The following is a 60,948-nucleotide window of genomic DNA, read 5'->3' as shown; positions in this document are numbered from 1 at the left end:
GTGTGTGCGCACCGAGAGGGCGCCTGGCCGACGGTGCCCACCTCTCTCGTGGCCTTAGTGGCTCCAGGCCTGGTAGGGCCGGGGCCGCGGCTCGGGCAGTGCCCTCCCTACTCCTGGTCGGGCCGGGAGCAGCGGGAGCAGGCGCAGCGCCCCTACCGCCCGCTTTTCCGCCTCCATCTCCTCCGCCGCCGCCTCCTCCTTCCCCCAACCACCCGCGCAGTCACAACCGGTTCAAACTGGCCGGGGTGCCCCGCAAAGACAGACAAGGGAGAAAAAGACAACAGGGAAAACCCCGGGGAGGAGGAGGAGAAAGAGAAGGTGGAGCCCAGAAAAGGGGGCCGGCTCCCCAGCTCCATGTGGCCGCCGCCGCTGCGGGTCTTTGGGGGCAGAGGGCGGCGGCTGCTGGGGCCGCGCGTAGCGGGACCGATTGCCTAATACTCCGGCACGGGCCGGGGCCGCAGCTGGCCCGGATAAATAGCCGCCCGGCGGGCCGGGAGCTGCACGGGAGAGCGGCGGCCGCGGCCCCCACCACACCACCAGCCCGGCCGCCCGGGGCATTGCGCCGGGTGCTGAGTACCGGAGGCCCCGCAGAGGCCGGGACTCAGGTAAAGGGCTGGAGCTTGTGGGGAGGATTCCAAGGGAGGGCAGCAAGCCCTGTGTCCTAGAGACAAGAAGTCACTCCGACTCCGAGCAGTAGGAGGGAGCGGTGGAGCAGCATGGAACGTGGCTTTTGTCTGGGGTGTATGCCGGGGCTTCGAGTGTCCACGGTGCGCCCGCCCCTCGCTTCTCCACTTTTTGATGGGGTGCTTCTACAAAGTGGGCAAGTTTTCCCGGGAATCTGAAGGCGGCATTTTGCACGGAGTAGAAAGAGAGGAAGGGTGGTCCTGGGGCTGGTACGTTGGCCCCCCAGAGAGCTGCCCCTGGACTCCTGAGAGAGCTTCTAGGGTTGCTGGTGGAAGGGCAGGGAGAGGTGCATGTGATGCAGGTGGGCCTCCATTTCCCAGAGGACCTAAAGGCCTCCAATTGCCTTGGATGGGAGCGCAAGCAAGCAGGTGCCCCCGGAGGGTTGGGACTGGGGAGCCGGGGGTACTCCTGACCTACGTGGAGCGCAGCGCGCAGGGCCGGCGGATTCTGCACGCTGGCGCCAGGTTCAGCACCACCCGTCAGCCTTGGGCAAGCGCGGGAGCCCAGCCTTTGCCACCGCCGCAGGAGGCACCGGCACCTTGGCCACCTGGCTGCTCAGCCAGAACTTGGGAGGACTTGGTGCTTAATGCCCCATCTTTGGTTCGCCCGAGGTAACCTGCTGTAGCTTCAGCAGCGCCCAGAGGCTTTCCAGAGAGCTGATAACCACGAACAAACTTGGCCATCCAAAGCAAATCAATGCTTTACCTTGTTTTGGGGGTGCCTAGTCTATCCAACACAAATTAGTCCGGAAGTTTAGTCAGGATTTACACTAAATATATTACTTATATAGTAAGTTATTCGATATAATATTTTTGATCAATTTTCTAGCCTACAGTTTTGATGTGTTTTTTTAAAAAAATCTTGAATTAACTGAATAATAGTTCATATTGAAGGTGGATTCTCCCATTCCCTGCACCCAGAGTAGAATTTTCCGTTGTTCCACCAAATTTTGTAAATTGTTATGCCTTAACAGTTTCTTGTATTTGAGTTGGCTTCAGCTTTGAGAAATTCTTCAGGCAGGTTTAGTCAGAGGGCTGAGGAAGCTAGAGAAGATTCCGAAGAGAAAGGATGATTATTGGTGATTATTTGTTGCATGATTATAGCGTCTTTTAAAACTTCTAATAGGAAAACACTTCCACTTTCCTGGACCAAATGCAGAGTAAAGCCATTTTCTATTATCTGTTGCAATAATTAATAATAAATATGTAAATGCAGAAAACATGGTTAATACCCAAATCATTGCCAGAAACCAGTCCCGCTCCCCACCACCTCAAAAAAAGTCCTCGGAAGTAGGAATTAGATAATAAAATAGCTTAACCTGCAATTTTGCAGCAACTCAGACTTTCAGCACCACCGATCCCCTAATAACATCCCTATTGGTTTCTTCCATTTTGTGTGTAGGCGAGTGGAATAACAAGTATCCTTCATATCCATAGGATGAGCATCGGGAGGAACCAAAGATATGGGGAGGTAGATCAAGACATTAGGAAATCTTTTCCGGCTTCTGACTTTGAGTCTGAAAAGGTGGTGTGAATTGGTTGGTGTCTGAATCTTTATCAGGACACATGGTGCTCTGGGGTGGATCTGGCCTTGCAACTCAAGCTAGAGGATGACAACTACACAGGGTGGTCACATTTCCAAGTTTTACTTCCATGCCCCAATCTTTCAAACCCCTAATTAATTAATTAGGTAATAAAAATGGTATATATGATGCACACAACACGATGTTTTGAAATAGTAATACATTGTAGAATGGCCCAACCAACATAATTAACCTATGTATTACCTCACATTTTTATCTTTTTTTTTTTTTTTTTTTTTTGGTGTGGTGAGAACACTTTCAGTCTACCATCTTAACAATTTTGAAAATACAATACATTGTTATTAACTATAGTCACTATGTTGCACAATAGATCTCTTGAGCTTATTGCTCCTACCTAACTGAAATTTTGTATCCTTTGACAAACATCTCTTCACCCCAACCCTAGCTACTGGTAACCAGGGTTCTACTCTCTTCTCTGAGTTCAACCATTTTAGATTCAAGTCTCCCTCCCCTCCCCTCCCCTCCCCTCCCCTCCCCTGCCCTGCCCAGCTCTGCCCTGCCCTGCCCTCCCCTGCCCTCCCCTGCCCTCTTTTCTTCTGTTTCTTCTCTCTCTCTCTGTCTCTTTCTTCTCACTGCACCCTTGACTTCACCAGGCTCAGGTGATCCTCTCACCTCAGCCTCCAGAGTAGCCGGGACTAAAAGCGTGTGGCACCACACCCAGCTAATTTCTGTGTTTTTTGTAGAGCTGGGGTTTCGCCATGCTTCCCAAGCTGGATTACAGGCATGAGCCACCGTGCCCGGCCAATTTCCTTCTTTTTTTTTTTCTTTTTTTTTGAGATGGAGTTTCACTCTGTTTTTTGAGACAGAGTTTTGCTCTTGTCACCCAGGCTGGAGTGCAGTGGTGCAATCTTGGCTTACTGCAACCTCTGCCTCCCAGGTTCAAGCAGTTCTCCCACCTCAGCTTCCCGAGTAGCTGGCATTACAGGTGCGTGCCACCATGCCTGGCTAATTTTTTTAGTAGAGATGGGGTTTCACCACGTTGGCCAGGCTGGTCTCGAACTCCTGACCTCAGGTGATCCACCTGCCTTGGCCTCCCAAAGTGCTGAGATTACAGACATGAGCCACCGCACCTGACTGATTTCCTTCTTTTTCAAATCTGAGTTAGTCTCCTATTGGGTGTGTGTGTATCACATTTCTTTATCCATTCATCCACTCATAGACATTTAGGTTGATTCTATATCTTGGCTATGGTGAATGATGCTGCAAGAAACATGGAAATGCAGCTGTCTCTTCAATATAATGCTTTCCTTTCCTTTGGGTATATAGTGAGATTGCTGGATCATATGGTAATTCTATTTTTAATTTTTCTGAGGAACCACCATGTTGTTTTCCATCATGGCTTTCCAAGATAGTATCACTTAATGACTTCGACTTTAATTAATGATTGCAAAAATGTATATATTTTGAGCTACTTAGCCTTTTCTTTGGGAGGTTCTTGGCAGACACCAAAGTAACCCTTATGGATGATGACATTGAACTATAACAAAAAAGCAAGTTCAAAAAAAGAAAGAACACATGGTCCCTGCCTCCAAATGTTTAGTGAGAAAAATAGACTTACAAATATCTGTATTACAAGATAGTACAAATGGAGTCATAGGGTAGCAACATCAATAGTGTGCTACTGAATGACAAAGAAAAGGAGAGGTTCATTCAAGGCTAAGTATGAAGAAAAGTTGTGGGGTGGGTGTAGCAATTTAGCTGGGACTTGAAGAAGGAAGAGGATTTCCTTGATGGAAAAGAGGCCTGCTGGAACAAGAGAATAGCACAGAGATAAGGAAGTCTAGTGTGTTTACAGGAAGCAAAGCAGTTTGGAGTAGCTGAAGCCTGGAATTTAAGACGGATAAGGCTGGGAGGTGGGATGGGGCTAGATCATAGAGACTATGGCATGGCATGCTAAGAAATTAAAATGTGATTGAACATTATTGGTATATTTACACAAGCAGTGTCAACATCCTTAACTGTACTTTTTGCTTTTAATTTCAGTTTTATGAGTTTCCTTCTCAAATAAGTAGTTGATTAAAATCTCAATATTTACTTCCTATCAGTTACTTTCAATCAATAAAAGAATAATGTGTTCCTAATATCCTTCAATGCTTTATCTAAATCCAACAGTGATTTACCCCCAAACCTGCATTCCAATGATATGAATAGCTCTTAGCTTGATTAAAACTCTTTGGATTGGAAAACACGTCTACTTTCCTGGGGCAATAGGCAGAGTATAGTCATTTTCTATTCTCTCTTGCAATCATTAATAATAATAATAATTAATGTTTATTAAACATGTTATGCCAAGGGAGCCACATAGCCTTATGTTATCTAGGGAGGCGTTATTTTGATCTTAGACTGAGAATTTTTACAAGGTCACACAGCTAAGTAAATGGACCAAGGAGTCTACCCCCAGAGCCTGTCCTTTGAACTATTGTACTAACATGTAACAGGGGCGTAGTGTATGATAATTATTATTAATATTAGTTAGAAACTGTGCCTGATTCCTGCAGCAGAACTGTTTCTCTGTTTTTCTCTTTGCATCACCATTTTCATCATTCAGATTAATTTTACCTTACACGTTCAGTGACGGGACATATTTTAATGTTTTAATATACCTTTAAACTACTCATTGGATCTTGTACTTTTATGACCCACCCAAAAGAAACTCTTAAACTCTGAGAAGAGACAGGATGTGGGATGAAAAAAAATGTTAGCAAAAGTGATAGCACTAAATGTGAAGACCAGGCCTTCCAGATTCTCTGGAAGAATGTTGATTACCAATATTCTCACGATTCCCAATAAACTCCCCAAATCACCAGATCTTTTTGCATTTCAGCATCCCATATATTTTTCTGTGTGTCTTGATTTTTTTTATTATGAAGGTAATACAGTAAACATACCACTTTGTACATGACATACTAAAGTATGTATTTAGACAACAGATCAAACATCACATGATCATGTATAAATTGTGCAAAACGTTTGCTAACTGAAAGAACACATCAGTGTTGTTATTATCATAGATTTCCTCACCAGAACACTACTTTCAGTCCAGGCTCTGCAGGAGAGGGTTGTGTGGAGTAGAGAGAAGCTGAAATGAGAACCTGGCAGTCCAGTGACCCTGGTAACAGTGTGGGACACAGGGAGATGATGATACCAATGGATCTCAGTGTCTGGCCCTTGCTCTGCCTAAATTTAACTCTGTTACATCTCTATTTTTGTATTTACTTTGTTAAATATTTAGACCTTTCCATCTTTTCTCAGACTCTGAGTGGTTTACAGATCCTGCTATTTTCACTTTTGAGTTTGAGAGTAGGACTTAGAAATAGATGACTCTTCACTGGATTGGTGAGTAAAGGATCCTGAAAGTGTTCTCTCCTTCAGCATGGCGTCTCTCAACTTCAGTTTCCTCATGGGTGGATTAAGGGATTGAATAAGATTAGCGGTGTCAATCACAATCTTCACAAGGTTTACCCAAATGAGACAGGCATCATAAATGAGCAAAGAGGACTGGGGGCAGTGGTTGGGTAGTAGGTGTGTGAAGGTGTGGGGGATAGCATAGGTGAAGCTAAATGCAAGGCAACCTTAGTCCTGTGGTCAGGGAGATTTTAGGGAGTGGAAGGACCTGGAGAGAAAATGCCTCATCCAATGAGAGCCAGACTTACTCAGTTCCAGTTAATCGTTATGTAAGAATGAGGGCCCAGTGTTACCAGACCTTTCAATGTTTTGAGAGAATCCTGAAATTCAGATTTTTATGTGAAATCTTCTAGTGTTAAAACATCAGCAATTTGGCCGGGCACGGTGGCTGACGCCTGTAATCCCAGCACTTTGGGAGGCAGAGGCGGGCAGATCACGAGGTCGGGAGATCGAGACCATCCTGGCTAACAGGACAAAACCCTGTCTCTACTAAAAAAAATACAAAAAGAATTAGCCAGGCATGGTGGCAGGCACCTGTAGTCCCAGCTACTCGGGAGGCTGAGGCAGAATGACATGAACCCGGCGGGCAGAACTTGCAGTGAGCCGAGATCGCGCCACTGCACTCCAGCCTGGGTGACAGACCAAGACTCCGTCTCAAAAAAATAAAAATAAAAACAAAATCAGCAATTCATTCAAATTTGCTAAAAAAACAAAACCAAAAATGTTGCGTCTGCCAAACAAAACACATTAAGAGATCAGATTTGGCCTGAGTGGTGTCAAAGTTTCCAAAATTCCTTCTGGCTTCAGACTTGGGTGATCCTATATAACCTATTTCTTCCCCTTTTGCTAAAACAGATGGTAGTACTCCCAGTATCCAAATTATGACAGCTTTAGAGGAGCTCTTTGGCAAATGCTAGACTTTGGAAAATCTACAAGGCCTTGAAGGTTAAAATATATTCTTTTTTCATAGCAGCACTATTGATAAAATTCAGAGGCTTCCTACCACGGGAGGCCATGGTAGGAGAATTGCTTCAGCCCAGGAGTTCGAGACCAGCTTGGGTATCACAGTAAGACTTCGTCTCTACAAAAAATAAAAAATTAGCTGGTTGTAGTGGCACCTGCCTGTAGACCTAGCTATTTCGGAAGCTGAGGTAACAGGATCATTTGAGCTTGGAAGGTCAAGGCTGCAGTGATGAGCTGTGATTGCACCACTGTACCCCCAGCCTGGGCAACACAGCAAGGACCTGTCTCAAAAAATCAGAGGCTCCAGAAGTTAATTACCTGTATTTATTGTCCCTTTCAGGAACAATTAGTGTGATTTAATTCCAAGATTCAGAACTCCTCTAAATATTTTACTTCCTGTTCTGTCTTTCCATCTCAATGTGAAAGAATCAATTTTGGTTTCCACTTGGATGAGGTATATTTATATGCTTGGCTTATGGTGTTCAGATAAAGAAATCTTCATTGTCTTTAACTTGGCAATATTTCACCATATATTTTGTCCCTCTTCCTTAACAGAGCTATCTGGGGATGTTCTTGAATTTCAGCTAGATGAATCAATTAAGTGGTTTGACTTTTAGAAGTTGATATGGCAATTTAGATTTTTTAAAAAAGCTATTTATATGGATCCAAAAAATAAAAAGGTAAACATAATGAATGGATTTGCAGTGAAATTCTTTAATACAAGTGTGTTTTTAAGGCTGGGTTGCTTGGATTTGACTGGCTGGGATGTGTTATTTGCTTTAGGTCAATGAGCTATTCTACAAACAAGTGGACCTGACTTTAACTTAAAGTTCAGAGCAGATGTTGACAATGAGAAGGAAACATCTGAGTACATAAAACAAGAATGACGTGTTCAGAGAAACCACATACCTTACTGTGACTGAGCTGACTACAGAGGACAAACAAGAGGCTCTGAATGACAGTTCTGAGCCATGATTTGCCCTTGTCCCAATAATAAGTCAACCCCACCCTTCCACATCAGAGAGTATGTTAACCGTCACTGAATGTTTAACGTTTAAAACTGAATCGGAAAGAATCAGGTAATTATTTGATCATTTCAGCCCTGTCATCTGATGTTATATTGGTAAAAGATTTGGATTTTAAGTTTTTTACTCATATATTCAGCTAGCTTTTCAGATTCAGTGGTGGAAACAGACTCTAAGCTCTGGAGAGGAAGGGGCCACATCTCCTTTACCCCACAATGCCTTCTAAATGCACTCAATTCATTTCGTTGAATGAAAGATATTTGATTAGTCATTTGAATATATAGGAGATTTAGGTAAGTAGGCTTTCAATGAATTCATTCATTCATTTCATACAGATTTGTTGAGCTTTCCCTATGTGCCAATCATAATTCTTAGTGCTAGGCATACGGGATAGACTTGTGGGCTAGTCCTTTAACAAATAACAATGTATTATAATAAATGTTGTAGCAGGGATGCTTAAATTGGTGTGAGACCTTGGAGGAGGAATGACTGATGTAGAGTTTCATGGATGGCATCAATATGAGAGAAACATTTGGGCTCAGTCTTGAAGGAAGAGTATAAATTGGAGAAAGGCATTCCAGCTGCCTCTAACAGGAACTGAAGAGTCAAAGCTTGGACAAGGGAGGGAGCATGCTAAAATGCTGAGTCATGAGCTGTGGGTTGGGGGACACAGATTTGTGGGATATCCTAGCGTTACAGTAGACTTTTAGAAGAAAGAATCAGGTAACTGGCTACTTATTTAAAGATCTGGATATCTGATGTCATATGGAGAAAACATGGTTTTATAAAATCAATGTTTTCATTTTTGTTTATAATTTTTGAATAACATTATAGTTTTAGTGATGGACGACTGTAAGCGTCATGAGGGCAAGAATGATTGTCATTGATTTCTTAGTGTCCTTTTGTAATTAATGAAATAACTTGTGCTCTGCTAATGGGTAAATTGTGGGTGATAAGGAACCATGGAAGAATTTGAAAACTTGGAAGCAGAATTGAGATGACCAGAGAGCCGTGGTTTAGGAAGATCCATCTGGCAGCAGCTCGGCAGATGCCCTGCAGCAGGGAGATAGTGTAAGCTGAGAGATCCATCTGTAGGCAGTTGTGATGGTCTAGGCATTCGCAGAAAAGATGGAGAGGAAGAGTCTGATTGCAGAACTCTTTGGGGGACCCTGGTATGCTGGAGACGAGGGGCTGGGATTCAAGGAAGAGCTGGAATGCAATGAAGTCAGGCTCTGTGCTTGGGCAAATGGAGTTATGGTCATGACAGTTTTCCAGATAAAATTCAGGAGGAGAAATTAAGAATTGAGTTTGAGGGGCCTGGGCACATCCAGTTGAGATATTGACATGGAAAATGGTGAAAAATTGGTTAGAAATGTGGATCTAGAGTTCTGAAGAGAGGTCAGGGCTGCGGATGGAGACTTCAGACTTCTTGCTTGAGTATCTGTGATCAGTTGGTGGCCTTTGAGAGAGCCTGGGAGAGTCTTGTGGGAGTGGGCTCACGAAAGCAAGGGGGCAGTGGTTCGTAAAAACAGAGAAGTAAACAGTGTCCAGAATGAGGAGGCTGTGCTGACGAACAGTGAGGAGGCAGGAAATGCCATAGTGAAAATACTTTTTCTTGTTTGAATGCATCAGAAGCCAGAAATCTCTGAGTAGAGGAATGATGAGAAGGTGAGGAAGCAGAGGTAGGAAGAGTACCCTTTCCTGTTTTTCTAAGAAAACCTTTGAAAGATGCAACTACAGTAACAAGATCTAATACTTACTAAATAGATACTTTATGCCAAACTCCTTGCCTGTGCTTCATAGCCAGGCTTGAAATCCCCTGTAGGTTTTAGCATGTGCTTGGATGGATGCTAGAAACGTGCTCATGTGAAATACAAACTTAAAATGGGGTTCTTCATTTGCTTTTTGCTGCACATTGAATTACCCACCTTTTTTTGAAAACTGATTTTGAAAGGGAGATCCTAGGAGTCTTTGGGATAAGGAAGGGGTCTCTGAACTGGGGAAAGAGCAGCAAACTGGGGTATGAAGAATGCAAAGATGAACTTGATTGTGCAGTGCTTAAGAGAAAAAGCCATTTGTCAGCTTTCATTCTACCAACAGGTACCCTAATAACTGTGCTGCAACATCTGGAAAGGGGGTGCTAACCAGCTATATGGTTTCCTGATTTGAGGAGAAAAGGAAAGAAGGAAAGAGGGATGGAAGGAAGAAAGGGAAGGAAAGACAGGAAACAAAAGCAAACCTTGTTTGGACTTCAGTGCCTCTTGATTTTGTCTTTTTTTGGCTGTCAGTGACCTGGGAACTTTTCAGTGATCTAAAAGCAGCCTATGATTGTCATTCTGGTCTTTCCTCACTAAGACTTCCTTCTTCCTATTTGCTGACTTTTCTTTCCATCAGGAAATTATTCTACGAGATGTTAAAAATGCCATTTCCATATCATATTGTTATTTTTGGGTGAGGAGAGAGATGTGATACTAGTATGTGTGTGTATGTGTGTTTTAAGTGCAGTTGAATCTGAAATAATGAAAACCTGGAACCAAGTATCTAACAGAAGATGTGCTATTGTGGCAGGGAAGGAGGAGAGTCGAGGATGTTCTGGCCAGAGGTCTTTATAGGGAAAGTGCCTTAAAGATTTTGGGGGGAGCTATAGGAGGATAAAAAATAACTTTTTGTGACTACCAATTATATTTAAAGGGATTAAAAAAAAAAACAGTGATACTTTATATTCAGATTACTATGTGCCAGGCACTGGGCTAAATGCTTTACAGAAATTAACTCATATAATTATTACCACAATCTGATGAGGTAAATACTGCCATTCCCCTCACTTTTCAGATGAAGAAAAAGAGGCACAGAGCTATTTAAGTAACTTGCTGAAGGTCACACTCTTGGCTGGTACCAGAGCTGTGATGTACACTCAGGTTATCCAGGACACCAGCCAGTGTGCTTATTCCTTATGTGAAATTTTCTAGAATAGATGTTCTCATGTACTCATAGATGTAAGTATCTGTGTGTGTACTTGTATGAGACTGTAGTTATTGAAAACACAGAGAAGTGGAAATTCAACCAGCCATTCTTGTGAACCACATAATACCTTTACCAAATGATCACAGCCTCTCTTGTGCTACCTTTCCCACACTGAGAGGTTGTTTTGTTAATTTGAGCAAATTAATAGGTGACAGTCATTATCCTGACAGCCTTATAATTATCGTCATTCACACCATTATCTTTGTTAGAATCTTCTCAGGGGTTTTCCTGCCAGCCCCATGCCTGTTCTGTTGGGGACTGTGGAAAAAGTAGAACTGGGGAAAGAGCAGAACACTGGGTTGTGAAAAATGCCAAGATAAACTCAACTGTGCAAGTGCTTAAGAGACAAAGTGTTGTAATCCCAGCACTTTGGGAGGCTAAGGCAGGTGGATGAACTGAGGTCAGGGGTTCGAGACAAGCCTGGCCAACATGGTGAAACCCCTTCTCTACTAAAAATACAAAAAAAAAAAAAATAAAATTAGCCAGGCATTTCGGCAGATGCCTGTAATCCCAGCTACTTGAGAGGCTGAGACAGGAGAATCGCTTGAACCTGGGAGGTGGAGGTTGCAGGGAGCCAAGATTGCGCCATTGCACTCCAGCCTGGGTGACAAGAGTGAAACTGTCTCAAAAAAAAAGAAAAAGAGACAAAGTGTTGACTTTTGTCAGCTGAGTGTGGCTTGGACACAAAGAATTGGGGCAAGTATCTGGGCATTGACTGCCCAGAGATTCTTGGAGCTGCTCCTCCCGGGTCTTTTCCTTGGCTACTGCACAGCAGAAGGGCGGCATTTTGGGTGGTTGAACCTGTGCTTGGCTATTTGGGACAATGGGAAAGAGATGGAAGAAGACTTTTCTCTCTTCTGGCTGGCAGTGGTGTGTTCTTGCCCTTTCTGGAGCCACAAGGGTGAAACTGTGCTCATTCTCTAGCCAGAGACCAGCCAACAGATTCTGGGGATTTGCCACATCGAAGTGTGGGGTTAATAGCATTGCCACCACCAGTGGGTTCAGCATCAAATGCAGCAAGTCAAGGAGCAGGCAACTGTGCATTCCTTTGGTCTTCCTCTATGGTCCAGTGTGCTTAGGAAAAAAAAGTCGTATTCTCCTGAAAGAATCTAATTATTCTGCTCTTTTGCTTTATAAAGTTTTGTTTAAGTGTTCTAAGTATTAAGAAATAACTAAAGATTTAAAAGTTTTAAAAGCCCTATGTTTCTAAACGATCCAGTAACCGGTTGTTGTTCTAGAATTCTGGAGTAACCAGTAACTACTCCTTACACAATGGCTATGAAATTACCAGAAATCCCTTAAGTTCCAGATTCTTCAATACCAGAAAAAAATCCTAAGGTTGTGAAAGTAAGAGCTCATATTTATTAAGCTTTTTTTTTTTTTTTTTTTTTTTTTTTACTACATGACTAGCAGTGAGCTTTGAATTTGCAAACCACTCTTATCCTATTTTACAAATGAGAAAACAGGCTCAAAGCCAACAAGCAATTGGCTTAAAATCCCATGCTAAGTAGCACAGACTGGACCAGAACTCAGATACAAACTTGATTTAAAAAGCGTCTGATCTTAACCATTACTCAGTTCCTATCGTTCTGGAACCAGATACTAGAAAAATGTGCCTTCTTCCTATCTACCCCATTTTGATGGTAAGACTAAGAAGAATAAAGGAAAGCTAGGAAGTAATTGAAAAAATTTTTAACTTGCTTAAAATAGTTTTCTGTTTTCTCCTTCCTCCATGTGTACCTAAAGCAGCCCAAGGTCACTGATGTTGACCTCAGAAACCCTGAATTTATGTTTTATTCTCGTTGTTCAGATTCCTCTTTCGTGATATTTAGGCATTCCTGCACCTGAGGAGAAGCTTTGCTCTGTTGCTCCTTTGTTTGAGGAGCTATAATACCAATGAAGTAAGCAACACCTAATTTCCTGATTTTGTTTCCCTCACACAAACCTGTTACTAGGTTAAAAATTTGGGTGTAGGTATAGGTGGGGAGAGTGGATGTGGGTGGGGAGGAGGACCATTGACCCTGTATGTAGGCTCATATTTATGAAAAGTCTCATGCAGTTGTTGTTAATTTTATCTCTAAGTCAGGGCATATATTTGGTCATTGTAACTGTGTGTTTATAGCATTCATCTTTTAAAAAGTAAGTTGCCAAGACCAGCTTGGTTGGGGAGACCCTAACCCAGCAGCACTAGAGGAATTAAAGACACACACACAGAAATATAGAGGTGTGAAGTGGGAAATCAAGGATCTCACAGCCTTCAGAGCTGACAGCCCTGAACAGAGATTTACCCACATGTTTATTAACAGTAAGCCAGTCATTAGCATAGTTTCTTTAGACTTTAGGTTAACTAAAAGTATCCCTTATGGGAAACTAGGGGATGGGCTAGTTATCTGCAGCAGGAGCATGTCCTTAAGGCACAGACCGCTTATGCTATTGTTTGTGGTTTAAGAACGCCTTTAAGCGGTTTTCCGCTCTGGGTGGGCCAGGTGTTCCTTGCCCTCATTCCCGTAAACCCACAACCTTCCAGCATGGGCTTTATGGCCATCATGAACATGTCACAGTACTGCAGAGATTTTGTTTATGGCCAGTTTTGGGGCCAGTTTATGGCCAGATTTTAGGGGGTCTGTTCCCAACAAGATTTATCGTGTTATAACTTACATCCAGGCCGGGCGCGGTGGCTCAAGCCTGTAATCCCAGCACTTTGGGAGGCCGAGACGGGTGGATCACGAGGTCAGGAGATCGAGACCATCCTGGCTAACACGGTGAAACCCCGTCTCTACTAAAAATACAAAAAAATAAGCCGGGCGAGGTGGCGGGCGCCTGTAGTCCCAGCTGCTTGGGAGGCTGAGGCAGGAGAATTGCGCGAACCCGGGAGGCGGAGCTTGCAGTGAGCGGAGATCTGGCCGCTGCACTCCAGCCTGGGCGACAGAGCGAGACTCCGTCTCAAAAAAAAAAAAAAAAAAAACTTACATCCAGTAAAATTCAACAATTATAAACATACAGTATGATGAGTTTTGACAAATTCACATGGTCGGGTTTACATTAATTTTTTTGGATTTATTAAATTATAAATTACATATAATTCACTTATTTAAAGTGTATAGCTCCCTTGATGGCTTTAGTATATTTAGAGTAGTACAACCATCACTACAATCAATTTTAGAGCATTATCATCACCCCTGAAAGAAACCTCATATGCATTAGCAGTCACTCCCTATTTCTCCCCACCCCAAAACCTCCCAGCCCTAGGCAGCCACTAATCTGCTTTCTGTCTCTACACATGTGCCCATTCTGGACATTTCACATAGGTGGAGTCATACAATATGTGGTCTCTTTGAATTACGTTTTCTCACTTAGCTTAAGGTTTTTAAGGTTATACATGTTGTTGCATGTGTAAGTATTTCATCCCTTTTTATTGCTGAATAATAGTCCATTGTATAGATGGAGTCTCGCTCTGTGACCCAGGTTGGAGTGCAGTGGCACCATCTCAGCTCATTGCAACCTCCACTTCCTGGGTTTAAGCGGTTCTCCTGTCGCAGTCTCCCAAGTAGCTGAGATTATAGGCACCTGCCAACAGAGCTGGCTAATTTTTGTGTTTTTAGTAGAGACGGGGTTTCACCATGCTGGCCAGGCTGGTCTTAAACTCCTGGCCTCAAATAATCCGCCCACCTTGTCCTGCCAAAGTGCTGGAATTACAGGCATGAGCCATTGCACCTGGCTGAATATTTAGTATATTTAATGTATTTTATCTATAGTCTATCTTAGTATGTAGACTATTTTCTATATATGTTCATCACTGTTTGGCTAATAGCATTAATTTTTAAGATGTAGATATTTAACCAAAACCTTGGTTTTCATATCCTCTTTTATGTTTTCTTTCAATATTTAGTATGCTAGTAGTCAGAAACATGAAAGTAGCTTAATCCCATCTTGACTTCTGAGACAATCTGATCAAGGCCACCACCACTGGATTTGCAGTTGTACTAAAATTATTATTTGAAGGCCGGGAACAGTGGCTCATGCCTTTGATCCCAACACTTTGGGAGGCCGAGGCAGGCGGATCACGAGGTCAGGAGATTGAGACCATCCTAGCTAACATGGAGAAACCCTGTCTCTACTAAAAATACCAAAAAAAATTAGCCAGTCGTGGTCATGGGTGCCTGTAGTCCCAGCTACTCAGGAGGCTGAGGCCGGAGAATGGAGTGAACCTGGGACACGGAGCTTGCAGTGAGCCGAGATCACGCCACCGCACTCCAGCCTGGATGACAGAGCAAGACTCCATCTCAAAAACAAAAAAAAAAATATGTATATATATCATTTGGAGTTCACCCCCTGGAATAGCTATTTCAAACTGTAGAAAATGCTTATAGAATTGTGTGTGTGTGTATATATATATATATACATATATATATATACACACACACACACACACACACACACAGAATGAAGATGACTCAATATGATTTTACAAAGAGTTTTAATACTTTAGAAGCACAACAGGGTGGATTCTTTTTCTTTTCCTTAAAAACCGATGTTGATATATAACTATATTTATTTGACCTTAGAAGAGAAATGATACACTGACATTTTGAAATGTCATTGGAAAGTGCCAAAATTAAGTCACTGGTGACTATAACTTTTCAAGGACTTACGTTAGTGTTAACGTGATGACATTTGCTAATATATAAATCAACAAAGAGAGTAGTTTTACCTGACAGTTTAGGTCTTTGACCCAGAGGAGACTTATTTTAAAGTTCTATGCTACTTAAAAATGGTTATAAAAATCAATTATAAGTGTGTTGACACTGTTGCAGCTGATGACTGCAGATGCACTTTTTACCCCTTGAACAGTATAAAATGAAATTGTTTAAAAAAAATGGGAAAGCAAAAGTAGAAGTCGAATAATAGATGTGGTAGGGAGAAGGCGGATTCAAGAACTAGAGAAATGATTACTTGTGTTATGCCTCTCATGAAATGAAATGTAATTAATTTGTATTTGAGTTATGAGCTTCAGTTTGTATTAAATATATTTGTTTACCTATTGTTTTAGAATTCCCCCCAAAAATCTACATTTTTACTTACATTTCATTAAAACACCCAAAGAATGACTTGTTTACCTACATTTTTTGTTTGTTTGTTTTTTGGTATTGGTTAATTATTTCTCAATTCCCAGGATTCCTTCACCCAAACTGAGGTGGTATAGGATAAATGATATATGTTTGGAGGGACAAAAGTCATTGAGGGGAAGAGTGACATCAGTATTACAACTGCTTCTGGCTGAACAGGTTTGCTCTTTAGTTTATAAAACTTGTTACCTACATTGGAGTCAGAGCTAAAATATAATTTTCAGTAGCTTTTGAAGTGTTTCATTTTAACAGCCTTATTGAGGTATAACTCATACATGATAAAATTGATCCATTTCATGTGTGCAGCTCAGTGATTTTTAGGATGTTCATAGAGTTGTGCTACCTGCACCACAATCTAATTTTAAAATGTTTTCATCATCCTACAAAGAAGCCCTGCACCCTTTAAGTCATTCCCCATTTCTACCCTTGAAACTTTTTTCCAAAGTGGCTTCAGCCTTTTCATCTGCACCAGCAGTGTATGAGGGTTTCAGTCCACCTCCTCACCCGTGGTTTATAGCCTTAAAGTGTCATAAATGTAACTGTAGGAAGGTCATGGAACCCAGCATGATTTAGACTTTTGACTCACCTCACAGATGACTAGATCAAGGCAAAATCAACCTGGAATCAACCATTTTTTCCCAAGATAAAGTCACAGGATTCTAGGCTCTTAAAATAAAGTGCTTCAGCACCAGACAATCTGGTAGTGATTGAGATTCAAATAAAAATGTGCTACTGTTGAACTCCTTTTATATTTCAAGTGAAAAGTCTATCTATGAATCTTTAAGGAGGTATTTATAGACAATGCTCAAATGGGGGTTATTAGGGAATGATTATTTTGGGGAAGGGAGCAAAGGCAACAGGAAACTGTCAACTGAAAATAAGATTAAATACTTGTAAATCACTTTGTATTTGGCAAAAATTAGTATAGTGCATATGTATACATTTCAGAGATAGAAATATTCAGTGTTCTTAAATGTCACACCTGCAGTTCTGACAGCCTATATCCAGAGCAGAAATTTTCAGCCAATGTAAAGAGTTGAAGAAACAAAGGATTGGCATTATTTGAGCAGAACTAAACACAATCGAAGGCATTGAAACTTAAAGCTTTATTGTGAATGAAATGTAGTCTTTCATCAATAGTCTTTTTCGTTTCCTGAAGGAAGTGATTAGAACTTGCCAACTCTCCTTTCCCCTTTAACAAAACAGGTTCTGGCTTTAGGAGATACACTATCCTTTATGCTAATGATAATCTAATTTTGTTGAATAGTGATATCTTCTTAATGGTTAATATTATTTCATGCTCTTCTGTCTCCTCCAAGAGAGGTTCAAAATACATGTACTGTATTTAATTTTTAAGTTAAAGTTAAGAAAGATGCTTACAAGTTCAAGTTCAAATTAAATCTGTGATACTTCTTTAAACCCTGTAGTATAACAAAACTGCCCCTAAATTAGTGTTCTTCAAATGATCTCTCAAAATGGTTTCTAATTTTGAGTTTTATAAGGTGTCTGGTCACTCAGAGTCCTGGTTTGCTAACACTCTGGTTAAAGGAGATTCCAAATTCTCAAAGAGTTTACTAGAATATAGTACAATATCTGTATTTCCTAGAAGCACATTTTCATACAGTTGTATGAATAAGACTCTAAAACGTTGAATATATGCATGGATCGTAAGTCTAAATAACATAGTGCCTTCTGATACTTACAGATCTTGTTTTATTTATTTGTTTACCTATTTATTTAGAGATGGAGCCTTGCTCTGTCACCTAGGCTGGAGTGCAATAGCGTGATCTCGGCTCACTGCAAGCTCTGCCTCCTAGGTTCAAGTGATTCTCCAGCCTCAGCCTCCCGAGTAGTTAGGAATACAGGCGCGTGCCACCTTGCCCAGATAACTTTTGTATTTTTTAGTAGAGATGGGGTTTTGCCATGTTGGCCAGGCTGGTCTTGAACTTCTGACCTCAGGTGATCCACCCACTTCGGCCTCCCAGAGTGCTGAGATTACAGGCGTGAGCCACCCCACCTGGCCTTTTTTTTTTTGAAAAAATATTCCACCACTTAGATAATATAAATGATTTATTCTACAATATGTAGAAACAATTATTTCTTGGGGTTATAAACACAGACTTCTTGAAACTCATTCTTCTTGAATTTACATGGAAAGTATCATTTTTCTAATCTTGTTTTGCTATGTGAGCCCTGTAAGAACTGCCCTCTACAACTCCACCAAACCTATCAGGCCTATCCTGATTACACATGTATGTTCATGTTGTTCCTCTTGCCTTGGCTGCCCTTATATGAATCTCTTCATTGTTCTTTAGAACTAACCTACTTTATGAGGCCCTTCTACTCCTGCTCCCACTTTGAGTGCTTTCATTTCCTTTGACTCCTAAACATTTAATATCCATCCACTTGTTTGGCACCCAGTCGTGTACGTACTCTCTTGTGCACATACCTTCCCACATAGAGACACTTTCCCATGTACACATATCTTACCTTCCTAAGTGAGTTAAAAGAGCTTCTGAGGTCAGGGACCACACCTTCTATGTCTGGTCTCCCTTAGTAACTAGTGCAATATAGTAAATGTAAATGATCAAGAACATTTTGAATAAAGACCACTGTCTTCTTCTTCTTTTTTTTTTCTTTTTGAGACAGCATCTTGATCTGTTGCCCAGGGTGGAGAACAGTGGCATGATCATGGCTCACTGCAGCCTTGACCTCCTCGGCTCAAGCTATCTTCTTGCCTCAGCCTCTCAAGTAGCTGGGACCACAGGTGCATGCTACCACACCCAGCTAATTTTTAAGACCACTTTTATCTTGCTGCATTTCTGTAAACATTAGGATAAATAGGCTTAGTGGAAATTTTAGTTAATTTGGAATTTTTATTAAAAAGAATGCCAGATAAGGGAATTTATCATATTAGATCATAAAATATGAAGAAGGGACGATAATAGGAAGAAATTTTCTTAAAAACAGATACGGCACATCTGTATTTCTTATATTCTATGGTCATCAACAATATTCCTCAGCTTTACCTTTGTCCCAAATGGGACCAAATGGGGTATAGAGGGTTAAAATAATCAACTTGAAATTACTGCATTATATTTATCCAAGTAAATATATTGTGCAAGTAAAGAAATGAGTATCAATAACTTAACAAAATAATTTACTGGGTTAGCTCACAAACGTGGAAGGCTGGAGAAACCAGGCTTTGGAATCTCTGGGAGGTCAAGGTAGTAGAACTGACAGAGGTCTCTTCAGTGCACTTTCATGGGGATCCGTAATCTCTGCAGATTTTCCTTTCCTTTCCTTATAGCATTTCACTCAAGATTCAGGCATTTCAATCAAGATTCAGAGTCCTGAAAGCCTACTGGCTTCTCTTGGGTTATCTGCCCTTTATTGCTCAAGGTCGAGGAAACTTAATTAACAGTCCCACAAGCCCTCTAGCTGTAGGGCAGATCTATATCCTCAAAAAGGAAGTTGAGCACCATTACCAAAAAGGAGAAATGAAGACTAGCCTATTTATAAAATCACCTTACCCAGTACAGAATATCAGAAAAACAGCTGGTGAGAGGCACCTAGGGAATAGAGGAAGCCATGGGAGGAGGGTGCTAGAGTGACAGAATACAGGAAATCACTAAATGGTAGTTTTCACTGTGTTCTATTGAGACTACATGTATCTTAAACTCTGAGATGATGACAGATCAGAAGCTGTTAGTCATCGCTATAAAAACTTGCCTTTCTAGTCAGAGTTGATGTGCATGGGAACTTTGTATTTCCAAGGTTTGCTCTCTTAAATATTTACTGTGAGAATTTCTTTGGCTCTTGTCCTACATCCTGAAATGTCACTGAAGGCAAGGCATGGCAATGCAAGGTAGGGCAGAGGTATGTGGTGTAGAAAGGCATTTTTGTCTACTTAGGTTTGAAAACTGGTAAGGGAGATAATTCTCTTCATCCTCCCCCATTACCCACAACCTCTCAGGAATACTGGCTTTATTCATGATTGTGGTGCTTTGTCTCTGTAAATGTGTACTTTTCCTGAAGTGCTGTGATTGGAGCATTTGAATGAAGGACAATCTCATATGCATTTGTCTTCACACAACCTCTTAGTCTCTTCAGGTGTTTGGCTATTTCTATCATATCCTATCTAGTTTGAGGAGTTCAGACAATATTTCCTTTAAAGAGGATTCTGAACAGAAATTGTAAAGTACTAAATTGTCATTAGAAAGACCAGAATTGCATTGTTTAGTTTTACAATAGAGTAGGTAAGAGAGTTTACGGAGAGAGTAAATGTCCAATGGAGGAACATATTTGATTACTACAAAAGTTTCTGATTTGGAAGTTTGGATAATTCTGTTAACACAATCATGTGGTTTGAGTGTCTGGATTTTATACCTACAGTTTTGTTCACTACTTGTAACATCTTTCTGGTTTTGGTTATTAAATGTTGAAAGTTAATTTGTATAAAGGCTTATGGCACATGGTGACATGAGTTCTGCGCATTGCTCTGAAATCAAAGTGAAGAAATAAATCCACAGAAGCCCAGGCAAATGATGGGTATAGCTATGACTCTCTAAAGGTAGCCAAATGCCTTGTCATCTAATTAGGCTGCGTGTGAATGGATACTTGATATTCCTACTGTCTTCAGACATTATCTGTTGAAACCACAGCCAAGTGCATGGTTTGGCAGAATCTGTGGGCAAAGACTCTGTTGCACCTGACTGTAAACCTGGCATAGTGAAGAGACATGGAAGGTGCAGGTTAAGTGGGAGGCCCTGCTGGGGACTTGAAGGTTAGGCCTTGGATCTCCAAATCCATTGCCATGTAAGCTGTTTAGAAAAAGAAGAAAATTTTTTCTTTTCTTTTCTTGCCTTTTGTTGTTGTTGTTGTTGAGACAGGGTCTCACTGTGTCCCCCAGGCTGGAGTGCAGTGGTGCAATTACTGCTCACTGTAACCTCAAACTCCTGGACTCAAGCCATCCTCCCACCTCAGCCTTTTGAGCAGCTGAGACTACAGCTGCACCACCACGCCAGGCTAATTTTTGTATTTTTTTGGTAGAGATAGGGTTTCACTGTGTTGCCCAGGCTGGTCTCAAACTCCTGTCCTTAAGCCATCTGCCTGCCTTGACCTCCCGAAGTTCTGGGATTACAGGCATGAGCCACTGTGCCCAGCCCAAATTTTTAAATAAAGTAAACACCATTTGGGTACCAACACTAGTAGAAATCAAAAACAAAAATAGACCAATTTTGCCTATGAATTAAAAAATCCCTCTCCCAAAATAGACTAACATAGTCAAAATAATGCATGAACCAGGGAAATTTAATCCAATAATTCATGGATGCTTCAGTAGTAGAAAACATATAGTTTACCATATTAAAAGTTATAAAGGGAAAATTGTATGACTATCTTCCTATACACTGGAAACACATTTGATAAAATATAATAACGATTACTTATAATAACACTCAAAAATATAAAAATGCAAATTACTTTCTTAACTTTATAAAAGAAATCCAACTAAGCACCAGAGACAACATCATGGTATTTGAGGGCATTCCCACTAAAGTTAGGAATTAGAAAAAAATGTATACTTTTGTAAATTGATATTATTCTGTATGTACTGTTCAATGCAAAGACAAAAGAAAGAAATTAGGAACCAGGCACGGTGGCTCACGCCTGTAATCCCAGCACTTTGGGATGCTGAGGCAGATGGATCACCTGAGGTCAGGGGTTCAAGACCAGCCTGGCCAACATGGTGAAACCCCATCTCTACTAAAAATACAAAAAATTAGCTGGGCATGGTGGTGGGTGCCTGTAATCCCAGCTATTCAGGAGGCCGAGGCAGGAGAATTGCTTTAACCTAGGAGGTGGAGGTTGCATTGAGCCGAGATCGTGCCATTGCACTCCAGCCTGGGCAACAAGAGCAAAACTCCGTCTGAAAAAAAAAAAAAAAAAAGAAGGAAATGTGAAGTATAAAAATTTAAGACATATAAGGAGATAAAAATTGTAACTGTAGGTGACTATATGACTGTATTGCATTGTGTATTGTATATTCAGAAAATCATCTGAAAACCCACCACAAACAGGGTAATTTTGTAAGGAAGTGGGGTGTAAAATTAACATACAGACATCAATAGCTTTTAAACATACAAACAGAAGACAAAAGAAATGACCCCAATTACAATATTAGCAGCAAGGATAAAATCTATAAAAATACACTACAATGAACTATTGAGGAACACTAAGAACATAGATGGAGACTTGAACAATGCAAAACATATTATGTTCTTAGAATGAGTTGACATCGTAAAAGGTCAACTCTTCTTATATCAATTTTTACATTTAACTCAGTCCTAATGAAAGTATCATCTGATTTCTTTTTGAACCAGACGGGCTGATTCTGAAGTTCATATAGAATAGAAAACGTGAATAGCTACAAAATATTGCAAAAGGAGTGTAATTATAAAGACAGAAAAAGCCCCATTAGAGAGTAACATATGGTATAATTACTTTTATAAAAAAGATTCTGTGATTAAACAAATGTGGTAATGATGTATGAATACACAGACCAATGGAACAGAATAGAATATCCAAATACACCTAAGAATTAGGAATTTCAGCTGACTTTTCATCTCCAAAATGATACACCACATTTATACTATAAGAAATGCAAGTTGAGTGAGCTGAGATCACTCCACTGCACTCCAGCCTGGGTGACAGACCGAGACTCCGTTTCAAAAAAAACAAAAAAAAGAAGAAAGGCAAGTTGAAACTATGTTGAAATGCTATTTTAAAACCAAGAAATTTGCAAAAATCCAAAAGTTTCACAACACATTCAAAATCCTGGAGACAATATGAATTAGTTCAATGCTCTTGAACTTAATTTGGTAGTATCTGGCCTCAATGATCCTCCCACCTCAGCCTTTTTCAATACTTTCTGAAATTACAATTATAAATGTATATTCCCTTTGACTCAGCAATTCCTCTTTTGGATTTTATCCAACAGAGATGCATATAAGCAAAAAGGTATATGAATATGTAAGGTTTTTCACTGCACATTGTTTTTCATTGAAGCCATAGGGACTGGTCAAACAAACTTAAGATAAAGTTCCATGCTGGATTATAGTACAGAAGTAAGAAATGAATAAAGAAGGTCAGTATGCATTGATGTGGAAGATCTTCAAGATATTTGTCAAGTGAAAGAGAACACATACCAATGTATATAATATGCTCTTTTTTGTGTAAAAAATAGAGGAAATCTATATTTGAGTTTGCCAGTGTATGCATAAAGAAACCTTAGAAGGATATACAAGAAACAAGATGCACTGGTTACCTGTGGAGGAGATAAGGCTTAGGTGGGAAATAGGTAGATAGGGGACTGTTCATCTTTTGTCTTTTTTTCATTTTGAACCATGCAAGTGTTTTTGCTATTGAATAAGTAAATAAATAAGCAAGCATACAGCCATATGGTATAAGTACATCCTATGTACTTATAAAAATGACTAACGATGCTGTCTATGTATTGATAGGGAAAAATCTCTCAGGATGTTAACTGGACAAAGGAAGGTGGGGAATGTAATGTATAATATACTACTTTTTTATGAAAAAGACATTGAGAATATTTGCTTGGTTTTGCTTATACATGCATAAAGAAACTGGAAAAATACTCCAGTCAGTGGTCATTGTGATGTGCTGCCAGTTCCCCTCCAGGCCCCCTTCAGGAATGACAGAGTCCTTGCCCCAACTGCCGAGAATGCTGTCAGCTCTTATGGGGATAGATTGCCTCCTCTGAAGGGAGCCACCTCACCTCTGATCACCACCCATTCCTGGGTAGCCACATCCAGTGCATGATCAACATGGAAGTATGGATGGGAAACTCCCAGCACCCAGCTCAGCACAGCTCTGAAGGGTCATCCCAACTTTAGAAATCCCCTTCTTTAGAACTGGAAAGTTATCTGCAGCTGATCTGCTCCCTTTGCCATCTATGCCCTTCCATAGGCATCAACTAGAGAGCATTCCTAATCAGTCTCCTTCTTGCTAGGAATCTACTTCCTAGGGAACTCAAGAAACTAAAAACTAAGAAACTAACATCAGTGGCTTTCTGTGGTTGAGCAGGGTGGGAACCTGGTGAAGGTAGACAAGGTTGAGAAGGCTATATTTCACTTTACTCCTTTTTATAATTAAAAAAAATTGTACCATGTATATGCATCATTTATTCAAATAATAAATGCAAATGTATTTGTTAACTTGTTATGTCTGATATTTTATGCTTTTCCATGCGTGTCTTTGGAGAACCTTTTTTATTTTTTACTTTCGGAGGAGATATTTTAACCCTAAGTGCTGTGTCCTACCATACTCTAAATAAGCTTTTCTTTTCTCTTTGTTTTTGTTTAGGACCTGCAGAGAAACGTCTCCTGAATTTGTCTTACAATGGAACTTAAAAAGTCACCTGACGGTGGATGGGGCTGGGTGATTGTGTTTGTCTCCTTCTTTACTCAGTTTTTGTGTTACGGATCCCCGCTAGCTGTTGGAGTCCTGTACATAGAATGGCTGGATGCCTTTGGTGAAGGGAAAGGAAAAACAGCCTGGGTTGGATCCCTGGCAAGTGGAGTTGGCTTGCTTGCAAGTAAGTGGATAAATTTATGCCTCTCTTTACTCTTTAATCATTTAATTACGCTTACTACATCGTGAACATTATGCAAGGCAGAGAGGGCTTTCTTTTCAAAGTATAACATATCTTTTCCCACCTTCATTAAAATGATTGTACTTTCACTGTAATAAATCTGTGTGAAAATGCAGGCACTCCCTAAGATGTTAAATCATCCATCCATTCATTCATTTCTTTATTCATTTATTTTCTATGATGTGCCAGGCAGTGAACTAGATGCTACAAATGAAAAGATGAACAGCAAACACATGGTTCCTGCCCTTAAGAGGCTCACAGTCTTGTGAGACACACATGTATGAGTAAGAATGAGTCAGGGAGATGAAGGTAGTGATCCAGGTACATTCAAAGTATGTTCAAGGTACACTGGTAAGGACCAAAGGACCAAATGGCTCTCGGCAGCCTTCTAAGTAGCTTCTACATGGCTTGTGATTACTCTTCTCTGCTCCAGATACACTGTGGTCAAATCACATGTCCTGTGGTCATGAGAACTTCACAAGAAAAAGCAGACATAGCAAAGAGTCTCACAAAATCCAATCCAATCACAACATTAAAATCTTCATTAAAGATTTTAATATAGTGTTATGTATAAGATACATGTGATATATTTTGTGTGTCTCCAAAAGTGATATTCTTGATGAACAGTTACATATGATGTAATAGTGATTCCTGTCATCTTTAGAGAGAACAGTAGAGACTTTTTATTTTCCTTTGCACCATTAAAATCATATGCCACTTCAACTTCTAGAGTCATAGTTTGAACTCTGCAGTAATATTTAGTGACCATTACTCCAACATATTTGGAACTATTTAAACACAAAAGATGGTGATCTAGATAGAGTCCATAGCCCTGGGCTCTCTTCCTGTATGCTATGAACTCACCATTATTCATTGAGCAAATCACAATCTCTATTCTTATGGGGAAAATAAGAACATTAAATATGATTTGTAAGGTATTTTTCAGCTCTAAAATGGTTTCTTGAAAATATGCTTAAAACAAAATGCATTAGTCATTCCTTCTTTTAAATATGCTTCTCTCCTGAATTTTAAAGGGGATATCTTTCAAAAAAAGCAATGCTTCCAATTGTTGTATTACCTTGTTAAATGATAAACAAGACAAAAAGGCTTAAAAAACAATGCGAGATCATCTCACTATGTCAGATAAGATGACTAAATATAAGTAAACAAATAAAAATATTGCCATTATGAGCTCAAGGGAAACAGGAAAAATTTGCCCTAGATTTGTTTCATAGAGTTTCTCAAAATAAGGATTGCTTGTAAAGCCATCAAAGTACAAGTGGATGATAATTGATAATGTTAATAATGCGATTTGAAAGTATTGATTTCTAAAATAAGACCGGTAGTGGGGAGGAAAGAATTTTTTAAATGTTCTCTAATTAGTCACCATTTCTATTAGCAAATACTAAGTTAAACAGAAATGTAATTACTTTGGCTTCCAGCAAGGGTCAAAGGATAATTGAAATGCTAACTCAATGAGCACATACTTGAAGAATGAAGCTTCTTTTCACAAGTCTGTCCAGGTTGGAGTAGAGGGTTGAGGAAAGCCTAGATCTCCTTAAGGATGGGCATTGGTGGTCAGAGCTGAAGCTGACTGTTTTTGACAATTCAACTACAGCTCTACATGTTTTCCAAGTTTCTAGGTGGATGATCACTCATCTCAAGAGCCAGGAGCAGCCCTCTTTACTCTTAGGCAGAACTGGCTACATAATTTGCAGGCCCCAGTGCAAAATGAACATACAGAATCCTTGTTAAAAAATTAAGAATTTAGTGACAGCAGAGCACTAAACCAAGTGTGGGATCCTTCTAAGCACTGGGCCCTGTGCAACTTGCATAGGTCACAAATCCAACAAGCCAGCCCTGCTTGTAGGGACCAGAGAGTTAGGCCATCTTATCAAAATTCTAGGAGACAACAAGTACTTGAAGGAGCTTCAGGGTGGAGTCAGAAGCTAATTCAAGTCCTGGCTCTACAACCATTGAGCTGAGTGACCTTATGCAAGTCACTTAACCTCTCTAGGTTCAATGTCATTTGCACCTGGTGAGCAAAGCTTTTAAAGATGAGCGTAGAAAAAATGCGGGCAAATAATTCAAGAATGAAAAGTGGTAGGGAAAAAAAGGATAACTTACGCCTGCGTGTGTGTGTGTGTGTGTGTGTGTGTATGCGTGTGTATGCATATATATATATATATATAAACATACATACATACACTTTAGATATTGTGTACAAGTTTCAGCATGGCTGGCTCCATTGAACATATTGTATTTGATGTTGGCCTCTTTGGGTTCCTCATAGCATAAATTAAGAAGCAAACTCTGAAACAGTGTTTATGTAGTATTAGTAAGCAGTGTCTTAGTAAGCAGTGTCTGGCAGTGTGCAAGCCACTTTGACCATCTGCTTTGTAACAACTTTGCTCTACAGAGAAACAAGTGGATTATTAGTACCTTGGTAGTGGAATAAGTATTTTTATGTTGGTTACTCAAATGGACATCAGTGGTTCTTAGCCAGGGAGATAATTGGGATCATCTATGGGACCATTTCAGCATATAATTGCGTGGATTTGACACTCAGACATTCTAATTCATTTGGTCCATGATGGGGCCTAGATTCATGAATTTTTTATTTTTTTATTTTTTATTTTTGAGATTGGGTCTTGCTCTGTCACCCAGGCCGGAGTGCAGTGGTGCTGTATTGGCTCACTGCAACCTTGACCTCCCGAGTTCAAGTGATCCTCCCAACTCAGCCTCCTGATTAGCTGGGACTACAGGTGCATGCCACCATGCCTAATTATTTTTTTCTTATTTTTTGTAGAGACAAGGTCTCACCATGTGGTCCAGGCTGGTCTCAAACTCCTAGGCTTAAGGGATTCTCCTGCCTCAGCCTCCCAAAGTGTTGAGATTACAGGCATAAGCTACTGTGCCTGACCTCATGAATTTTTTTAAGTCCCCAAAGTGATTTTTAGTTAGGAACTACCACTGACTTAAGCCTTCTATCTTTAAATTTTAATCTTTAACTTTTTGATAACTCTCTGATGTATGATTTGCTTTGACATTTTTTAAAATAAAGAGAACCATTGTAGATTTCTCCTTGCATGTGGCACTACTCATGCCATGTAAATAATGAGAAGTAAATTGTCTATAAAATGTGCAAAAGAAAGGGACCCTTCAGGATGAAAGATGAAGACAGTTTTTGGAAAGATGGGCAGGAGAGGGAGCTGGAACTTTGCCAAGATTGTGCCTAAGCATGTGAAATATGAAGTCCTACTCCTGGGCGTTGACAAACCTAGATTTGGACAGTAGCTCATAACAACATATTACAACTGTGAAAAGGCATGGAATTCTGGGCTTTACACTCTTCATAATCTTAATTCTTAATTCCTTTTCCTTGAAACTTAAATAATTGAGAAGAAAATACTTCTTCCCCTTGCCTGATTTCTTTCTTTGTCCGGATAATCCCTGGGATGAATAAAGCTGGGTAAGAAGGATCCCACCCTCCTGAGTTATACATTGTGAATGAGCGCATTCTCATTACATATATTCCTAAGGTCTCTGAGTTAGGGATGCCAAGATAGAAAACACCATCCATGTTTCTAAGAGGTTTGTAGTCTCAGGGAAGAGACAGAAAAAAAAGATAACTAATAATTTGAGAATTCACAAGTATCAAGGAGAATAGCAATGGCAGAACAATCTCTGAGGTTTTAGAGGGATAGCTTTTGAGGAAGCTATTGAGATGGGCCAGATAGGAAGATGGACTTTCATAAGCAGATAGACAGGGAGAGGGAAGTCCATGCGAATTAACTTTATGCAGAGGCCTGGATCCCGTACTGCAGAGGCTGTGTTCTGGTGGAGTAAATTTGGCTGGAGAGGAGGGATTATGTTGGAAGGTGTGACGGTCAGTTTTATGTGTCACCTTGGCTAGGTTACTTTCTCCAGTTGTTCAAACACGAATCTAGGTGTTGCTGTGAAGTTATTTTGTAGATGTGAGTAAAGTGCATAGTCACTTAACTTTAAATAAGGCAGATTATCCTAGAAAATCTAGATGGATTTGGCTCAATGGTTGCAAGGCTTTAAGAGCAGAAATGAGCTTTCCCCAAAGAAGAAATTCTGCTTGTAATTGTAGCTGCGACCTATCCCTGAGAGTTCCAACATGCCCTTCCTAACAGCCTCCCCTACGAATTTTTGACTTGGTTAGCTAGGCAGGTATTGTCTGGCTGCCTAGTATGGAAATGTGTAAGCCAATTCCTTGCAATAAATGTCTTAATATATACTTCCTACTGGTTTTGTTTCTCTGGTTGAAACCTGACTGATACGGGAGGAATGGAAGGTAACTGAACTAGAGAGCTATCACGGCCTTGCATTGTTTTAAGATGAGCTAACACACCCTTTGGCTAGATACTGTTCTCCAAATTCAAGGAAACGGTGGTTCTGTTTCTCACACTACCCAAGTGCTGAAACAGCAGGAAACAACACGGAGATCTAGTCTGCAGTTTTGTACTGAAAGCAGATTTGAGAGTTCTTGCCCTCTCCCTTTTGTCTTCACCTCCTCCAAAGGTGTTCAAACTCATAATATGAGTCAGTAAACATATCACCATGTTAATACAGTGAGTCAGTATGGCCAGGCCCACTTGCTGAATGAGTTATGAGTGCTGGCAGAGCTGGGTTTGGGCTTTATCGCTAAGCACTGTTAACTCCTTCAAGAAGTACTGAATTCCTGCCTCTCTCAAGGATTCTGTTGCGTTGGCAGGTTCCCAGTGTGCTAGGCAGATTTAAGATTGGTAGGAATAAAGACCAGGTTTTGGTTAAGCTTTCTGCCATCTAAATACCACCAAACCAACTAAAATGAAAGGCAGCCAGGGTATATGAGATCAACAATTTGAGTGGGCGTGGCTCCTTAGTGCCTTTTTCTTTTTCAAGGAGATGAACTTGAGATTTACAGTCTTTGCTGGAGCAAGGATTGAGGAACCTGCAATTTGGGGGAGCTCACACCTTGGGCTCCCTGCATTTTAGGTGGAAAGGCAGAACCTTCACAGGCCCAACTGATCCACTCTGTTAGGAAATCCTTGCTGCATGGCAGGTCCACAACTTGGTTACTGCTATATTTTGTTTCTCACTGTAGCATCAGCCAACTTATGTATTCACTGCAGCAGACCTGACCATCCTTCTACTCCTGGGACTTTCTGAAACTTTTTAGGAAAAAGAAGTGCTGGAGGTTGAGTTTATTTCCCAAAGGGAATAATTTCATTCCCAAAACTATCCTATAATAAATTAAAAACTGAAAAATCACATTATGTTTCTATTTCCTCCATTTAGAATACATGTTCGTCCCTTTTGTTGACATAACCATACTTCGCAGCCTAGTTCAAGGCTTAGTTCTGTGGCTTTGGTTGTTCTCCCTCTTATGAAATCCCCAAACAAGCCGTCTGAACCTTTCTTTTGGTGCTTTTGGCCTTGGGTTTTATTTTAACCCTTGATGTGAGTTTGTTTTGCCTCTTGTCTAGATCCTGGATTGTGTTTGATTTCTCTGTGTCCTTTTCTAACATTATATGAGACTGTAGAACTGTACTGTCCAGTACGGTGGGCACATGTGGCTACTGGGCACCTGAAATGTGGCTCATTCCAGTTTAGATGAGCTATAGGTATAATAAATACACACTGGGCTGGGTGTAGTGGCTCATGCCTATAAAACTTAGAGCTTTGGGAGGCTGAGATAGGAGGATCACTTGAGACCAGGTGTTTAAGACCAGCTTGGGCAACATAATGAGACCCTGTCTCTGTAATTTTTTTTTTTTTTTTAATTAGCCAGGAGTGGTGGTAACTTAGAAAGCTGAGGCAATAGTGGCTTCTAAACACCAATACTGACAACAGTAATATTGGCTCTTGAACACTAATACACAGGCAATGGTAAGTTCCAGAAAAACTTTCACCAAAGGCAAAATAAATATAAAGGCAATGATAGATGAAATGTATGAGTGTGTGTGTGTGTGTGTGTGTGTGTGTGTGTGAAGTTCCCATTACCTTTTTACTGCCTTGCCTTTTATTCTGAAATTACATCCTTCTATTTGCTTATTTAAACATTTCTTCTTCTCTAATTAAGCAGTAGTAATAATAGATGGCTATTACTTTTTTTTTTTTTTTGAGACAGAATTTTGCTTGTTGCCCAGGCTGGAGTGCAGTGGCGTGATCCCAGCTCACTGCAACCTCCACCTTCCTGGTTCATGCAATTCTCCTGCCTCAGCCTACTGAGTAGTTGGGATTACAGGCATGTGTCACCACACCTGGCTAATTTTTGTACTTTTAGTAGAGGCAGGGTTTCGCCATATTGGCCAACCTGGTCTTGAACTCCTGACCTCAGGTAATCCACCTGGCTTGGTCTCGCAAAGTGCTGGGATTACAGGCTTGAGCCACCATGCCTGGCCGGTTATTCCATTTTTAAAGTATCTTGTGAAAATAAAAAATTAGGAATCCCCTTCCCCTTTTCCCCCTTTTTTCCCCTAAAATTGTTCAGGTTCTAAGGTGTGGAATCACCGGTTCATGTCATAGGTAAACTAACTTTTGTTCCAAAGTTCCCTTCTGCAAAGTTTTCACTTTGCATTGTAAGAAATCTCCTGCAAGTAGCCCTTTCATTTAATCTGTGTCTTGAAACTCATCCAGTGCTGAGGAATAATAGATGGTTTATCATCTTGAGGCCTTGCACAGTTACTACAAAGCTAAACATATAAATGTGTCACATTTTGCAGATGTGACTTGATGGTCACTTTGATACATTTTGTCTTGTTATTGCTGAAATATGAGGCTATTGTATTTTAAATCTATGTAAATAGGATCTATAAATAAACCCGGGTTCTAAGGATAAGGGTAAAATAATTTGCTCTAAACTATTGAACACCAAGTGATTATAAATTTTATGTTTTCATCTAACATAAGTTCATAAAGCTATGTTATCTATAAGACATTAACCAAAGTACCATTACCAGTGGTGAATCCATACAGGTCTGCTGCAAACTTGATCCTTGCTTCCTCGGAGGAAAGAATTCAGCCAGGGGACAGAAGTGGGTTTAAAGCAGAGAAAGAGACCAAGGCAAGTTTTAGAGCAGGAGTGAGAGTTTATTAAAAAATTTTAGAGCAGGAGTGAAAGGAAGTATTTACACTTGTAAGAGGGCCACATGGGCAACTTGAGAGATTCAAATGCCCCATTCAGTCCTTGACTTGGGGTTTTACAAGTTGGCATGGTTCTGGGGATTTTCCTTCTCTCTTGATTCTTTCCTCGTGGTTGGCTGTTGCTCAACTGCTGCATGTGCAGTGTTGGTCATTTGGGAGGGTGACCACGTGCATAGTGTGTTTACTGAGGTTGTGCTCGTGCTCCGTAGGGACAATTTTCCTTTAGCAGGCAAATCACCCCAGAGGAAGGTTGTACCTCCATTTTGCCTCTTAGAGAGCATGCCCGAGTCCATGTGCCCAACTCCTGAGATCTTACTGGGAAGCGGCTGATCACCAGCTCCAGCTGTTTTCTATCTACTGGGAGACGGTTTTCCCCTGGTGTTGGCTGTGGCCAATTATCATTTCAGAAAAACAGCATAATAAACACCTGACCATCACCTGATGGTTACCGGAAATTCCTGGGTGAGGCAAGGGCTCTCCTGCCCTGTTCATGTCTGCCTACCTACCTATTCTAACAGTACACTGATGTTCTTTACTAATAATTTGATTTCTAGGAAAAAATTAAGATCCCAATTGAACTATTTCTCAATCAGGGAGAATGCTGGTCTGACTTTGGCCTTAGACCTGTCATTGGCTAGCTGTGGACTCTTGGTCAAATCACATGATCTTTCTGAGTTCCAGTTTCACCATTTTTAAATTGAGGTGTTTAGACCATTTGCAACTTCCAAAATTTCAGTTCTAAAATTTTTTGTCTTTGATCTCTGACCTAATGATATATTTCTCTAAATCGGCAGCAGATGGCAGTGTGAAAGTAGAGAACTTTAAAACCTGTTTCCATTTGCTGTTTTCACCTGTAAGAGAATTTCTGTTCATTTTTTCCTAATGCTTAAATGTTTTTCAAAAAAATCATTTGTTAGGCAAGAAAAGTGACTTCAGAATTTATCACATAGTTTATAACAATGCTGTATATTTCATACAACAGTGGCTTTGGTTGTATGCGCTATGAAAATTATGACTCCTCCATCTTACCCCCACACTCCCAGCCTCTGAGGCTTCCTCGTGGAATTAACATGCATTAAGGAGCATAGAGTTAAAGTCCTGTTTTGGGGATGAAACTTGAAACTTTTCGAGTATTCCAGGAACAGTCTCTGTGTGTTTCAATTCCACTGTGTTGTAAAATTTGCGAACACTGAAACTCAATGTCAATGTAGTTTGCTAACAACAGAGAAGTGTCATGCCTTATGCTCTCAGACATCCATTTGTAAAATTAGACCCTTAAAACGTTTCTATTTTTGAATTATCTAAGTATTTCTCATTGGGTGTACAGACAGCCCAACTATTGGATGACAAGTTTGGTCTTTCAGATGGATTTTCCTTTTAAAATACTGGCACAGAATATTTCCCTCTGTTTGTCATGTAAATGTGTCAGTCTCCTCTTCTGCACTGACTTACACAAGAAGGCCTGAAAATGGAAGGATCCAATTTATGGCCAGGAAAGAATGTGGGAGACCCTTAAGCACCAGAAGCTGTGATCTCAGTATATTTCAGGGGCCATAAACTGGTCTTAAGTATGTGTTTAAGAAATTCTCTGGAATTGAGAAGAATGTAAGAACATAGTATAGTACATGGGTTATTGGAACCTGCTTCTGTCATTTACAAATAGTGAGACTGTGATGGATTCCATTGTTTCTCTGAGGTTGCTTCAAAAAGGGGTAAAAGACACATACATACAGAAAAGTGTATGTATCATGACAGTATAGCTTGATGAATGTTCATGAACTGAACACACTCATATAATCATGACATTCATGCCGAGAACCAGAACATGAGCAGTACCCTGCAAGCTTGCCTTTGCTCTCTTCTGATTATGACTCCCCAGCCCCTAATAAAGATAGCCAGTATCCTGACTTCTAACACAGATTAGTTTTGCTTGTTTCTGTAGTTTTTATAATTGAAATTATATGGGTTGTACTTACGTTGGGTGTCTTTCATTTACATTGTGTTTGTGTGATACACCCTTAACATGTGTAGTTGTAGATCATTTTCACTGCCATATAATTATGTACATAACTTTAGGTGTTTATGTGGGTGTTTCTGTTGGGTGTATACATAGAATTGAAACTTCTGGGTTTTACAGCGTGCTGTGTTCAGCTTTAACAAACACTGCCAGCAGTGTGTGAGAATCCTGTTCCTACCACTTTCTTGCTAACAGTATTGTCTCTCTTTAGCCATTCTGGTAGGTGTGGTTTTTGAAAATTGGAGATCATAGCTTGAAAGGTTGTCAACTCAATTCAGATAGACTTCTCTTTGCTTCCAAATCCTTGGTCTTTCTTCTACCATAGACTTGAACAGCTTCTTTGAGCTTCAGTTTCCTTCTATGTTAAATGAGACTGTTGGGCTAAATAACCCTTAACATCCTTTTATTTCTAGTATATTAAGTTCTATACTTCTGAGTACAGTCCTAGTAGCGAAGAATTTCACTATCACTTAAATTCTTTTACATGAGCAGTTGCCCACTTATGGTAGAACAATTCCAGGTGATGGTCACTTTTGCCTGTCAGTCAACAGGGCACAGTAACACTATCAGATGGGTACTATTATAATTCCCATTTTCAGATGAGGAAACTAAGGCACAGAATGATCAAACAAGTTGCCCAAGACCAAACAGCTACCAAGTAGTAGGGCTAGAATTTGAATAAAATCTGACTCCAGAACCTCCATTTTACCTGTGTGATTTTTTTTTTTTTTTTTTTTTTAAATTCCTTTTCCTTTTTTTTGAGATGGAGTTTCGTTCTTGTTGCCCAGGCTGCAGTGCAGTGGTATGATCTCAGCTCACTGCAATCTCCACCTCCCGGGTTCAAGTGATTCTCCGCCTCAGCCTCCCGAGTAGCTGGGACTACAGGTGCACGCCACCACGCCCGGCTAATTTTTGTATTTTTTTTTTTTTTTTTTGAGACAGAGTCTCACTTTGTCGCCCAGGCTGGAGTGCAGTGGCCGGATCTCAGCTCACTGCAAGCTCCGCCTCCCGGGTTTACGCCATTCTCCTGCCTCAGCCTCCCGAGTAGCTGGGACTACAGGCGCCCGCCACCTCGCGCGGCTAGTTTTTTTTTGTATTTTTTTTAGTAGAGACGGGGTTTCACCAGGTTAGCCAGGATGGTCTCGATCTCCTGACCTCATGATCTGCCCGTCTCGGCCTCCCAAAGTGCTGGGATTACAGGCTTGAGCCACTGCGCCCGCCCAATTTTTCTATTTTTAGTAGAGATGGAGTTTCACCATGTTGGTCAGGCTGGTCTTGAACTCCTGACCTCAGGTGATCCTCAGACCTCGGGCTCCCAAAGTGCTGGGATTACAGGCATGAGCCACCGTGCCCGGCCCAACCTGTGTGATCTTATCCTTTAATTTCATTATCAAAAAGAATGAGACTAACAATAGTATCCACCTCCCAGGGCTGCAGTAAGATTAAAATGAGATGAGATTGTTCACGTGAGCTGCCTCATATAGTGTCTGCATAGCATAAATACTCAGTGCATGTTTATTTTTGTTGTTTTATGATGGAAAGAATCATTTTGAACTTATGACGGATGGATCATATGATAATAAGTGAAGGTTTCACTTCTTTTTTTAGGTCCTGTCTGCAGTCTCTGTGTCTCATCTTTTGGAGCAAGACCCGTCACAATCTTCAGTGGCTTCATGGTGGCTGGAGGCCTGATGTTGAGCAGTTTTGCTCCCAATATCTACTTTCTGTTTTTTTCCTATGGCATTGTTGTAGGTAAGGAACCTCGTCACTATGACTTTCCTAACCTTCAAGAGATACACATCGATTCACCAGTGCCAGGTTTATGATCCAGTTAATGTAAAGGAGTGAAAATGCTCACTAATAATTTACTTTCAATAACCACCTCTCCAAAAATTGTTGCTTTAGTGAAAAAAAACCTGCCCAGTGAATCAAAATGTTTGAGAGAACAAGCAATCCATACTCTATCTCCTTGCAAGGCACAGGGAAGTTTTTCATCTCAGCCCTTGTCTCTCTATAGCACATACAGGAAAAGTGAGAGGGGAACACAAAACTTGGATGTTATGGACATCTGTCACTTCTCACTAAATTATGAAGTGGAGCTTTTCCTATTGGGCAGTCAAGCATGATTCTTGGAGCTGTTTGTGTTCACAAATCCTTGTCATGTCATTATACTAATTCTGTTCAGTGTTAAAAATCACCAGACTTGGTATTTCTAGAAGCTGTTGGTAGAGACTTAGAAAAAGATGGCCTCCAGCTTTCAAGTTTCTTCTTAATGCCTGAAAGGAGCTAATTTTGTTGACTACCAATATTCCTCTTTTCTGCCTGGAAATATTTCCCCAATAATAAATAATAGAAAATGTAGCAACTAATATTCTCTGAGTACTTATCGTATGCTAGGGACTGTGCTAAATGCTTTATATGATCTCATTTCCTCTTCACAAGAACCCATTTTACAGAGAAGGAAAGTGAAGCTCAGAGAAGTAAAAATATTACTAACTAAATTAACAAAGCTAGAAGACTTGGTCTGATACTTAGAGACGCTCAGTCTGACACTCAGTAGTTCGTCCATTTATATGGGATTTGGCTTACACTTTTGACTGCTGCTGCTGATGGTGGAGTTACAGGGCTTTCACTTGGCTTTCCTCACTATGATGGCGTTGTAGGGAATGATAACTCTTATTGCTTTGGCTAAGGGACCAAAGAACAGTGTAGGGAGTTCTACCAGCTGTTGCATATATGTGCTATAATTAAATATCAGGGACTGGGGAAAGGACCATTGGCTGAGCAGTTGGGTCATAATCCCATATATTACCTGCCCTATGTAAGCCCACTTTAAGGGGAAGCCATGCAGACTCTTCATGTCTCTGACAACAATGTTCAAAATGTATTTCACTTTCCTCGGTGTACAGTTACTTAAATAGATGGCCATAGTTCTCTTTGGGGAAAGACTCAGGTTATCATTCCATATATACAAACTTGTCATGATGTTTGTGGCAATGTCCCTCCTCCTAGAGTCCTGGCCTTTCCTTCAGTTAGTGGATTCCGGGTCAGAAAACAGGCTCAAGTCCGAGGATGTATATAACTCTGATTTGGCAATAGGTTCTGATTCTCAGTGACTAAGAGGAAACGGTCAGCTCATGGAGGGAGCACTGGACTTCAGGTCGGCAGACACAGGTTCTGTGAGTTTGAGCAAGCTCCTTCATCTCCGTGAATGGCTGTACCCTCCTGCATCTGTGAAAGCAGCCTAAGAAACCTACCTCAGATGGGTCTTGTGAGGACTAAATGATGACAAGCAAGATAACAATAAAGAGTTGAGTTAGACTTCAATTAATAAAAATATCTCTCACCACAGTAATTATTGGGGACCTGTGAGTTACTGCTTGCTGGCAAATTATTAATATTTACCACCATCGTTGATTTCTTCACAGTTTTATTTCATCAGTAGGCTCATAGTATAGGGCTCATGGAATGTTTGTGGGATAAATAAATGAGATAATAACGAACACTGGCACTTTCATTCTGGTACCATTTGAAGTAGAGTACCAAATTGAAAAGAAAGTGACAGGAAATTATTACACAGTCTAACATCTTATTCCTGTATCATGAGCTCTTTAGAAAAATAAGAAGGGTTCAGTCTCATGGTAACATTTATAAGATGCAATTCTGTGCAGAATCATATCCTGAAGACTTTCATTTGTCTTTAATGAGCTAGATGGCCTCTTAAGCTAGACAATGTGATCAAGGGAAAGATCAGACACTGACTAGCAGGCAGGTTCTGGGGTTGGACCATGTGGGTTAACCTTCTTTTATCCACTTGCCAGCTGTGTGACTGTAAACATGTTTTGTAACTACTGTTTTCTCATTTTTAAACTGAGCATAATAATAGCACCCATCTTATAAGAGTTTGTGAAGATGAGTGACATAATGCAATGAATGTTAGCTAGCATAAACCATTATCATTTGTTTTATGACCCTGAAAAATTATTCAGCCTCTCTGAGCTTCCATTTTTATTTTTTATAAAATGGCACTGATATGAGTTCATGGAGGTATTGTGACTATTCATGAGATAATGTTTATAAAGAGGCAAACAGATGTTTAATACATATTTGTTCCTTTCTCCTTAAATTCCTTTCTGACCCATACAGCAGTAGTTTTTGGCTACTGAAGAAGCTCTATTGAATCAGAAATATTTATGTAAGAGATTTAAAAATATAGAAAAAGAAATTAAAGTTATTTTGGATATTACAACCTAAAATGTCAAAAGAATACTAAAGTGTATTAAATGATATAATTCTGTTTTACCATTTAATTGATTTTTTCAAAACTAACAATTTGAAAACATGATGCTCTTTTGTTTAGGTTTTTGTAGCTCAAATGAAAACCTGTACCAACTTGTCAGATTGCAGGATTAATTGCAATGAGGAACCTGATACCATATCAGTATAGCTTTTGTACTCTGTTACAGTAAATTCATGTGTTTATTCTGTACTTTGTTTTTGTTGTTGTTTTTTTGAGATGGAGTCTCACTGCAACCTCCGCCTCAGGGGTTCAAGCGATTCTCCTGCCTCAGCCTCCCAAGGAAGCTGGGATTACAGGAGCATGCCACCACGCCTGACTCATTTTTGTATTTTTAGTAGAGATGGGTTTTGCTATGTTGGCCAGCCTGGTCTTAAGCTCCTGACCTCGGGTGATCCACAGTCTTGGGCTCCCAAAGTGCTGGGATTACAGGCGTGAGCCACTGTACCCGGCCTCTGTTTATTCTGTACTTTAAATAGATCTTCATTCAAACCTGATTTTGTAGCATCATGCGTTGTCTATTTGAAAAACATTGGTTTGCTGAGTTATGCAAGAACTTAAAAATGTTAACACATTTCATTGTAACATCACTTTGGTTAATATTACCAACAAGTTCATTAGAAATCTTTATGGATTGGCAAGTGATTGTAAGCCACATGGCCAAATCTGGTAATTGAGGCTCCTGTTTTCTCAATAAAATTACTAAACCGGGGAAAAAGCAATACAGTGGGAGATGAAAATTAGGTGGGTAGGAGGTGGTGGTGCAGGAAATGTGCCTGTAATGATTTGCTCAAGCCTCTTTCTAATAATTTCTCTTTGCTTTTCTGAAAAGCACAACTCAAAATCAATTCCTTGTATTCTCTTTTCTTTAGAATATATTGTTATTTAGCTACCTGATTATGGTTTTCTTATTATTCCCTTCCTGATTTTTGGAAGAATTCCATTTTCTTCCCCGCCCCCGCCCCCCGCCTCCTGCCACTGCCCTTTTTTGGTAATATCTGCGTAGTCCACTGAGAGTGGGGAGGGAAAAGAAACATGTTTGTAGACAGTCTGATTCTCTTACTGTAATTCTGCCAAATGAGATAAAGGGCATTTCCTGTATATTCGCTTTAGCAGAAATAGAGATTTACAAGCCCCCTCTTTCAAAATTGTTGTATAATTGAAGATAATCTTTAAGTGTCATGGATATACAGGTATAATAAGGTACTATGATTTTTTAATGTAGTCTGAGGCAGTATCTACATAATGCCATAATACTCAGGTGAAAATGAAAAAAGTATACCAATATAATGGATATTTTTTAGTACTCATGATAGTGTAGGGGCAGAAACTACATCTTTACATTTTTTTATGTCTCTTAATTTTTACAACTATCTTACAAGATTGTTTTACAAATAAAGAAACTAGGAATTCGAGTTTAAATGACTTTGCCAAAGCCACACAACCAATTGTCTAGTTGGAGGAATATTCTTGAAAATATGTAACTTATAGCACAGCACAATAAGTGCAGTGATGAAGCCAATGTATGTGCGTGTGCAGGGGAGACACGGTGGAGGCTTCATGCTTAATTTATGCTTGAGCTGAGTCTTGAAGAACAGGCAGGAAGTGGTTCAAGTGAATACGGTTGGAAGGGGAGTGGGGATGGTGTGAGGAGGACTTTTCGGTAGCCTAAGTACTCAGAGAAGCAAGATAGAATGGCTAAACAGCAGTCTTTTTATATACATTTGTTAAGGAATGCACAGATGGTGTGAGGAGTTGTAAATATGTCAAAGCATGGTGTGTAACAGAGGCCAGATGCTAACCGTTTTATGTGGTCTTTATTGCAGTAGTATGACATGATGAGAACTGTATGACAACAGTTTAGAAGACAGATTGGTGGGAAAGGTACTGAAGGCTGAGACAGCTATTAGGAGGCCTTAGATGAGACAAAAAAAAAAAAAGATGAGGAGATGAACTGAGGCAGTGTTAGTGCAGAGAGAGACTGAGGTTGACAATTTAGGCCGTGGGTGTGATAAAGAGCTTGATGTCTGGTTTGATGAGAGGACATGAGGGGAAAGAGGCCTCTGAAGTTGTGTCTCCAGTGTGTGAAATGGAAGGTAAAGTGTGGAAAAGAAATGTTGCAACATGTAAATATATTTAGTTTTTACCATTTAAAGAAAGGGAAACAACTATGCCTTACTAATACTGATGCTGTGAATTGTCAGTAGTACAAGTATTTAATTTTAAAATTGTTATACTTTTACTGGAGGTTGGTACACAGAATTTTTTCACTGGTAGGGGTCTGATCCAAACTGGTTGGAGGCCAAGGAATGCTTTAAGGCAGTGGTTTTCAAACTGTTTAATCTTGGGGCCCTTTATATTCTTTTATTTAAGATACCAAGAAACTTTTGATTATGAATATTATACTTAGATTTAGTCTTATTAAAATGTACTGTATTAAGAGATAAGACATTTACAAATCTTTATTTCGCTATTCATTTCAAGAGAAATCTAGTACATGTTAACATAAATATCATATTTATTGTGAAAAATAACTGTTTTCCCAACAAACAAAATTTGGTGAAAAGAGTGCCATTGTCTTACATGTTTGCAAATCTCTTTAATGTCTGGTTTCATAGAAGGCAGCTATATTCTCCTATCTACTTCTGTACTCAATATGTTACAATATGCTTCTTGATTGAAGTATATATGAAGAAAATCTGGTCTCACACACAAAGATGTAATTAGAAAAGGCAAGAGTGTTGAATAGCCTTTATAGGTAACTATAGATATTCCTCTACCGAAACTTGGTAAGTGATAGTTTCCTAAGGATTAATTGCAGTGATGAACCTGATACCGTATCAGTGTACTTTTCATACTCTGTTATAGGAAATCCATTTGTTTATTCCGTGCTTTGAATAGATCTTTACTCAAACCTAATTTTGTAGCTTCATGCATTGGCTATTTGAAAAATATTGATTTGCTGAGTTATGCAAGAACTTAAAAATGTTAACACATTTCATTGTAAAACATCACTTTGGTTAATATTACCAAAAAGCTCATCAGAAATCCTTATGAATTGGGAAGCTGTCAAATGCATGGTGACAGATACAAGTTTTCCAAAATTCTGTTTTTTTGTTTTTGTTTTTGTTTTTTGTTTTTTTTTGCTGGAAAACATGAATCTTATCATTGGTAACAATTACTGCCAGTTGTTTCCCAGCATTGGTTCATTTCCAAGAAAATATCGGCCAGACACCCAAGGTTAAATAACCGTAGTTTGTCTGTCAGACATTGTTTCAAATAAAACGATGTTCTATTTTAAAAGTGGTTATTTTAGCTAGCTAGAAAACAATCACGTAGTGCTTATCCTCGCAGCAATTATTGTAATTCAGGTGAAGCATTGAAAGCAAATGTGTTTGTTTTGACTGTGAGGGTGAGGTGGTGAAGCCTATAAAGTGTCAATTTCCTTAGGAATACCTTAGTTTGTGGTAGGCTTTTTGCAGTTTTACTCACCATCTCTTTTGCACCATCAGCATAAAGGTGAACATAGCGAAAAGAGCAGAGAACATCTCAGTATTATTATAAAAATAGTTTTGACTTGACTAACTTCATGAAAGATCTTAGGGACTGTAGGTACACAGACTTCTCTTTAACAGCTGCTGGTTTAAGGTTGTCCTGATGCAGATTAAGAGAGGGAATCATGCCACCTTTTCTTTCTTCTTTTTTTTTTTTTTGAGACAGAGTCTCACTCTGTTGCCTAGGCTGGAGTGCAATGGCACGATCTCAGCTTGCTGCAACCTCTACCTCCAGGGTTCAAATGATTCTCTTGCCTCAGCCTCCTGAGTAGTTGAGACTACAGGTGTGTGCCATTGGGTGCCTGGCTAATTTTTTTGTATTTTTAGTAGAGATGGGGTTTTGCCATGTTGGCCAGGCTTGTCTCAAACTCCTGACCTCAAGTGATCCTCCCACCTCAGCCTCCCAAACTGCAGGGATTACAGGCATGAGCCACCGTGCCTGGCCTCAACTTTTGCTTTCTGACAAATTTAAAGTAAATGCATTTCAGATTTCTGGTACGTTAAAAAAAAGTGAAGTAATCTTATCTGAACCCTAAGACCTTCAAATCATTTTTAAAAATTCATTTTAGTATAAGATTTAAAGTTTAAAAGTTGCTGTTTAAAAGTTGACAAAAGTTTAAAAGTTGACAAAAAAGTCAACTTTTTTGGCATTGACACTTAGTAATCTGAAATGTCTTTTTTTTCATGTCTTCGATGCTTAACCTTTGACACAGCTCTGACAACGAAATCACAGAAAACATGAATGAATAATGCAAATGTAAATTTGCATTATTTATAATAAAGCCCCCTCCAAAGGCTTGCAGAAATAGTCTTAGTTAAGTTAAGGGTGACAGTTTTTGGCTTCACAAAATTGATTGGTTAGAAACAGTTCTTATTTCATGTTCTGAAGTGTCCTCTGTGTAGTAATGACAACTATATAAATTAATCCAACTCATGCCTTAGATTTTGAAAGTATTTTTTCCCCATAAATGACATCAAAGGGCACTCTATTTTTAAAGGGTTATTTAAAGTCTAATTGTTTTAATCTTTCTCATTTCATTAATAAGACTCTGTATGAGGCCGGGCGCGGTGGCTCAAGCCTGTAATCCCAGCACTTTGGGAGGCCGAGACGGGCGGATCACAAGGTCAGGAGATCGAGACCATCCTGGCTAACATGGTGAAACCCCGTCTCTACTAAAAATACAAAAAACTAGCTGGGCGAGGTGGCGGGCGCCTGTAGTCCCAGCTACTCGGGAGGCTGAGGCAGGAGAATGGCGTAAACCCGGGAGGCGGAGCTTGCAGTGAGCTGAGATCCGGCCACTGCACTCAGCCTGGGTGACAGAGCGAGACTCCGTCTGGGAAAAAAAAAAAAAAAAAGACTCTGTATGCAATCATGGATGATCATCTGAGTCGTAGGTTAAGTGCTGATTTCCTTAAATGTTTATGCAGTGTATTTGTTAAACTCGTATTCATTTAAATCATAGTCCAGGTAGCTATTTTAAGTAATGAAAATGACCTTAATAATTCACGTAATAGGCCATAGTTAAAATTCAGTTGTTAGATGTTAGACTATGGCTCTTCTGTTGTTTTAGAGTGATCCTCAAGAACAGATAATGTTGTGGAAGAAAGGCATAAAGTAAATAAGTGAGGGCCAAAGGAGAGTTATATGAAAAACAAAATGGGGTTGTCAGATTCTTAAAGGGGAAGAAAATATTAAGCTAACAAACAAGAGCCTTGGAGATTATCTGGAGATAAATATTACCCTTGTGATTCAGGAACAGAAATTTAGTTGTAACTTTTTTTGTTGTTAATTATAAAATAATTTCAAATTTACAGAAAAGTGGAGAATAGTATAGCAAACAACCATAGTTGTTAGTATTTTGTTGTATGTGCTTCTTTTTTTTGGTGAGAGTATTTTAAAGTAAAGACATTACTACATTTTACTTCTAAATAAGGTAATATGCACCTCTAAAAGATGAAGACTTACAGATATAAATTTCACTGTGGTGAGATGATATAAGAACCCCACAGGGCCTTCATATTGCAGACTGGGTTGTGCAGGCTAAACTCTAACAAAATAGCTTTGAGTGATCAAGTGTATTTTAAAAAGTTGTTTAGAGGACTTAGAAGAAGAAGAACACTGAGCTGGGGGCAAGGACTTGGAAGAGGTATAGATCTCTAAGGGGCAAACTTGATCAAATTTGCTGTTTTGTATGTGAATTTAGCCATTTTCTCTCTCTCTCTCCATAATGTCTTAATTTACATTGGCATTATTCATTCATGCTTTAGACATTGGATGCTTTTTCACTTGACCCTGATCTAGGGTGTGGGGTGAAAAAAGAGGCTGCCCAATGGTGTCTATTGGGGCTACACACATGGAAGGAATCTAGGAGTCTGTAACAGTTTTAGCCAGCGAATAATGGAATGCCCTATTGGACATACTTGTTTTTCCTTTTTTCTCTTGCATTGTTGTAATGCAGTGTCTTAATTTATGCAATGTCTTCTCATGCTTAGGTCTTGGATGTGGTTTATTATACACTGCAACAGTGACTATTACGTGCCAGTATTTTGACGATCGCCGAGGCCTAGCGCTTGGCCTGATTTCAACAGGTAAATTTTCAAATTGAGTACAGTATTGTCACCATTCAGTATGCTAAACAAAGTAAAAAGTTACCAAGCACAGACATGTTTAACCAATCATTACCCAGCTACCAATCAGGTAGCAAAATAATTTCTTTACTTCTAGAAGGAAAGTTTATTTTACACCGTAAATATGGCAGTGACTTTCTTTTTTCTTTTTTCTTTTTTTACATTATAAATTTTTATGTCTTATATGGGATGTTTTCTAAAATATATAGCTCTTCTAAAATTGTAAACTGATATTTAGTATAACATTAATAAATTTTTACATGGACACCTATGATTGTCAAAGCACTTTTAGAAACTTAAATTTAAATGACCATAAAACTTGAAAACTAGTCTTTATGATATTTTTTAAAAAGCTATTTTTTCATCCATTGTATTTGCTTCCTGAAAGTCCAGACTAAACCATCTCATTATTTGTTATTTATTATTATTATATTTTAAGTTCCGGGATACATGTGCAAGAACGTGCAGGTTTGTTACATAGGTATACATGTGCCATGGTGGTTTGCTGCACCCATCAACCCATGATCTACATTAGGTATTTCTCCTAATGCTATCCCTCCCCTAGCCCCCACCCCCAACAGGCCCAGTGTGTGATGTTCTCCTCCCCATGCCCATATGCTTTCATTGTTCAACTCCCACTTACCACCGAGAACATGTGGTGTTTGGTTTTCTGTTCTGTGTTAGTTTGCTGAGAATGATGGTTTCTAGCTTCACTCATGTCCCTGTAAAGGACATGAACTCATTCTTTTTTATGGCTGCATAGTATTCCGTGGAGTATATGTGTCATATTTTCTTTCTTTTTTTTTCTTTTTTTTTTTTTTTTTGAGATGGAGTTTCACTTTTGTTGCCCAGGCTGGAGTGCAATGGCACGATCTTGGCTCACTGCAACCTCCGCCTTCCAGGTTCAAGCAATTCTCCTGTCTCAGCCTCCTGAGTAGCTGTAATTATAGGCATGTGCTACCATGCCTGGCTAATTTTTTATATTTTTAGTAGAGACGGGGTTTCTTCCTGTTGGTCAGGTTGATCTCGAACTCCGAATTTTAGGTGATCTGCCCTCCTTGGCCTCCCAAAGTGCTGGGATTACAGGCGTGAGCCACCACGCCCCCCCTATACATGCCACGTTTTCTTTATCCAGTCTAACATTGATGGACATTTGGGTTGGTTCCAAGTCTTTGCTACTGTGAATAGTGCTGCAATAAACATACATGTGCATGTGTCGTTATAGCAGAATGATTTATAATCCTTTGGGTATATACCCAGTCATGGGATTGCTGGGTCAAATGGTATTTCTAGATCTAGATCCTTGAGGAATCGCCACACTGTCTTCCACAATGATTGAAGTGTAAAAGCATTCCTATTTCGCCACATCCTCTCCAGCACCTGTTCTTTCCTGACTTTTTAATGATTGCCATTCTAACTGGCATGAGATGGTATCTCATTGTGGTTTTGATTTGCATTTCTCTAATGACCAGTGATGATGAGGTTTTTTTTTCATGTTTGTTGGCTGCATAAATGTCTTCTTTTTTTCTTTTCTTTTCTTTTTTCTTTTTCTTTTTTTTTGAGATGGAGTTTCGCTCTTTTGTCCAGGCTGGAGTGAAGTGGCACAATCTCGGCTCACTGCAACCTCCACCTTCCAGTTTCAAGTGATTCTCCTGCCTTAGCCTCCCGAGTAGCTGGGATTATAAGTGCCCACCACCACGCCCAGCTAAGTTTTGTATTTTTAATAGAGACAGGGTTTCACCACATTGGCCATGGTGGTCTCAAACTCCTGACTTTGTGATCTGCCTGCCTCTGGCTCCTAAAGTGCTGGGATTATAGGCATAAGCCACTCTGCCTGGCCAGATGTCTTCTGTTGAAAAGTGTCTGTTCATATCCTTTGCCGCTTTTTGATAGGGTTGTTTTTTTTTCTTGTAAATTTGTTTATGTTCCTTGTAGATTCTGGATATTAGTCCTTTGTCAGATGGATAGATTGCAAAAATTTTCCCCCATTCTGTAGTTTGCTGGTTCACTCTGATGATAGTTTCTTTTGCTGTGCAAAAGCTCTTTACTTTAATTAGATCCCATTTGTCTATTTTGGCTTTTGTTGCCCTTGCTGTTGGTGTTTTAGTGATGAAGTCTTTGCCCATGCCTATGTCCTGAATGGTATTGCCTAGGTTTCCTTCTAGAGTTTTTATGGTTTTAGGTCTAACATTTAAGTCTTTAATCCATCTTGAGTTAATTTTTGTATAAGATGTTAAGAAGGGGTTCAGTTTCAGTTTCCTGCATATGGCTAGCCTGTTTTCCCAACACCACTTGTTAAGTAGGGAATCCTTTCCCCATTTCTTGTTTTTGTCAGGTTTGTCAAAGATCAGATGGTTGTATATGTGTGGTGTTATTTCTGAGGCCCCTGTTCTGTTCCATTGGTCTATATCTCTGTTTTGGTACCAGTACCATGCTGTTTTGGTTACTGTAGCTGTGTAGTGTGGTTTGAAGTCAGGTAATGTGAAGCCTTCAGCTTTGTTCCTTTTGCTTAGAATTGTCTTGGCTATATGGGCTCTTTTTTGGTTCTATATGAAATTTAAAGTAGTTTTTTCCAATTCTGTGAAGCAAGTCAATGGTAGCTTGATGGGAATAGCATTGAATCTATAAATTACCTTGGGCAGTATGGCCATTTTCACGATATTGATTCTTCCTATGCATCAGCATGGAAAGTTTTTTCATTTGTTTGTGTCCTCTCTTATTTCCTTGAGCAGTGGTTTGTAGTTCTCCTTGAAGAGGTCCTTCACATCCCTTGTAAATTGCATTTCTAAGTATTTTATTCTCTATGTAGCAATTGTGAGTGGGAGTTCACTCATGATTTGGCTCTCTATTATTGGTGTATAGGAATGCTTGTGATTTTTGCACATTGATTTTGTATCCTGAGACTTTGCTGAAGTTGCTTATCAGCTTAAGGAGATTTTGGGCTGAGACAATGGGGTTTTCTAAATATACAATCATGTCATCTGCAAACAGAGGTAATTTGATTTCCTCTTTTCCTATTTGAATACACTTTATTTCTGTCTCTTGCCTGATTGCCTTGGCCAGAACTTCCAATACTATAATGAATAGAAGTGGTGAGAGAGGGTATCTTTGTCTTGTGCTGGTTTTCAAAGGGAATGCTTCCAGCTTTTGCCCATTCAGTATAATATTGACTGTGGGTTTGTCATATTTTGAGATATGTTACATCAATACCTAATTTATTGAGACTTTTTAGCATGAAGGGGTGTTGAATTTTATCCAAGGCCTTTTCTGCATCTACTGAGATAATCATTTGGTTTTTGTCATTGGTTCTGTTTATGTGATGGATTATGTTTATCGATTTGTGTATGTTGAACCAGCCTTGCATCCTAGGGATGAAGCCAACTTGATTGTGGTGGATAAGCTTTTTAATGTGCTGCTGGACTTGGTTTGCCAGTATTTTATTGAGGAAATTTGCATCAATGTTCATCAGGGTTATTGGCCTGAAATTTTCTTTTTTTGTTGTGTCTCTGCCAGGTTTTGGTATCAGGATGATGCTGGCCTCATAAAATGAGTTAGGGAGGAGTCCCTGTTTTTCTTTTTTTTTTTGAGACGGAGTCTCGCTCTGTCGCCCAGGCTGGAGTGCAGTGGCCAGATCTCAGCTCACTGCAAGCTCCGCCTCCCGGGTTTACACCATTCTCCTGCCTCAGCCTCCGAGTAGTAGCTGGGATTACAGGCGCCCGCCACCTCGCCCGGCTAGTTTTTTGTATTTTTTAGTAGAGACGGGGTTTCACCGTGTTTGCCAGGATGGTCTCGATCTCCTGACCTTGTGATCCACCCGTCTCGGCCTCCCAAAGTGCTGGGATTACAGGCTTGAGCCACCGCGCCCGGCCTCCTGTTTTTCTATTGTTTGGAATAGTTTTAGAAGAAATGCTGCCAGCTCCTCTTTGTACCTCTGTTAGAATTTGGCTGTGAATCTGCCTGATCATGGGCATTTTTTTGGTTGGTAGGCTATTAATTACTGTCTCAATTTCAGAGCTTGTTATTGATCTATTCAGGAATTCGACTTCTTCCTGGTTTAGACTTGGGAGGGTGTATGTGTCGAGGAATTTATCCATTTATTCTAGATTTTCTAGTTTACTTGTGTAGAGGTATTTATAGTATTCTCTGATGGGATTTGTATTTCTGTGGGATCAGTGGTGATCTCCCCTTTATCATTTTTTATTGTGTCTTTTCTTATTTATTTCTTTTCTTATTTATTAGTCTGGTTAGCGGTCTATCTATTTTGTTAATCTTTTCAAAAAACCAGCTCCTGGATTCACTGATTTTTTCTTGAAGGATTTTCCTTGTCTCTATCTCCTTCAGTTCTGCTCTGATCTTAGTTGTTTCTTGTCTTATGCTAGCTTTTGAATTTGTTTGCTCTTGCTTCTCTAGTTCTTTAAATTGAGTTGTTAGGGTGTCGATTTTAGATATTTCCATTTTCTCCTGTGGGCATTTAGTGCTATAAATTTCCCTCTAAACACTGCTTTAGCTGTGTCCCAGAGATTCTGGTTCATTGTGTCTTTGTTCTCTTTGGTTTCAAAGAATTTTTATTTCTGCCTTAATTTTGTTATTTACCCAGTAGTCATTCAGAAGCAGGTTGTTCAGTTTCCATGTAGTTGTGCAGTTTTCAGTGAGTTTCTTAATTCTGGTTCTAATTTGATTGCCTGTGGTCCGAGAGACTGTTTGTTATGATTTCTGTTCTTTTTCATTTGCTGAGGAGTGTTTTACTTCCAATTATGTGATCTGTTTCAGAATAAGTGCTATGTGATGCTGAGAAGAATGTATATTCTGTTGATTTGGGGTGTAGAGTTCTGTAGATGTCTATTAGGTCTGCTTGGTCCAGAGCTGAGTTTAAGTCCTGAATATCCTTGTTAATTTTCTGTCTCATTGATCTGTCCAGTGTTGACAGCGGGATATTAAAACCTCCCACTATTATTGTGTGGGAGTCTAAGTCTCCTTGTAGGTCTCTAAGAACTTGCTTTATGAATATGGGTGCTCCTGTATTAGGTGCATGTATATTTAGGATTGTTAGCTGTTCTTGTTGCATCAATCCCTTTACCATTATATAGTGCCCTTCTTTGTCTTTTTTGATCTTTGTTTCTTTCAAATTTGTTTTATCGGAGAGGATTGCAACCCCTGCTTTTTTTTCCTTTCCATTTGCTTGGTAAATCTTCCTCCATCCCTTTATTTTGAGCCTACGTGTGTTTTTGCACATGAGATGGGTCTCCTGAGTATAGCACACCGATGGGTCTTGACTCTTTATGCAATTTGCCAGTCTGTGTCTTTTAATTGGGGCATTTAGCCCATTTACATTTAGGGTTAATATTGTTATGTGTAAATTTCATCCTGTCATTATGATGCTAGTTGGTTATTTTGCCCATTAGTTGATGCAGTTTCTTCATAGTGTTGATGGTCTTTACATTTTGGTATGTTTTTGCAGTGGCTGGTACCTGTTTTTCCTTTCCATATTTAGTGCTTGCTTCAGGAGCTCTTGTAAGGCAGGACTGGTGGAGACAGAATCTCTCAGCATTTGCTTGTCTGTAAAGAATTTTATTTCTCCTTCACTTATGAAGCTTAGTTTGGCTGGATATAAAATTCTGGGATGAAAATTCTTTTCTTTAAGAATGTTGAATATTGGTCCCCATTCTCTTCTGGCTTGTAAGGTCTCTGCAGAGAGATCCGCTTTTAGTCCAATGGGCTTCCCTTTGTGGGTAACCTGACCTTTCTCTCTGGCTGCCCTTAATATTTTTTCTTTCATTTCAACCTTGGTGAATCTTATAACTATGTGTCTTAGGGTTGCCCTTCTCAAGGAGTATCTTTGTGTTGTTCTCTGTATTTCCTGAATTTGAATGTTGGCCTGTCTTGCTAGGTTGGGGACATTCTCCTTGATAATATCCTGAAGTGTATTTTCCAAGTTGGTTCCATTCTCCCCATCACTTTCAGGTGTACCAGTCAAAAGTAGGTTTGGTCTTTTCACATAGTCCCATATTTCTTGGAGGCTTTGTTCCTTTTTATTCTTTTTTCTCCAATCTTGTCTTCACACTTTATTTCATTAAGTTGATCTTCAATCTCTGATATCCTTTCTTCCACTTGATCGATTTGGCTATTGATACTTGTGTATACTTCATGGAGTTCTCATGCTGTGTTTTTCAGCTTCATCAGGTCATTTATGTTCTTCTCTAAACTGTTAGCAATTCCTCTAACCTTTTTTTAAGCTCCTTAGCTTCCTTGCATTGGGTTAAAAAATGCTCCTTTAGCTTGGAGGAGTTTGTTATTACCCACCTTCTGTAGCCTACTTCTGTCAATTCATCAAACTCATTCTTCATCAGTTTTGTTCCTTTGCTGGCAAAGAGTTGTGATCCTTTGGAGGAGAAGAGGCAGTCTTGTTTTTGGAATTTTCAGCCTTTTAGTGCTGGTTTTTCCTCATCTTCATGGATTTGTTTACCTTTGGTCTTTGCTGTTGGTGACCTTTGGATGGAGTTTTTGCGTGGTCATCCTTTTTGTTGATGTTGATGCTATCACTTTCTTTTTGTTAGTTTTCCTTCTATCAGTCAGGCCCCTCTTCTGCAGTTCCGCTGGAGTTTGCTGAGGGTCTACTTCAGACCCTGTTTGCCTGGGTATTACCAGCAGAGGCTGGAGAACAGCAAAAATTACTGCCTGCTCCTTCTTCTGGAAGCTTTGTCCCATAGGGGCACCTGCCAGATATCAGCTGGAGCTCTGTTGTATGAGGTGTCTGTCTACCCCTGCTGGGAGATGTTTCCCAGTCAGGAGGCATAGGGGTCAGGGACCCACATGAGAAGGCAGTCTGTCGCTTACCAGAGCTTAAGCGCTGTGCTGGGAGATCCGCTGCTCTCTTTAGAGCTGGCAGGCAGGAACGTTTAAGTTTGCTGAAGCTGCACTCATAGCCGCCCCTTCCCCCACATGCTCTGTCCCAGGGAGATGGGAGTTTTATCTATAATCCCTTGCCTGGGGCTGCTGCCTTTCTTTCAGAGACATCCTGCCTAGAGAGAAGGAATCTAGAGAGCAGGAGTGGCTTTCAAAAGTCTCTAAGATATCTAATTTGGGGGCATTCAATGTCCAACATAACATATGAAGAGAAAGCTTATGGGCCCAGTAAATTGAGAGTCACATGCTGGTGAAGACTTTGCTAAAAGAAAAAGCAAGCGCTTCTAGAAAGCACTTTATCCCTGAAAAAGGTAGGAGAAAAGGAAGGAAAATGAACATCCCTAAGGCCACTGTCAGAAAGACTGATGCTGATCATGTCTCCACCTCCTTGTAGTGTGGAACTTACAATTTTTCTAAAGTACTGGTTTCTCAATACCTCTCACTGGCCTATGTGCATATGCAAATGACAGGCTGTTTACTCTTGTTATTCCTTTGGTAATCAAGAGATGATCACTGAGGGGGGAAATATAAAATACAATTTTTAAATATAAAAGCATTCTGGACATATAAAAGTGGTATTTCAGTTTTCAGATGAATTTTTTAAAGTTATGTACAGTTCTTATCAAAATGTATGTGGCCAACATTTCCTGAGTTTTTTAGGACATAGAGTTGCCAAGTTATCAAAAGTTGTAAATTTACATATGCTTCTTGCTGGTAGGTGGGTGACCCTGGAAGGTCAGGCTTTTAGCTAGGCTGAAGAACGTCGGTAGTTATTCTGGCAACAGGATCCAAACTAATATTTTGTTCCTGAGGCCAACCGAGTGGCAACAAAGTGATTCGTGGTTGAATTGAATCCAGCTGGATATTTCTCCAGCGTATTTTAAGAAGCACTGCCGGCCGGGCGCGGTGGCTCAAGCCTGTAATCCCAGCACTTTGGGAGGCCGAGGCGGGTGGATCACGAGGTCAGGAGATCGAGACTATCCTGGCTAACATGGTGAAACCCCGTCTCTACTAAAAATACAAAAAAACTAGCCAAGATGGCGGAGCCTGTAGTCCCAGCTACTTGGGAGGCTGAGGCGGAGAATGGCTGGAACCCGGGAGGCGGAGCCTGCAGTGAGCCGAGATCACGCCACCGCACCCAGCCTGGGAGTACAGCCAGACCTCGGCCCCAAAAAAAAGAAGCACTGCCTGGTGAGAAGTGTGAATTGTGGTCTAGGCGGAGACAAGGCCAGAGTCAGAGGATATGGCTAAGGCAGTGATGGGAGAAAGGATGCAGACACAGAAGATGGGGAATCCAGAGTAGTTGGATTGCAGTTTGCAGAACCTGTGAGGATCTTCTAAAAGTGTAGGAAGGACTGTGAGAGTAGGTATGGCAGCTTCAAGGATAGTGGGTCTCAGCTGTACTATATTTTTTGTAGAGGCAGCATGACGTCGAGTTAGAAGCACGACCTGGATCCATACTGTCTAGTTTTGAATGCTCCTTCTGTCACTCACTAGCTATCTGGTGTTCGACAAGTTACTTAACTGTTCTGTGCCTCCGTTTTGGAACTGTAAACTGGGGATAATAGTATGTTGATGAAAAGAGTCAAATTCTTTAAAATATTTGAATTTTCATTAGTAACAAGTGGCCCGTGACACAGTCCCACGAGATTCTGTCTCAGGTGGTCAGGCTAAACTTCATTTTATACATTTTAGGGAGACATAAGACATCGATCAATACATGTAAGTTGTACATTGGCTTGGTCTAGAAAGGCAGGACAACTGGAAACAGGGGTGTCCAGGTTGTAGGTGGATTCAGGAATTTTTTAATTGGCAGTAAATTGAAAGGATTAAGTTATTGTCTAAAGATCCTGATTCAATACAAGGGAATGTCTGGGTTAAGACATGGGGTTATGGAGACCAACAGTCCCATTATGCAGATAGAATCAGTAGAAGGGAGTATTTCTTATCAGACTTAAAGAATGTGTTCTTTCAATCTTAAGGTGCCTGTTTTAATGTTAATACTGGTCAGCTGTGTCTGAATTCCAAAGAGGGGAGAGTAAAATGAGGCATGTCTAGCCCCCATCCCTCTGACCTTATCATGGCCTGAACTAGTTTTTCAGGTTTACTTCGGAATATCCTTGGCCAAGGGGAGGGTCCATCAGCTGGCTGGGTGGCTTAGAATTTTATTTTTGATTTACAGATAGTACCCATCACATTGGGTTATCGGACATATGAAAGGGATGTATGTGAAAGGCACATGACAAGAGCTCTCAAGTGTTAGAAGTTGTAATTCTGATCTAGGTTTCCCTAATGTCCAAATTTATTTGTTTTGAAGGTGTTGGGAATTGCATGCTGTGACAGATGATCTCGCTTTTCACTCAGTCTTGAGAGGAGGGCACAGGGGCCTGGTCCATAGCACACTAAATAAAAAATGAAGCAACTATGGACAGTCAAGATTGAAAGGAGTTTTCAGTTTCAACTCACAGGGAGCTAGGTGAAGGGAAATTAGGGAGAAGTATGAACCCACCTTCAGTCAAAGATATGATAAACAAAACAAAAGTCACAGTAGAGTTTTTTAAAAATTAAAAAGAAACCCCACATCCAAACACTTGAAATATTGTGATCTAGTTGAAAGAAAGGAATGTGGGCATGAAATAAAGGTTTGGGGGAAGCGATCTTCCTTCATAGTGAATGGGAGTTGGTCCAGAAATGCCCATGGGCCAAATCTGGCCTACTGCTGGTTTGTGTATGATTAACAAGCTACGATTGCTTTTTACCTTTTTAAATGTTGAAAAAAATCAAAAGAAGAATATTCATAATATGTGAAAACTAGGTGCAATTTCCATTTCAGTGTTCATAAATAAAATTTTATTATAACACAGCCATACTTGTTTTTTTATGGATTGTCCCTGGCTGGTTGCATGCTTCAAGGGCAGAGTTGAGTGTTTGGGACAGAGATTGTACACCCTCTATGCCTTAAATATTTACTCTCTGATCCTTTCCAGAAGTTATTGACCCCTGGTATTAATGGGTTAAAGCATGGCTGTATTTCTCACTGCTTCGTGTTCCCTGAACACCATTTAATATTTTCTCTCTTTGTAATAATGTATAACATGCATGGAAGCATAATTAGTTTTATTTCACTTAACCCTTTGCAATGATTATATTAAAATTAGGATGTTCTTTTTGAAGACTAAAAATTACAGTTTTAGCTATTGCATGCAGGGCTTAATACCTAGGTAATGGGTTGATAGGTGCAGCAAACCACCATGGCACACGTTTACCTATGTAACAAACCTGCACATCCTGCACATGTATCCTGGAACTTAAAATTAAAAAAAAAAAAAATCACAGTTTTGCAGTTTGCAAAATTCCACCAGGAAACTCTAAATTACTCTTCAATACCCTGGGGGGAAAAATCCTGCATCTTTTTAAACCACAGACATGTTCTTGGGGGATGAAGGCTGAGGAAACTAGCCTCCAATGTGTAATTTGATTTTCCCCACTCTCTCCTATCTTATGTGTTCAATAAATATCTGTTGAATTGATTTTCATCATGTTGACAGATAAACTTGGTTGGCAAGAATAGGAAAGTTGTTTGTTTATTTGTTCTATGTGAAAATATAGAACTTTCAAAACACCTAGAGCAGTTTTAAGTATCTAATGATGTGGCACTTTGTTAGAATCTGTACAAAGAAATGTTAGGCAAAAATCACAAATTTATAGTTAATGGGTACTAATGCAGCCAGCAATACATGAGGTCACCCTGCTGTTTTTAATTCTGTCAGTGTGTTTTCTGTAGCATTTTAAAGTTTTACAGTATATGCCACATTTAATGAGAGAAAGAAAGGATTACATTTTTCTACTGTTACTACTTCTCAGTAGTTAGCAAAGAGATACTCTCTTAGCAGTCTATTTTAGCTGCCGTTACATTAACATGAGACATTAATATTTGCAAAGTTTTTTTTTCCTTTGGGAATGAAGGGGTTAACTTTAAAAAATGTTAAGAAGGGACAACTGAGGTCCCAAAGAAAATATTTTCTTACAACTCTAAGGCAGAGCCATTTGGCTATTTAGAAGAATTGTTTTATAAGATGGGTTTTTATAGCAATCATATCCATGCAATCAGTGATGCCTCTGAGCTTGGTCCTATTGGCATCTTCATGAGGTTATAATGTAATTTAATACTGACCATCTTAAACACATGATCAACTTTTTCAGACTATTTTTTCCTGATTTTTCACATGACATTTCCCAACGACATTTAAATTTTAAAATGCTCTGTTTTTAAAGATTGAAATCAGAAACAGATGAGAACAGTACCAATTGATTAGGCTACCATAACTTGGCAACACTGTATGTTTAGTGTGATCAGTGCTAAAAATGTGAATTATTCACAGTGTTACACAGATGTATAAACCAGCATACTTTGTAATTTAAATACCCTAAAAATTATACTTTTCTCGTAAGTGTATTAATGCATGAAAAGTGTGAATCACTCATTCTGGTGATTCAGCAATGGATTTGAACTATCAAGCCATTTTAAATATCCTTAAACTGCAATATACTGTTTTTAAAAAGTAAAATATGAAAATTTACTTTTCTGGAATAAATATGTTGAATGAAGCCTGACACATAATAAGTGCAAAGAAAGTAGTTTCATGATGATACTTTGTTTTGGGGTTTTTTTGTTTGTTTGTTTGAGACGGAGTCTTGCTCTGTCACGAGGCTGGAGTGCAGTGGCGCAATCATGGCTCACGGCAACCTCTACCTCCTGGGTTCAAGTGATTCTCCTGCCTCAGCCTCCCGAGTAGCTGGGACTACAGGCGTGTGGCAACACGCCCAGCTAATTTTTGTGTTTTTAGTAGAGACGGGGTTTCACCATGTTGGCCAGGACGGTCTCGAACTCCGGACCTCGTGATCCACCCGCCTTGTCCTCCCAAAGTGCTGGGATTACAGGCCTGAGCCACCGCGCCCAGCCAATGATACTTGTTAAGAATATGGGCTATTGGGGTCAAACTGACTGAGTGTGAATCCTATTTATGTTCTTTACAGATTTTTGATCCATGGCAAATTTCTCAACCATTCCAGCCCTAGGTCACTTTATCTCTAGATTGGAAATAATAATAGGACCTACTCAACGGGATCAGTAAAAGCATTAAACATGATTGTGCAATGTGAAGTGCTTAACAGTGTCTGAGCTGCAACTTCTAATTCTTAAATGTTCTATCAGTATTGCTATATTATTGTTATTATTGTTATCTTCTATCTTTACTATGATTTTAATATAAAGTTACATATAAATGCCAGTGTAAAAAATAAATTGAATTGTGATACTACAAATTCTAATCCTGAGAGCCTGAGATTACGAGGTTGAACAGTTCCCGTTCCCTTTTTAGGTTCAAGTGTTGGCCTTTTCATATATGCTGCTCTGCAGAGGATGCTGGTTGAGTTCTATGGACTGGATGGATGCTTGCTGATTGTGGGTGCTTTAGCTTTAAATATATTAGCCTGTGGCAGTCTGATGAGACCCCTCCAATCTTCTGATTGTCCTTTGCCTAAAAAAATAGCTCCAGAAGATCTACCAGATAAATACTGCATTTACAATGAAAAAGGAAAGAATCTGGAAGAAAACATAAACATTCTTGACAAGAGCTACAGTAGTGAGGAGAAATGCAGGAGCGTGTTAGCCAATGGTGACTGGAAACAAGAGAGCCTACTTCTTAAAAACCCCACAGTGACACACACAAAAGAGCCTGAAACGTACAAAAAGAAAGTTGCAGAACAGACATATTTTTGCAAACAGCTTGCCAAAAGGAAGTGGCAGTTATATAAAAACTACTGTGGAGAAACTGTGGCTCTTTTTAAAAACAAAGTATTTTCAGCCCTTTTCATTGCTATCTTACTCTTTGACATCGGAGGGTTTCCACCTTCATTACTTATGGAAGATGTAGCAAGAAGTTCAAATGTGAAAGAAGAAGAGTTTATTATGCCACTTATTTCCATTATAGGCATTATGACAGCAGTTGGTAAACTGCTTTTAGGGATACTGGCTGACTTCAAGTGGATTAATACCTTGTATCTTTATGTTGCTACCTTAATCATCATGGGCCTGGCCTTGTGTGCAATTCCATTTGCCAAAAGCTATGTCACACTGGCGTTGCTTTCTGCGATTCTAGGGTTTTTTACTGGTAATTGGTCCATCTTTCCATATGTGACCACAAAGACTGTGGGAATTGAAAAATTAGCCCATGCCTATGGGATATTAATGTTTTTTGCTGGACTTGGAAATAGCCTTGGACCACCCATCGTTGGTAAGATATTTATCTTAAAGTCATCCCATTTTACTGTTCTTCCCTGTCATATCTCCAGATATAGAAATCCAGATTGTAATAGTAGCACAAATTTGTACAAAATAAATCTGCATGGAACAGCTCATGGTAATGATTTATTCAAGACTGCTTTGATGTAATTGAGAAAGCCTGTATGTATGCTCTGGGATTTGTATTCACTCTACATTTGGGAGAAACTCAAAGTGCCTGCTTATTCTTTTTTTTTTGAGACAGAGTTTCACTCTGTTGCCCAGGCTGGAGTGCAGTGGCGCAATCTCAGCTCACTGCAAGCTCCGCCTTCTAGGTTCACACGATTCTCCTGCCTCAGCCTCTGGAGTAGCTGGGACTGCAGGCACCTGCCACCACGCCTGGCTAATTTTTTGTTTTTGTTTTTGTTTGTGTGTGTTTTTTTTAGTAGAGATGCGGTTTTACCATGTTAGGCAGGATGGTCTTGATCTCCTGATCTCGTGATCCACCTGCCTTGGCCTCCCAAAGTGCTGGGATTACAGGCATGAGCCATTGCGCCCAGCCTGCCTGCTTATTCTTATCCAAATATTTGAGAGATTCTCTTCTTCTAACTCCCAGTAAACCACGTTGGAAGTAGTAGAGTAATATATATCATAATTATAACTATATCTAAAACTGATGAAATTAGGGTGTGGGCTGGATATTCGTACTATTTCCATGAAACTTACTTTTTTTCTTACTGTCTTTTCAGGTTGGTTTTATGACTGGACCCAGACCTATGACATTGCATTTTATTTTAGTGGCTTCTGCGTCCTGCTGGGAGGTTTTATTCTGCTGCTGGCAGCCTTGCCTTCTTGGAATACATGCAACAAGCAACTCCCCAAGCCAGCTCCAACAACTTTCTTGTACAAAGTTGCCTCTAATGTTTAGAGGAATATTGGAAGACACTATTTTTGCTATTTTATGCCATATAGCAATGATATTTTAACAGATTCTCAAGCAAATTTTCTAGAGTCAAGATTATTTTCTTATAGCAAAATTTCACAATGGATGACTCCGAGTGAATTATTATTGTTTTTTACATATCCTTTTTTTTATGTAGTGTATGCGTAGCCTCTATCTCATGTATTTTTTTCTCTTTCTCCTCCCCGCACCATCAATGGGACTATTCTGTTTTACTGTTATTCACTAGTTCTTAACATTGTAAAAAGTTTGACCAGCCTCACAAGGCTTTCTCTGTGTAGAGAAGTATAATTTCTCTGCCGCCTCCATTTATTCCACTGCAAGGCACCTAGAGAGACCACTCCTATTTTAAAAGTGACGCAAGCAGCATGATAAGATATGTGTGAAGCCCACTAGGAAATAAATCATTCTCTTCTCTTTTTTTTTTTTTTTTGAGACGGAGTCTCGCTCTGTCACCCAGGCTGGAGTGCAGTGGCCGGATCTCAGCTCACTGCAAGCTCTGCCTCCCGGGTTTACGCCATTCTCCTGCCTCAGCCTCCCGAGTAGCTGGGACTACAGGCGCCCACCACATCGCCCGGCTAGTTTTTTGTATTTTTTAGTAGAGACGGGGTTTCACCGTGTTAGCCAGGATGGTCTCGATCTCCTGACCTCGTGATTCGCCCGTCTTGGCCTCCCAAAGTGCTGGGATTACAGGCTTGAGCCACCGCGCCCGGCTCATTCTCTTCTCTATGTTTGACTTGCTAGTAAACAGAAGACTTCAAGCCAGCCAGGAAATTAAAGTGGTTACTAAAACAGCCTTAAGAATTGCAGTGGAACAAATTGGTCATTTTTTTTTAAAAAGTTATTTTAACCTACAGTCACCAGTTTTCATTATTCTGTTTTATTTACCTTACTGAAGTGCTCGCATGTTGTTTGGTACCCACTGAGCATACACTGTTTCAGTCCCTAAGGTGTTTGCTGAGATGTGGGTGAACTCCAAATGGAGGAGTAGTCACTGTAGACTTTCTTCATGGTTGGCCACTCCAGCCTTGCTCACTTTTGTTTCTTGACCATCCACTCAGCTGATGTTTCCCGGGAAGTGCTAATTTTACCTGTTTCCAAATTGGAAACACTTTTCTCAATCATTCCGTTCTGGCAAATGGGAACCATCCATTTGCTTTGGGCACAGTGGGGATGGGTTGCAAGTTCTTGCGTATCCTCCCGGTGAAGCATTTATTTGCTACTATCGGATTTTACCACTATCAAATTTAATTCAAGGGCAGAACTAAAAGTGAGTGTGTGTGTGTGTGTGTGTGTGTGCGTGTGCTATGCATGCTCTAAGTCTCTGTGGGATATGGGAATGGAAAAGGGCAATAAGAAATTCATACTCTTATTCAACTGCATTTAAGCTTAAGAAAAATGTCCTTGGGATAAACTCCAACTTTGGTGTGCATCAGAATCCTCTACAGATCTTTTTTTTTTTTTTTTTTTTTTTGAGACAGAGTCTCGCTCTGCCACCCAGGCTGGAGTGCAGTGGCCGGATCTCAGCTCACTGCAAGCTCCGCCTCCTGGGTTTATGCCATTCTCCTGCCTCAGCCTCCCGAGTAGCTGGGACTACAGGCGCCCGCCACCTCGCCCAGCTAGTTTTCTGTATTTTTTAGTAGAGACGGGGTTTCACCGTGTTAGCCAGGATGGTCTCGATCTCCTGACCTCGTGATCCGCCCGTCTCGGCCTCCCAAAGTGCTGGGATTACAGGCTTGAGCCACCGCGCCCGGCCTCCTCTACAGATCTTTTTGAAAATATAGGTGCCTGGGTATCATGTGTGGAGCTTTTAATTCTGCTGGTGTAGGCTGTTGCCCAAGCATCTATCATTTTATTGAGCTCTTCGAGTGATTCTGATAACACAGCCTGGATTGAGAATTTTTATGAGATTGGCAATGGAAAAACATTTATTCTTTTAAATAATAATTTTCTAAAAACCCAAGAGGTCAGGGGGTTTTTATAAACAAATAGCCAAGTGTTCTTTAAATAGGAGGCACCCTTCCCATTGTGCCAAAATCATCTTTTCATTTCTTTTGAAATATGTATGGTTATTTTATACTTGTATGTTGCCTTTCTTTGAAGGCGCCTGAAGCACTTTATAAGCACGAATCCTCACAGCACCTCTGTGAGGTAGGTAAATAGTACTTTTCTATGTAGTAAACCTGGAGTATGGAGAATTTCCTAACAGTTCATTCTACTTAATAATGCAATAATGGAGCTCCAAGATGTCTTGGACTTCTACACCACACTCAGACTTCTGGAAAGTTTTCCGTACCTCATTCTTTAGTCCCTGTCAAGGTTAGTAAATAAAATAAGTGACATAAAAAAACAAAAAACAAAAAAAACAAAACTACCTGTTGTGTTGAAAGTTCCTTTTTGCCAATGTTATGTTCAGGAAACTCAATAACCTGAAAAAGTTTGACTTTGATGTGACATCTTCATATTCATCAATGCTGATAATTGTCCAAAGGCATCTTCACTATGTCTACTAAATAATATCCAATGTGTGCGTTATCTATTGTCTAGGGGATGAATTTTAAGTTACAATAAAATATTTTTGTTTTGCATCAGTTTGGTTGCTTTCTCTCCTCTTAGTTCTCCACCCAATTATAGTGACACATC

The 60,948-nt window shown here is 40.0% G+C and overlaps 1 protein-coding gene across 1 annotated transcript; it reads left to right on the top strand.

The window, feature by feature from the left end:
* The first annotated feature begins 504 nt into the window (after window positions 1-504).
* SLC16A9 (solute carrier family 16 member 9) lies at window positions 505-58,723 on the top strand. Its single transcript, XM_017963062.3, has 6 exons — window positions 505-605; window positions 24,219-24,450; window positions 35,288-35,431; window positions 44,024-44,119; window positions 56,443-57,357; window positions 58,094-58,723. The coding sequence occupies exons 2-6, from the start codon at window positions 24,255-24,257 to the stop codon at window positions 58,270-58,272; spliced, it is 1,530 nt and encodes a 509-aa protein (XP_017818551.1). The 5' UTR covers window positions 505-605; window positions 24,219-24,254; the 3' UTR covers window positions 58,273-58,723.
* Window positions 58,724-60,948: the final 2,225 nt, after the last annotated feature.

The sequence above is a fragment of the Papio anubis genome, chromosome 11, assembly GCF_008728515.1.
Source record: "Papio anubis isolate 15944 chromosome 11, Panubis1.0, whole genome shotgun sequence".
Lineage (NCBI taxonomy): Eukaryota > Metazoa > Chordata > Mammalia > Primates > Cercopithecidae > Papio > Papio anubis.
This window is presented reverse-complemented; position numbering and strand designations above follow the sequence as displayed.

What these genes read in the sequence shown, in the direction of transcription:
- SLC16A9 (XM_017963062.3), top strand. Translation starts at nt 24,255, where the DNA reads ATGGAACTTAAAAAGTCACCTGACGGTGGATGGGGCTGGGTGATTGTG. An exon ending in GCTTGGCCTGATTTCAACAG is followed by an intron (nt 44,120 to 56,442) that starts GTAAATTTTCAA and finishes TTCCCTTTTTAG; the next exon opens with GTTCAAGTGTTGGCCTTTTC. An exon ending in CCTTGGACCACCCATCGTTG is followed by an intron (nt 57,358 to 58,093) that starts GTAAGATATTTA and finishes CTGTCTTTTCAG; the next exon opens with GTTGGTTTTATGACTGGACC.